Source organism: Hevea brasiliensis, chromosome 3, assembly GCF_030052815.1.
Source record: "Hevea brasiliensis isolate MT/VB/25A 57/8 chromosome 3, ASM3005281v1, whole genome shotgun sequence".
NCBI lineage: Eukaryota > Viridiplantae > Streptophyta > Magnoliopsida > Malpighiales > Euphorbiaceae > Hevea > Hevea brasiliensis.
In genome coordinates this window covers 112,288,309-112,356,622 of record NC_079495.1, presented here as the reverse complement: position 1 = coordinate 112,356,622, position 68,314 = coordinate 112,288,309, and the positions used below count along the sequence as shown (strand labels likewise).

The window sequence follows — 68,314 nt, the reverse complement described above, 5'->3', positions numbered from 1 at the left end:
TAACTTCCAATCCAAAATTTCAAACCTGTTTTTACTTGATTATTAACTCATTTGTACATTGATTGAGCTTAATCAATGGTCTAATTCACTTCTTGAAAGGCATGGCTAATCTTAAGTCTTTTACTTTGTAATTCTTGGAATTTTAAATTTTTTTAAAATTTGTCACTAAATTCTAAATGATTTTTGATACAGATTTCATTTTCATTTAAAATACTAAAAGTTTGAAAACATATTGGCAAAATAAATTTATTATGAAAATTATTTGTGAAGAAAACAGATTTAAGGCTGATTTAAAAATAATAATAATAATACAAGGCACAACCTGCCGCTATTCGATTAGTTAAAATATAATTGTAAGGAAGATTTATCTATATATTTCACAAGTACAAAATAGATTTAAAAAAAAAATGAAAATCCAGTAATGATAAGTGCCACGCGTTGGCAAACGGAAGCAGCAGCGGCAAAGCACCTACAACAAATGGCCTTCCTGGCAGCCAAACTCATCTCCACCGCCACTGCCTCTAGCTGTCTCTGTATCTTCCTCATCTTCTTCTCCTTGTCGTCGTTGACCAGATCATCCACGGAAGGAGAACCTACTCCAACTCCATGGCCGCACCAATTCCACGCCATTCTGTTTATGAATTACAGCGGGATCCTCCAAAAGATCGATCTCTGGTACGATTGGCCCAACGGAAGAAACTTCAACATCATCCAGCACCAGCTGGGGAAGCTACTCTACGACCTCGAGTGGAACAACGGCACTACCTTCTTTTACACTTTGGACTTCAATAAGGAGTGTTCCTCTGCCCAGTTGGAGGTTGGGATACTCCGCCCTAATTGGCTGGATGGAGCCACGTATCTTGGTCAGAAACACGTTGATGGATTTCTTTGCAATGTGTGGCAGAAGGTGGATTTCGTTTGGTACTATGAAGATGTTGTGACTAAGAGGCCCGTTCACTGGGTCTTCTACACCGGTTTGTTTGATTTTAATCAACTAATAGTTATATATATATATATATATATATGTGTGTGTGTGTGTGTGTATTTTTTGGAAATTGGACAATTTCTTATATGTTGGTAGATACGCAGGGAGGGAGGCCCATGTGATGACGTTTGAAGTGGGTGCTGCGCTTGAGGATGCAGAATGGCAAGTCCCTGCATACTGCTTTGACAAGAACACAAACGCTGATGAATTGGCCATCGCTGATGGAGTTCTGAGAGGTTCCATGGCACTCTCAATGTGACGGCTAGTGAATATGGCAGGATTTGTTTGTTTTGTTTTAGTAATTTTTAATTAGCTCTCTCTGAACTCTTAAGCTTATAACAAGCACAATAATTTTCTATGTTGATGACTGTATCACACTTCTGGCACGGTAATGTCATTTGTGTGTCATTAATAAGTTGAGCAATCCTTTTCAGAAATTATCTGGTTGATTACAGTTATTTATTTTGACTACCACTCATAAATGATAAATGTGTCATCCTCTAGCAACATTTCATTTTTAAATTCATTCTTGCATTTTATTTTTTAATATGGTGTAGAAATGAGACCTAATTTTTAAGTGTAAAAAATAAATAAAATAAAAATAAAGTGATTAACTCTATACCCTTAGATTTTGTGGCAGCATATTAAAATTAAAATTAATCCATCAAAATTAAAACCAAATTAAAAGTAGAAAAATCCTAAAAAGCTAATTTTAGTCTCTTAAATTTTAAATTAAAATTATTAATTCAGATTCAAAATCAAATCTTACCAAATCCATATTTGGTAGAATAATATATTATTTGGACTTGTAGTGGAAAATAGGTAAGGCTATCTAATGTGCACTTGTTGGCTTAGAGTCTGTTTGATTTAATTATTGAATACAATTAATAATTGTTAGTTGATAACTGTTATTGTTAGCTGATAACTGATAGCTGTTAGTCGATAATAATTTATTTATGTTAAGTGTTTGGTAAAATTATATTTTGTTGTTATTATTGATATGTGAAATGATTAATAAGTGTATATATTATATAATTTATTTTATTATTAAAATAAATAAAAAATTATAATTTTATTATATTATATTATTTATTTTATTATTAAATTAAATATATTTATTTCCTTATTAAATTAAGTATATAATTATTAAATTAATATATTATAATATAATTATTAATATATTATATTATTTATTTTATTATTAAAATAAAAAAATAATAAATGTTTTTTTAAAAAATAATTAAATAACTTTAAAAATATAAATAAGATAATAAAATAATAATTATTATTAATAAAAAAATTTATAATTAATTTTAAATTTTTAAATATTAATAAATATTTTATATTTTATGTCATTAATAAAAATATATTTTAATAAAATTAAAATATATTAATTAAAATATTAAAATTATAAATAAAAAATATAAAAAATTAATAATATTAATTTTAAATTAAATAAAAAAATAATATAATTAAAATAAAAAATTTAAATTAAATTAATTATCAGCCATTAAAAATTAATTCTAAAAATGGGATTGATATAAACTGCGACGAATATCATGTCAGTCGCTCAATAGACTATAATCAGCCGCCCATCAGCGTCGGCTTTATTAACAAACGCTCTGGTTCATCGATCCTAGTTCACCCCTTAATCCCCCAAAAATCACTGCCATTGTCGTTGTGGACTGCTCAAGTCTTGGGCGCGTTAGATTCTGAGACTGAGAGAAGTAATAGTAAGTACTCTTCAACTGCCTAGAAGGGACGCGGAAAGTATGCTCTTCTTCTTTTCTCTATTCCGCTCTTTGTTTCCACCTGCACAAACCCTAAACATTGATCTATCAGAATCTCCAATCCTTTCTCTTCTTCTTTCCATTTTGGTAGTTTAAAGGAATTGCTGCTTCTTCTCTTCCTTTAATATGTGCCTTTTTGCTAGATAAATGACATTATAAGCTTCACATTGCTCGCTCATATTGTCCCTCCATTTCTTTCTGCTTCGCTTGTGAGCTCTTTCCCCTGAATACAATTTATGCTTCTTTTGCTGTATAACGAATACAATTTATCTTATCGCCATTGGGGTATTCAACAATTGGTGCATTGTCATTCCCATTGGAAGCACACAAGTTTTCTTTACCAGGTACAATTTTTCATCAATTTGGTGTTTTTAGATTTTCTTCCCAAAATAAGAGCTTCGGACGTTTATTTTTAGTGGGTGATTCATCTCATCTGAAACTTTCTTCTTGTCATTACAGGGTAATGGGCTTGGCTGTTACTCTTTCTTCGTCATCATTTTGTATGCGGATCAATTTTGCTGATAATTCTTCTCACAGAACGATAAACGCCTTAATTTCTCACAGGTTCAGTCTCCAATCCCATAAAATTTGGAGGGCTGTTCTGGGCTTGAATTGTAGGGAATACTGCAGATGACCTGGTTGGTTGCTTCGTAGCTGGCAAAAATTCATTCTTTAGGATATAGTTTAAAGCGTATATATGGCTGCCTTCTGCTGCTGTCCATGCAACGATGAATTTGAAGAATATGCTTATGCGGCAATTCAAAATATAGGCACTGCATATGCATAAGATTCTTTTTCCACCAGTTACTCAGTGTGGTAAGCATTGAAATTTTCAGCTACTAAACACTGTTGGACTCTTGTATCTTTAATCTTCTGGGACATATCTGTAAATCCCATCGGCTAGGATAATTCTTATGGAAATTTTCGACTCCATTCTGCCTTGCCCAGGATTATTTAACCGCTTTATCTGGGAAAAACCTGTGTGTTAGCCAAGAGTGAGCTAGTATCCCTTTTATCACCATCTTTTATTTGGGCAATATATCTTTAATTTAGGCCTCAACACAACTTATACCATTCTGTGACTGCATAGAGCCTCAAATTCTACGGAAACGTGAAAAATGTATTATTAAGAAGATTGCTTAGTGCCTTTGTCTTTTGCCCAATTCCAATGCATCAGAGTGGTCTATCAATGTATAATGTCATATTTCCATGTGTGCACTGTGATTTGGAAAGGTAAGGTGAAGTTCTGACATATAACATGTTTGGATTGTTTCACAAAAAATTAAACGACAAAATGGATTAACTGAATCACATAATTTCTTAACACCTTGTGTTTTGATCTTTACAAGAATCTAATTTTAAAAGCTATTGTTTTTTTGACCTTTTCCTTTCCAAGCAGACTCATTGATTCTGGTTAGAATAACTTACATTATTTTGTGCTATTTTATCTCATTCTAATTTCAAACCTCCTTAAGTTACCCCTTCATGCATATGCAGTATGGTGCTATGTTTTATAGACTTGAAGGCCAGCCAATATCTCCAACCCAAGGAGGCACTTCCTTGACATCAACAGGTGTTGGCACAGAATTACCAGATGGTTTCATTAGTGATACTCATGTCTCATTACCCAGGCCAGTCCCTCATGATGCTGATCAAAGATACACTCGATCACATTGTGATGGTTTGGTATCTAGAAAGTCAATGACTCATTTCCAAGAAGAATCACAACCATTGCGGAGAAATATGAGCAATACTGGTATGGAATCATCTGGTTTTGGGAAGAAATGGAATGCGGTTGATTCTGAGGAAGACTATAAAGCGAGCCATTCGGAGTCCTCAGAGCAAGCTTTGGAAACAAATGTTACATATGAACTGTCTTACATGCAACAGTCTTCTGAAGATGAAGATGTCTGCCCTACATGTCTTGATGGTATGTTAATGCATCTATGTATATTGCACATCATTTCTGGGGACATAGCTCATATTGTATTGCATTCTGATGGTATCCTACAAGTAATAAGAATATTCTTTGTTCTCACGCTAATATACTTTGATAGCTTTTAAACAATCATTTTCTTGCAGAATACACTCCAGAAAATCCTAAAATCACAACAAGATGCTCTCACCATTTTCACCTCGGTTGTATTTATGAATGGTTGGAAAGAAGTGAAAATTGTCCAATATGTGGCAAGGTATGTTTGGTTTACTCTTTTAGAAAAGGGTCAATATTGAATCTAAAAAAGGTAGTACCTCTGGTATGGTAGTGTAAGGCTTATTCATGTTTTTATTTACCAAATTAGACGTAAAAGCTTTATCCCATGTCCTCTAAATTTTAATTGTGAGATGTTCAAGTTTTTAACCATTCCATTAAAGTGGGGACATAGCACATATGAAGCTAAAAAAAAAAAAGGACTATTTAGACTCTTTTCCCCTTGCCTCTGTGTGTGTCTGTGTTTTTAGAATTTACTGCAATTAAGAGTTACACCATTGATGTGTTTCTGTTGTCCGCATAGAGAATCATGTATTTCATCTCTTCCACTAATAAAGATAGTTGCACTATGACATTCATCACCCTTCATATGTGATGTGTGTGATTGCTCAGTTACAAATGCAAGGAGAATCCTTTGATGATATAATAACCCCTAATAATAATAATGGATCTGTTGTGGTGTATCTAATACAAACTGCTTCTTTATGAAATTTTAGGAGATGGAGTTTTGTGACAGCCCTTAAGTTGGTGTGCATCTGATTGCTAAGTATGGAGAGACCCGGCTGGATAGTCTGTAAATAAATGCTCTGTTATTAACATTCTTGAATAGAGAAAGTAACTGTTCGTTGTATCTACTTTGTAATTTTCTACGGTACTTGTGGGTCAAATACTTGTTTCCCTTTTCTTAAATAGAAAATCACTGATCAATGTAAGGTTTTATCAACTGGTTGTAAGCATTATTGTCCAGGATCTTGTTAATGATGCATGCTGAGTAAAATTAGTTGTTTTTAATGCTTCTATTTTTGGTGTTCTTACACTATGTACTTATGTGTGGCATGTTGAAGCTGGTGATTTTTAATAGTTTCAGATTGACTAATTTTGCTGCGCCTTATCATCATGTTGGTTTAAGTTCTATGTTTGTTGTGAGTTGATGAGCCAAGTATTTGCATCTTCGTAATGCTTTGGATTTGTGCTATTTGAGTTGGTCAATTCAGTTATCTTGTTGCAGGTATGATTGGATAATATCATCATCATCATCATCATCATCATCATCTCTCTCTCTCTCTCTCTCTCTCTCTCTCTCTCTCTCTCTCTCTCTCTCTCTCTCTCTCTCAAAATTAGGCAAATATCATTTCTCATTACCAATCCTACCGTAGCAAGGTGTTGAAACATATACTATTTGTCAAAAAAAAAAAAAAGAAAAGAAACAGATATTTTTGAACACTTGTGATATCTTCATTTGTTACTATGTTGATTTAACACCTACTAATTTTGACCTTTACTCTTAGTACTCTGTTTACGTTTTTACCTATGACTATTATAACGGAAACCAGTTGCATCACTGATTTAATTCCTTGCGAGCGTATGGTTGCTTTCTGTAATTAGTAAACGTGGGATAGTTAGGGGGGTTCAATATAAGAATGAGACATAATTGTTCCTGTAGGCTCTTCTTTATTTCACTTCAGTGCATCTGAAAAATTTTTAGGGAAGACTAAAAATTGGACATGATTGTTGATTTCAGTGTCTTCTAGCTTCGTAATAACTGTCCGAGGCATTTACCCCGCTACTTTTTTACCCGTTTCTGTGTTTTTAACAGAATTTGGTGTTACTGTGCTACATGTTCCATTTTCTGTGATTGCTTCGATTGAATTGTATTTGGAACAGGACTTTTCCATGGGAATTCAATGAGAATCGGGTCCACTAGTTAAAACTAGCAAGGTGGGAATTAAATTTTGAGCACTGCTAAATAGCTTAATTTGAGCTAGCTCAAATGATACTATTGTATATAATTTTACTATTATACCCTTAAAAGAAAGAGAAGGAACAGCTTAAAAATAATTTCAAAGCTTGGAGTTGGTGAGGTAGCTTATTTAATGGCTCATGCAAAGGAAAGTGTGCATGCAATAAGCTATTATTGCTTGCAGTCATGCACACCATTCGAGAACTGATGATTCAAGAAGTGTCTATTGCATTAATGCATGCACATATGAGTTACTACATGGAGCAGTGATGAGCTAGCATAATGAATTAGATTGCAGAGAAGAATTAGATATAAATGTAAAAATAAATATTACTGGACATGATATATAATTTTGACAAATAAAATTCATATTTTTGAAAAAAATAATATATATACACATTAGAGCTTGTATAATATATATATATATATATATATATATATATATATATATATATATATATATATATATTTCATGTAATAAAATGTTAAATGAGTGTAAATAGCCCGATTGGCATAAAAGTATGCATTTCAGCGTGGTTCAGAGTTGAGGCCCTCCTTATGTCAAATGTCATTTTTTTCCATTTATGATTGCACCTAACACAATACATTCTTTATATATGTATATATATTTTTTCGTTGATTTAAAAAGTGGATGAGGGCTAATAGTCCGATTGGCACATGCTCCCAAGTATAAGATAGAGGTTTTAGGGTTCGATCCCTCAATTTGTCCCTTTTTTTTCTTTTGTGATTCTTTATAATTATTTTTATTCCAAAATGTAATATTAAATTATGATGATTGTAAGTATTTTTAAATCCTAATTAACATTTTTCCTTAAAATTATAATATAACAAATTTTTAGATTTAAAATTATAAGATATATATAAATCATTTATTTATATATACCTAGTTTTACAGTATTAACACCACTTCACTACTATTAGAATAATCACCTATACAACGATCAATCGTTAAATCAACATCACTGCTACAATCACCACGTGTACAATTTTACTACGATTATCATCACTAAATTATTGTTTTTAATTTAAATATAGAGGGAGCTAGTTAAAGATATTTAGAGAATGATAGAAATAAAAAGAGCTATAGACAGAAATATTAAAATTATCATATTTATAAAGATAAATAGAGGTAGAGAGATATATAGAAATGCATAAATCAATATGTGTTGATTTTGAAATAACTCTTGTGTGCGTGTGTGTGTGTATATAAAAATTTATCGGATGAGAGCTAATAGTCCGATTGACACATAAGGTAGAGGGTTTAGGATTCGATCCCTTCATTTGTCCCTTTTTTTTTTTTCTCTTTTGTGATTCTTTATAATTCTTTTCATTAAAAAAATATAATATTAAACTATAATAATTGAAAGTATTTTTAAACCCTAATTAACATTTTTCCTTAAATTAATAATATAACAAATATTTAAATTTAAAATTATAATATAGATATATAAATCATTTACTTATGTGCACCTAGTTTTATAGTATTAACAACACTTCACTACTATTAGAATAGTCACATATACAACTATCAATAGTTAAATCAGTACCACCGCTATAATCACCATGTGTACAATATTACCACCATTATGATCATTAAATCATTGCTTTTAATTTAAATATAGAGGGAGATAGTCAAAGATATTTAGAGAATGATAGAAATAAAATGAGTTATAGATAGATATATTAAGATTATCATATATATAAAAATAAATAGAGGGAGAGAGATATATAGAAATGCATAAATCAATAAATCAACACATATTGATTTATGTATTTCTATATATTTCTCTCCACATATTTATCTCTCTCTTCCTCTATTTATCTTTATATATATGATATATAGAAATGTATAAATCAATATATGTGTTGATTTTGAAATCAACACATATATTGATTTATGCATTTTTATATATCTCGCTCTCCCTCTATTTATCTTTATATATATATACATATATATGTGATAATCTTAATATCTCTATGTGGAAACCCATATACATTTATTATTTATTATTATTTTATTTTAATTAGCTAACAATAATTTAATATATTTATAAAAAATATATATATTTTATTGGATGGTCTGCTTATTTATTTTTAAATATGTATATATATATATATAATTTTTGAAATTAAATATATATCTGCAATCTGAACAACCCAGTTCAATAATAACTCTTATCCCATTCTACACCTAATAGAACTCTTGAAATATATATATACCCTAATCATCTCTTCTGCTAAACTTTGCTCTCAAAACCTGTTTGTCACCTCATTTTTCTATCAAATACTCTCAACAGAGAATCCCTAAATTTTTCCTTCTCTATTCATCATATTCGATTCTATTTTCAAGGTAAAAATTCTCATTCTTTATTCAATAATGGGTGAATTTGATTTTATTTTCTTTCATTGATTTGTTACAACTACCCTAGAAATTTATTTATTTTTTTCTTTGATCATTAGTATTGAATTGGATTGATCATAATTACTGTGAGACAATATCTTTAAATTTAGATTATATATATATATATATATAAGTTATTATATTTTATTATTATTTGATATTTTTCTTTAATATTTTGGGTGTGTAGGAGATTTGAATATTCAATCAGTCAATTGAAATTGTCTCTCTTCCATTAAAATAACTATTGTCTTAGAGGTTCCAGGTGAGTGGTAATTATAGTACATGGCACCGTTTTAGTCCCTTTTAAAATTTCTTAACATTAAGTTTGTTATTAAATAAAATTTTAAATCAATATTTTAACAATTATTTTACATATGATTTTCTAGGGTTTTATTTTATTATTAAATTTTATTTCGATTTTGATTAAATAATTGATTTTGCGAACTATATCTGCATTGGAGCTATTAAGATTCCGGGAACAGGCCTTTAATGTATTTATATTTATTGATATTTGACTATAAAATTTACCGATGTGTTACTGAATTGATTTGAGATTGATTTGATTTTATTGACTCTTTGAAACTATTGAAATACACTATTGGAATTGCACTATCAGTTATTATTTGCTATCTGTAATTTTTATTGATTTTGATTGATTTCTACAAATTAATTTTCTATTTTGAATTAGTACCTGTGCCCAGTATCTGTTTCTGTTATCTGGCCCCGCCGTGTGGACTATCACGGTATTAGGTTGCATTGTCGAGTCATGCATCATTGCAGTTTATGGTTTGCATTAGTATCATATGCATTGATATCTGTGAAGGAGGAGGAAGGTATATAACATCTGGTAGCGCGCTTACCATCTGGCCTTTGGTGATGTAGGGTATCATCACCCTGGTGCACTGTACCATAAAATTTTTATTGAATATTCTTCTTTTATATATATGTTTTATGAAGTTATTTTATTAATGATTTTGACAGCATGAGCATGATTTTATTGAATAGAAAATTTATTATGAAATTAATCAAGCGTCTGCCTGTTCCTATTCCGTTGTATGCTATAATTATCATTCACTGAACATTTAGCTCAAACCACTTTTCTCTCATGCATTATCTGTTTGGATCGGTAGAATCTGCGGTGATCCAAATATTCAGTCCATTTTCTGAAGAGGGACAACTTTGATTTTTTCTCATGGTATGCCCGAATTCATATTTTCTCGGGCTAATAATTAGTTTAGTTTATTGAACAGTTTAAGTTTTATTGAAATCTGTAAAGACTCCGCAGTTTACCTATGGGATATTTATGATGTTTATTCAGCATTTTATTTATTTAGATTTTGTCTATTTTTGGGATTAGTAAGTGACAATATATTCATTCAAGATACTCTGATAACGCTTGCATGATTTAAGAATACTTAAATTATGCGCCGGTCACGATTCAGAATTTTGGGTCGTGATAAAGTTGGTATCAGAGCTCGGTTGAGGTCTAGTAAACTTGCGGAGCATAGGATCCTTAACGTCTTTTCAGTTTATCATTGCTTTAGATGTCTGCGTCCTTCGTACCTTCTCACCTGTCTTAATTTGGCTCACATTTTCAAATTTAATACTTGTTTATTAAAATGAATAGGTGCTTGAGTCTGTCAAACGTAAGAGAAGGGCTAGGGCTAAGGGTCTTAATAGTACAAACCTTGATCCAACAAGGGAGGTGCCACCTCAAAATATTAATCAGACATCTGAACAGATGCCTATAACTAAGACTGGGGCACAACCATTCCAATTAGCTACTACAGCTCAAGCTCCTAGGGCTGGTCAAGCAACACATTCTGCTTCCTCTCAGGTTCAACCAGTTTCACAGTATAGTGGTAGAAGTCAGGGTTTTGGTGGTCGCGGTCAGGGTGGTAGAGGTTCTGGTGGTAGAGGATTTGCTCAAACTCAGGGATAGGCATCTGGTGGTAGAGGTCAAGCTAGGGTTTTTGCTTTAACTCAGCAGGATGCTCAGGCGTCTAATGCAGTAGTGATAGGTACACTTCCTATTTGCTCATTTGATGCTAGAGTACTGTTTGATCCTGGTTCCAGTCATTCCTTTGTTTCTCCATACTTTTCCATGAGATTTAGTACACCACCTACTTTGTCAGAGTGTCCTTTATCTGTATCAACACCTATAGTGGATGCAATAGACACTGATATGGTGTATAGGGGATGTATAGTTCACACTGAAGATAGGGAATTAGCTGCAGATCTTGTTTCTTTGGATATGTTTGAGTTTGATGTGATTTTAGGCATGGATTGGTTAGCCACTTATCACGTTTCATTGGATTGTCATAATAAAGTTGTACTCTTTAAAATTCCTGGGGAGGCAGAATTTCAATTTTAGGGAGATCGCAGTATAGCCTCTAGTAATCTTATCTCTGTAGTGAGTGCTAGACGATTATTGCGAAAGACGTGTAAAGGGTATCTAGCTTATGTTAGAGATGTTCAGGTAGAAGGTGCAGGTTTGGAGAATGTTGCAGTGGTTAAGGAGTTTTCTGATGTGTTTCCAGAAGATTTATTAGGTTTACCCCCAGAGCGAGAGGTAGAGTTTGGTATAGACTTAGTTCCTGGAACTGAGCCCATATCTATGCCACCTTATCGTATGGCACTCGCAAAACTTAAGGAGTTGAAGGAGCAACTACAGGACCTACTAGATAAGGGGTTCATTCGCCCTAGTATTTCTCCATGGGGTGCTCCTGTGTTATTTGTACGGAAGAAGGATGGGTATTTGAGAATGTGCATTGATTATAGGCAATTGAATAAGGTAACTTTGCGTAATAAGTATCCTCTTCCACGCATAGATGACCTATTTGACCAACTTCAAGGTGCAAAGTATTTTTCCAAAATTGATCTTCGATCTGGGTATCATCAATTGAGGGTCAAAAAAGAAGACATACTCAAGACGGCCTTTAGGACTAGGTATGGACACTATGAATTTCTTGTAATGTCTTTTGGTCTTACCAATGCTCCGGCCGCTTTTATGGATCTCATAAACAGAGTTTTCAAGCCTTTCTTAGATCAATTTGTTATAGTATTCATTCTAGTGTACTCAAAGAGTAAGGAGGAGCATGAACAGCATTTGAGAATTGTCCTTCAGACCTTATGAGAACACAAGCTATATGCCAAGTTCTCAAAATATGAGTTTTGGTTAGATAGTGTGGCTTTCCTAGGCCATACAGTATCTAAGGATGGGGTGTGCGTTGATAAGAAGAAAGTTGAGGCAGTGCTTCATTGGCCTAGACCCACAACTGTGTCAGAGATTCGTAGTTTCTTGGGTTTAGCAGGGTATTATAGACGGTTTGTTCAAGACTTCTCTCGTATTGCAGCACCTTTAACTAAGTTGACACAGAAGAATGTGAAATTTCAGTGGTCTGAGGCTTGTGAAAAAAGTTTTCAAGAGCTTAAGACTCGTTTAACTACAGCACCAGTGTTAGCCCTTCCATCTGGATCAGGGGGTTATGTAGTATATTGTGATGCTTCTAGGATTGGTTTAGGATGTGTTTTGATGCAGCATGGACGGGTTATTGCATATGCTTCTCGTCAGTTGAAAAGACACGAGCAGAATTATCCAACTCATGATTTGGAAATGGCTGCAGTAATTTTTGCTTTGAAAATCTGGAGGCACTATCTATATGGTGAGACTTGTGAAATCTTCACTGACCACAAAAGACTCAAATACATCTTTGACCAACGTGATCTTAATCTTAGGCAAAGAAGATGGGTAGAATTGCTAAAGGATTATAATTGCACTATACAGTATCACCCTGGAAAGGCTAATGTGGTGGCTGATGCTCTAAGCAGGAAGTCTTCTGGTAGTTTAGCCCATATATCTACCAAAATGAGGCCTTTGATTGGTGAATTACATGAGTTGCTAGATCAGGGAGTAGAGTTTGAAATCATAGCTGGATCACTCTTAGCACATTTTCGAGTTAGGCCTATCTTGATTGATCGAATTAAGGCTGCTCAAAAGAGGGATTCTCAGCTGTGTGAGATTATAGATAATATTCATCAAGGCCAAGCTCAAGGATTCATGTTGAATGATGATGGAGTTTTTCGTTATGGCACTAGACTTTGTGTCCCCAATGTTGATGAGTTGAGAAGAGAAATCATGGAGGAGGCACACCATTCTGCTTACACAGTACACCCAGGTTCAACTAAGATGTACCGTGATTTAAGGGAGCATTATTGATGGGGTGGCATGAAGAGGGATATTGTAGACTTTGTTGCTAAATGTTTGACTTGTCAGCAGGTTGAGGCAGAACATCAGAGACCATCTGGGTTACTTCAGCCATTGCCTATTCCCGAGTGGAAGTGGGAGCATATTGCCATGGACTTTGTTGTGTGTTTACCTAGTACACGAGGTGGTTACAATGCAATCTGGGTGATAGTGGACAGATTGACAAAATCTGCTCATTTCCTTCCTGTGAAGGCTACATATGACTTTGCTAAACTTGCACAGTTGTATATAAACAAGATTGTTAGTCTTCATGGAGTTCCAGTTTCCATTGTCTCTGATCGTGGTACTCGGTTTACTTCTCGAATTTTGAAAGAAATTTCAAGAAGCTTTAGGAACACGAGTAGACTTTAGTACTGCTTTTCACCCTCAGACGGATGGACAGTCAGAAAGGACCATACAGACATTAGAGAACATGCTTCGTGCATGCGTTATGGATTTTGGTGGCTATTGGGATCATCATTTGCCTTTAGTGGAGTTTTCTTATAATAACAGTTATCAGGCAAAGTATAAAGATGGCGCCATATGAGGCATTATATGGTCGAAAGTGTAGGTCACCGGTTTGTTGGGATGAAGTTAGAGAAAGAAAGCTTACTAGACCAGAGTTGATACAATTAACTTTAGAGAAGGTTCGACTAATTCGTGATCAACTTTTGACTGCTCAAAGTCGACAGAGAAGTTATGCCGACCCTAAGCATAAAGATGTAGAATTTATGATTGGTGATCATGTATTTCTGAGAGTTTTCCCTATGAAAGGAATCATGAGGTTTGGGAAGAAAAGGAAGCTTAGCCCTCGTTTTGTTGGTCCATTTGAAATTTTGGAGAGAATTGGAGCAGTTGCTTACCGTTTACCCCTTCCACCTGGTTTTGCACATGTACATCCAGTTTTCCATATTTCTATGCTTAGGAAGTATGTACCAGATCCATCTCATGTTTTACAACCTCAAACCATACAATTTAGGGATGATATGTCATATGAAGAGTAACCAGTAAAGATTTAGATCGACAAATTAGGAAACTCCGGTCTAAGGAAGTGGCGTTGATCAAAGTCTTGTGGCACAATCACTCAAGTAGTGAGGCCACATGGGAGGCAAAATCTAAAATGCGAGCCAAATATCCTCACTTATTTGATTCTTCAGGTTAGAATTTTGTCTATTTAAATTCGGGGACCCAATTTTTTTTAAGAGGGGAAGTATGTGGAAACCCATATACATTTATTATTTATTATTATTTTATTTTAATTAGCTAACAATAATTTAATATATTTATGAAAAATATATATATATATTATTGGATGGTCTGCTTATTTATTTTTAAATATGTATATATATATATATATATTATTTTTGAAATTAAATATATATCTGCAATCTGAACAACCCAGTTCAATAATAACTCTTATCCCATTCTACACCTAATAGAACTCTTGAAATATATACATACCCTAATCATCTCTTCTGCTAAACTTTGCTCTCAAAATCTGTTTGTCACCTCATTTTTCTATCAAATACTCTCAACAGAGAATCCCTAAATTTTTCCTTCTCTATTCATCACATTCGATTCTGTTTTCAAGGTAAAAATTCTCATTCTTTATTCAATAATGGGTGAATTTGATTTTATTTTCTTTCATTGATTTGTTACAACTACCCTAGAAATTTATTTATTTTTTTCTTTGATCATTAGTATTGAATTGGATTAATCATAATTACTGTGAGACAATATCTTTAAATTTAGATTTTATATATATATATATATATATATATATATATATATATATATATATATATATATATATATAAGTTATTATATTTTATTATTATTTGATATTTTTCTTTAATGTTTTGGGTGTGTAGGAGATTTGAATATTCAATCAGTCAATTGAAATTGTCTCTCTTCCATTAAAATAACTATTGTCTTGGAGGTTCCAGGTGAGTGGTAATTATAGTACATGGCACCGTTTTAGTCCCTTTTAAAATTTCTTAGCATTAAGTTTGTTATTAAATGAAATTTTAAATCAATATTTTAATAATTATTTTACATATGATTTTCTAGGGTTTTATTTTATTATTAAATTTTATTTCGATTTTGATTAAATAATTGATTTTGTGAACTATATCTGCATTGGAGCTATTAAGATTCCGGGAACAGGCCTTTAATGTATTTATATTTATTGATATTTGACTATAAAATTTACCGATGTGTTACTGAATTGATTTGAAATTGATTTGATTTTATTGACTCTTTGAAACTATTGAAATACACTATTGGAATTGCACTATCAGTTATTATTTGCTATCTGGAATTTTTATTGATTTTGATTGATTTCTACAAATTGATTTTTTATTTTGAATTGGTACCTGTGCCCAATATCTGTTTCTGTTATCTGGCCCCACCGTGTGGACTATCACGGTATTAGGTTGCATTGTCGAGTCATGCATCATTGCAGTTTATGGTTTGCATTAGTATCATATGCATTGATATCTGTGAAGGAGGAGGAATATATCTAACATCTGGTAGCGCGCTTACCATCTGGCCTTTGGTGATGTGGGGTATCATCACCTTGGTACACTGTACCATAAAATTTTTATTGAATGAATTTCTTTTATATATATGTTTTATGAAGTTATTTTATTAATGATTTTGACAGCATGAGCATGATTTTATTGAATAGAAAATTTATTGTGAAATTAATCAAGCGTCTGCCTGTTCTTATTCTGTTGTGTGCTATAATTATCATTCACTGAGCATCTAGCTCAAACCACGTTTCTCATGCATTTATCATTTGGATCAGTAGAATTCTGCAGCTGATCCAAATATTCAGTCCATTTTCTGAAGAGGGACAACTTTGATTTGTTCTCATGGTATGCCCGAATTCATGTTTTCTCGGGCTAATAATTAGTTTAGTTTATTAAACAGTTTAAGTTTTTATTGAAATCTGTAGAGATTCCGCAGTTTACCTATGGGATATTTATGATGTTTATTCAGCATTTTGTTTATTTGGATTTTGTCTATTTTTTGGGATTAGTAAGTGACAATATATTCATTCAAGATACTCTGATAAGGCTTGTATGATTTAAGAATACTTAAATTATACACAGGTCACGATTCAGAATTTTGGGTCGTGACACTCTATCTATAATTCATTTTATTTCTATCATTCTCTAAATATCTTTGACTATCTCCCTCTATATTTAAATTAAAAACAATGATTTAATGATAATAATGGTGGTAATATTGTATATGTAGTGATTATAGCGGTAGTGCTGATTTAACTATTGATCGTTGTATAGGTGATTATTCTAATAGTAGTGAAGTGATGTTAATACTATAAAACTAGATGTATATAAGTAAATGATTTATATATATCTTATAATTTTAAATCTAAATATTTGTTATATTATAATTTTAAGGAAAAGTGTTAATTAGGGTTTAAAAATACTTCCAATTATTACAGTTTAATATTATATTTTTTAATGAAAAGAATTATAAAGAATCATAAATAAAAAAAAGGGCAAATGAAAGATTCGAACCCTGAACCCTCTACCTTATGCTTGGGAACATGTGCAATCAGGCTATTAGCCCTCATCCACTTTTCAAATCAACGAAAAAATATATATACTTATATAAAGAACGTATTGTGTTAGGTGTGCTTATAAATGGAAAAAAAAAATAATATCTAATATAGAAAGGGTTCAAACCTTGAACCACGCTAAGATGCATACTTCTATGCCAATCAGGCTACTTGCCCTCATCCAACATTTTATTGCATGAAATATATATATTATACAAGCTCTAATGTGTGTGTTTGTGTATATATATACATATAATATTTTTTTTCAAAAATATAAATTTTATTTGTTAAAAGTGTATATCATGTCAAGTAATATTTATTTTTACATTTATATCTATCTATATTCATATAATTTGTAAGTAAATGATTTAAATAACGATAATAGTGGTGATTGTAAACCGTGGTGATTTAAGTGTTTATGGAGTATATATGATTTAAAATATATATAGTGAAATTTAAATCATATTTTAATATTTTATATACTAAAAAAATATAAATATAACTAGTTTGACCGTCACCCTACCTACACTAATCAACCACCGCCATCATTATCACTCTAACACCACTATCAAATTTCAAACCAATTTTAATACGATACTTATTTTAATATTAATATTTATTGTTATAATATTTAATTTCATTTTTGAAATGCTATCTACTTCATTTCAATTAATATATATCAAATTTACATCATATTTCAAGTTAAAAAAAATAAATATAAATTATAGTATAACTTATTATTAAAAATCAATATATCTTATCTTATAACAAATATATTATATGTAATAACTTATAGTATACAATATCTCTAAATTTATATGTTTTTCATAGCATTAATTTTTAGAGTTTCAAAAGCTGCTAGCATCTTAATTTGATATTAGAAAATGTTATTTGGTGAGTAGATATTAAATGAAGAGATTTTATAGCCAAGTGGTTTATAAATAAGCTAAATGGCTCACAAATCACTATAAATGACTCATATATTAAAAGGGTAAAATGATAATGAATTTCAATTTAATTATTAATATACCATTTTGAGCGAGTTCAATTTGAACTGTGTAGCATTTTTGTTAAATTTTAGGTGGAGAAACGCTAGGTATCATTGTAGCTGGCAGGGGGCATGGATTAACAGAAGAGGAGATGGTTAGCCTGCACAGTTTCACAAGCTCATGAATGGGGACAGGTAGATCCAAGCAGGCAACCATTAAGAGGGATTGGCCCTCTGCCTCCATCAATTTCGTGGTGGATTCAAGTCCTTTTACCAATTTCCATAGGCTGTGGATCAAGAAGTCATTAGTGATGTGACACCTAAGAAACTCCCTCGATATTTCCAGGGCAAAGCTGTACTATCAGGCTCTTTAATGCATCCCCACCAAGTCGGTCATCACCCAAAATCTAGTGCAATTCAGGTTTCACATAGCTTTAGTTACAAGAAGAGAAGCAACATTGTTTAAGAATTGAAAGTGAAAAAGAGAGATATCACAAATGTGAAAAAAATGGCACCTAGTGCCTAGGATTCCAATTTCCTATATGCCTACGCTCGCGTTGGGGTTACAGGTTACGACTTGTTCCCCTGTTTCAAACTTCTGCTCTGCCCTGTACTTATACCTATGTGCTAAGTATAGAAAAGCACAGAAATTTATTACGCTCAGTACTGTGAGAAGCCAGTAAAAATAATCAAATCTACCAGTATTTATATTCTGGGATAACCAGGATGGCTGCCTTTTTTCTGGGCTCCCTGTTACTGATTTAATGATGCTGTTCAAGATACTTGCTGCGAAGCATCCTAAACCTCCAGCTAAAGCAGCATAAGAAGATCCTATACTTTTCATAGCGTCAGGAGCTTCTTCATAAAGGAATTCCAGTAACCCCACGATGCAAAATACTTCAGCTATTCCTATGAGGCAGTACTGGATCAACAACCAGAATGCGCTCAGGTCGGGCATGGGTGTCAAGAAACCGAATTCATAGCCATGTTTTATTGCGTAGTTTCTCCGATACCTCTCAAAAAACCCTGCCCATGCCACAGACACAATTGAAACAGCTAGGCCAATGCCTACCCTTTGAAGCTGAGAAGCACCATGAGGATGACCAGTAATGCGTCGGGATATCGGAACAAAGATCGAGTAATATAGAGAAAGTATGAGGAAAATGCTGAGGCCTGGAAACACTGGCATGCAAGTTACCGGGAGTTTTAGACGACCCATCTGTGTGTTCATAGTATATGCCTGTTGTATGGAGAGAGTCAGATACTCTGTTAAAACTACATTGATCATTACGGTGCAAGCTGTAACTGGAATCAGTTTCAGTAGTATCTTCACTTCTTCTACTTGAGTCACAGTGCAAAGCCTCCACGGATTAGGATCCACACCATCTTCCTTCAATTGCAGAGCTGCCTTGTCCAAACATCTGCCGGCACGAAAGGCAGAATTAGGATTAAAAACAGTTAGTGTGAGGAGAAATTACCCAAATTCTCTCTACCCAGAACTAATTGTTGGATTAGCTCTTACCCTGTTGATAATTAAAATTTTTCCACAAACACATGAAATGATATTAAAATGTATAGGAAGAGCGATTATACCTGAAATCATCAGTATGAGCTATCTTTCCACTACCCTTTATAGCAGAATGTTTCCCTGGAACCTCGTAGAGGCCTATTAGCTCACTGCTAGAAAAACTGGCTTTTCTCTTCCGGAATGCAGCAACCAGAACTTGGGCAACCCTTGTTAGGGGGCTGCCTCCTGGCAATCTGTGTCTGTACATGGGGGTGCCAATAAAGAATAGCATATTTGATATACCCATAGCTATGGCCAATGAACCGAACGCAAATCCCCATCCACGTTCCATTTGAATGTAGACTACCAAGGTGAAGGCCACTATTGCCCCAATAGTTACAGATAGATAAAAGAAGTTAAAAAACCTGTCTAGATGAGATTTGTAATTTTTACTTCTTTCATCAAACTGATCAGCCCCAAAAGAAGATACGCAGGGCCTTATACCGGCAGCTCCAAATCCAGTCACATAAAGAACTATGTAGAGGTAGAGCATCTGCCATGGTTTTGCGGGCTCGCAAATACCCAGAAGCAAGGATAACCGATCACACTTATCCTGGTTTGGCAGGAAAATATTCATTGAGGCACATAAGGTGATACCTGTCAAACCCTCCAGGAGACAAAGATTCAAAAAAAAAAAAAAAAAAAAAGGGAAGTTTATTCATTATCAGTACACCCCAAACAATTATAAACAAAGGAGCAATTCAAGAACAAATCGGTTAACAGTGGATTTCATCTGTACAACTCACTGCAAGATAGATTGTTGTGAATATGGCAATTGTCCAATAGCGACCAAGATATGCATCAGCAAGAAACCCACCAAGGACAGATGATGCTTGTGATATCCCAAGGAAATTGTTAACTGCATTCGAGGAACTGGCGAAGGGCCTATGCATGACATAGAACATGAAGGCCACCATGTTAACTGAGAGACCGAAATAAGCCATCCTCTCAGCCATTTCATTCCCTGGACAAACAAAGATTCAAGGTCATTGAGAGTAAGAGATCACAGAAAATGTTTCGACCAGGTACACAGAAGAAATTGCTTTTAAATATATTACCAAAAATGAACAAGGTAGCTGTCCAACCGCCTGTTTTCGAGAGATCGGCAATAGGTTTCCCATGGATATTTACCGGCGTAGTTCCTCCTATATAACTACGTCCGAAAGCCATTCGCCTATTATCAGACTCGATGAAGTAGATTCCAAGTTTCTTGGACCTACTTGGCTCAGAATTTCCATCAAATGTGACCGGTGTATCTGGAGCAGGAGCTGCCTTGATTTCACTGGTATCCATTCCTTCACTCCACGGAAAAGATAATTTTGTTTTATTTTCTCAGAATTTACAGAGCAAATTAATCCTCGCATGCAAATAAATCATACCTGTAGAGCACTTCAACTATGATACTTAATGAATCATAATCCAGAAACTCCACAACAGCAAGAAATGAAAACCGAGATCAAGTCCGAGAAAGAAGGAAAACAAGAAGAACAAATTGGGAAACACAGTACTATATATGCAAGTGTATTTTCTTTGTAGAAAATATATTATGGGTTTCACAAAGCTTTTAGGCTTGAGAAAATTGTAATATACATGTTGAAAAGGCTTATCAAAGCCAGCTAAGCTTCAATTGTCTGATAGAGAGCACCAGACGCATGAAGTAGAAATAGAAATGCATGATCTATCATTTGCAAGGCAAAAGCAGTACCCCTTCTCTCAAAATGAATCAAAAATTAAAAAATTCCATAACTTGCTAAACCCAGAAAAACAGAGCCAATCGGTAGAACAGTTCACTTACCTCTTATATTCGTGGAACTGCTTTAGGATTAACTAATTGTATTCACGTAGTTATACAAGTAGTAGAAGTACAAGTAGAAGATCCATTTTTAAACTTGCAGGTAAAAGAAGAAATAAGAATTCATATCTCGGGACGGTTAGATGGCATAATGTGAGGCTCAGACACAGGCAAAAACATTAAAGGAGGTTCAACTAACAGGTGAGGACCCATTAGAAGAAATCCAAGTGGCAATAAATTCTAGTCTATTACAAGCTAAGGGGACAAAAGGCCCAACCCAACTGTTTGTATTTGCCATCGATCCCCGTTTTTCAATCTATCTAATTCAGTCCATTGTGCATATTCCCCTCTCTTTCTTTCTTCGTTAGAATTTAGAAGCCTATAATAGCCGTCCAATAAATGGGAAGATTTCCATTATTAAAACGCAGGTACAAGTTGATGGAAAATTCTTGTATAGGCTAGCGAACTCAAAATATAATATGTGTAGTAAAATTCATAAATAAAAATAAGTGTTTTAAATTTATAATGAATCAAGGTATTAAAATGTTAAAGTTTATTATTGCTTCATCACCATTAATGATCAGACTCAATTAGCCAGTGAGTTAGCGGCTCCATTTCATGTATTTACATTCCATATCTATTTATTATATAAATTTAATTGATAAAAAGGGTTAGCATTTTATTATCTTAATTTGTTTGTAAGTAAAATTTCGATATTTGCCCTAATTTGATCTGCATAAAATTTTCAAAATCTGGCCCCAGTGAATCAAGTGGTTAGGCGGGGTGGACAAGGTTTTGTAGGCATTAAAATAAAATGGAATTTAGGTAGCACTCGCAGTCCATCAATGATGGCGGAATGTGACAGCAGCGAGTTAATTTACGGTGGCACCGTTGTTGGTGAAGGATTGAGAGATTGCCATTGATAACATTTACAGAAAAGTTAATTTTGAGTGCATATTAGATGGACATCTTCTCTATCTGGGGATTTTATTGTTCTTTATCTGCTAAGATTATGTCGTTAATTCTTCATTATAGTGGAAGAAATTTCTTTGTTTAGATCGTTGATTGTGCCAAGGAAAGAGGACGAATGAAGAAATAAAAAAAAAAAAAATTTATTATTTAAATATCTTACTAAAATAGAAATTCTAATATAATTACTTAATCGATACAGAGAGTAATTTTGTTATTATATGATATTAAAAGTATATAAATAATTTTAATATAAATAAATATCTAATTCTTTTCATTTTCCTTTATTTCTCCTATTTTTCTCATTTATTTAGTATTCAAATAAAAAAAATTGAAAAATCACATTTTATCTCATTATTTTCTTTTCTCTTGGTTCTCAAAACAAACAAAGGGCTAAAGACATCTCTTCTCTTGTGATCTTTTCTTACTTGAAAAATTGTTCATTCTTGTGGCCCTGATGACAATAAACTGACAGAGAAACAAGCAATGATATTGACATCAACCTATTTTGAAGAAAATTTTCACAAAGAAATCCGCAATGTGGCTGTTTTCTCAGAAAGAGAAATTCTCTACTCCCATCTTATGCACTCACTCACCCCAGCTCCCATGAATTTTCTTGGAAACCTTTTCGGCCACCACCGCCTCCCTATGAATCCTACAAGCACCCAACAAAGCGGCCCAGAATGCCTCATCGGGCTTTATCTCCATCCTCATCACCAAATCCTCCGCCTCCTCCACCCTTCCCGCCCTCCCCAACATATCCACCATGCAAGTATAATGTTCCAACCCAGGCTTTAACCCAAACCTCTCCCCCATCATCCCAAAATACTCTTTCCCCTTCTCCACCATCCCTCCATGACTACATGCACTCAAAACCGCAGTTAAACACACAGCGTCCACCCTATTTCGCTCTTCCACCATTCTCTCAAACAAGACCAACACCTCACCAACATTTCCGTGCATACCATATCCCGCCATCATCGTTGCCCATGAAACCTCATTCCTCACAGGCATTCCATCAAACACCTTCCTTGCTCCTTGTAAATCCCCGCATTTCGCATACATATTAATCAAAGCATTCGAATTTGCTAATTCAGAAACAAACCCATTGACTAATACTATCCCATGGACCTGCAGCCCGAGTCTAAGGGCCGATAACCCAGCACAAGACTTTAGCACGCTAGGCAAAGTGTGGCGATCAATGGGCTTATTGGCACCGAGCATGCGACGAAAAAAGGTAAGAGAGTGAGAAAAAAGGTTGAGAGAGGCGTAAGCTCTAATGAGTGAATTGAAAAGGAAAGTGGATTGACGGTTGGTGAAGGTGAAGAGAAGAGTGGCTTGACGCATTTGGGTGCAGGAGGCATAGGCAGAAACGAGCTTTGAGCGAATAAATTCGTGGTGGTAAATGCCACTGGTGATTAACTGGGCGTGGATTTGAATGAGACTTTTTAGGTTCTTGGTGGAAATGCAGGCGTCAAGGAGGGAAGCGTAGAAGGGAATGGTGGACCTGGACTGTGGGGTGGGCATATGGCAAGAGATTTAAGAGAGCAGATAGGGATGGTGCAGGAAGAGCGATGATCACAAAAGCAGCACTGTGCGACTGTTCTGCAATTGCCACGCACGATCTTGTTCTTCTCTCCTGACGAAAAATTTTCTTGCATAAAGAAAACCTATACATTTTTCGTTGAAGCAGCTAGATTCGTAGTTTGAGAAGGATAATAAAATAATAGTAGTGCCTGAATGACATGTCGTCGCCGTGAAGGGTAAACGGACGGAGCGATGCAATAATCCAACGAGAAATAATCCAATAATCTCGGCAGTGACTCAACTTTTTAAGGATTAATTTATAAAATAACGTAATTTAAAATATTATTTACAAATATAATGCAATTATGAAACTATTTATCAAAAATCATTTGAAAAAATAATTTTAAATAATGTCTTATCATATAAAAATGCTTAAAAAAATTATTTAAAATGATGTTTTTAAAAACAGTATCATATCACATTAAATATTACAAAAATTAAAAAAAAAAAAAGAAATATATGGCTTAAATCGGGATTTTGGATTTGCCCAATGATATTAATTGAGAAATGATATTATAAATGAAATTTTACAAATAATTAACTTTTTAAAGAAATAATTTATAAGAAAATAAAATATGATTTTTTTTTTTTTAAATCATGATATCAAAATCAAAAGTTAGCCAGGGAGTAAAGAAGGCATAAGAAAAAGAAGAGAACAAGAAGGCAGGCTGCGACCTGTGAGTATGGGAAAATAAGGGCGGTTAACTATATGAAACAAAGGCTCTGGGTTTACACACTTCGTGCGGGGCCAACATAAGCCCAACGCCTTTTGTGTCAGCTCTTTGTTACACTCTTTTGCCCAAATACTCTTCTCACTTTCTATTTCATTTCCTCCTTTTCTTTCTGAATTCCAATGAAAAATATCAGCAGCTCTGAGAGGGACAGAGAGACTAATTTTGTGAAATTGGTTGAGTAATCTTTTCCTGCTCGGTAGGTGTTCGACGAAATGACTAGTTATTATTTATTTATTTACTCAATTTGTTTATAATTATTGAGCAATGGACGTTGAGTAGGAGAGTTACAGGCCTGAAGCGGGATTTGAAAAAGATTCGAGAGAACCACTTGTTGATCTTTCATTGAGGAACTCTACCGAACTTTGGCTTATTCATTGGCCTCATAATGAAGTGAGTTCTTATTTTTGGCCTTCTGTTGTTTTAATGAAACATTTTGGTTAGTAGGAGATGATGTTAGAAGTGATTTCTTGGATCAAACTTAAAATCAACCAAAATAAAAGTGGTTATTTAACATCATTATGAGCCCCTGCTATCATTGTTTGTGTGAGTCAAATATCCAGAATTTGAGTTTCATTGCTCAATATTTGTTTTGAAATGTGTTTCAGCTTCCTGATTATATCACTCAGTCTTCATTGTGATGGATGTTTGGACAGTTTTGAGGGTTCATCAGGTATCCATAAAAATCTTCTCCAATTGTTATGCACAGCAAATTTTTAGAAAAACTTGTTATCATGTTAATACAATTTTCAGCATTTAAAATTGCTTGTTTCTAATACATGTGGGCCAATATCATTGTATGCATTATTTGACAATTGACAGTAATGTGACTTTGTGTTACCTGCCATGTCAGGCACAGTATATGACGCGGTCAGCTGTGCTGCACAAGAACCAGATGCAACAGTTTTCCTATCCTAGACATGAGAAACGAAAGTTGGTAACTACACCTATCTGTCTTTATTTTCATTCCTCATATTGTAAGGTCAATTGTTTATGATTATTATTCTTTGGAATTACTCAACTCTCCACGTATGTATTACTTCTGTTACTTCTGTGAGGTAAATACATTGTGAGCAGTTTTTGCAAACTATTTGTTCCAAAAGATGCTTTTGAAAATCATATGGCCGGGTGTTACTTGTATTTTGTAAGAGTTGCATGTCAATTGGAAATGGCGAAAATGCCTATAGATAGAGCTGAATGATGTTAACGGGTCTATCACCCAAACTCTACATGGTTAATGCTTGAAAGACAATTGTCAGGAATTTCCTTTTCCCCTTGGATCTTGGAATGCCTTTTTCCCCCCATGGAGACATGGTCTCCCCCATCAGTGGAGACGAGAGTATACTCTCTGCCCTACCTGTGAGAATCCTCAATACCTCTGTGGGAACCCTAAATGTAACGTTCGTGGTTATACCCTAATTTTTACTTGTATATTGGTATAAAAAAAATTGAAAATAATTAAAATAAGAAGGAAAAATAAAAGCAAGCAAGGAATGAGGATCTCCATCTGATGGCGAAAGACCCTCCTATCTCCGTCCTGCCTTGCTACCATCCCTAAATTCAAATCTTGATCAAGAATCTGGAGACTGAAGATATGTCAGATTTATTTGTGTACCAGATGATTTGTATAATCAAAAAGCTTTTGGAATGAAGCTGAGAATTATTAGCATCAAATGAAATTCAACAAAACCAAAAATTTTTGGTGGTGGGGTGTAGGTTGGAGATGTTAGTCTTTTAAATGCTATATAAATTGTCTCTATAGAGATCATGTTTGAGGATTTGTGATGTGGAAAATTATCCAGCTGAGCCGAAAGGAAGGGAAAAGAGGAAATGGGTGGTATATTCTAAAAGTGGTAAGAAGAATTTAGAAGCCTCTCCAGCTGGTGGACAGGTGAGCACCATTCTATTAGTTGCAAATACAGGAAGGGTATGAGTGAAGAATTGTATTTCTTTCGAGCTTAGTAAGGTTGGGGGCAGTTAGTATAGCTGCTGGGGTGTGAGAGAGATATTTCTGGATTTCTTCATATATAAAGTTATTAAAGGTGGAGCGTACTAAGGCGGAGCTTAGGCGCAGGCGTGCACCTAAGCGAGGTGAGATGTAAAAATAAAAAAATTTAAAAAATCCATAAAAGTCAAATAAATATGAATATTCTATCAAACTTCAAATAACATGAAATTAAAAAATAATAATAACTAGTAAGCATTCAAATAATAATAATTTTGCAATCCAAATAAAACAAAAATAAACTACTAAAAGTTTAAACTAATATGTTGAAACTTGAACAGTCTTTTAATATCTCAAAACTAAAGTCAAGCAACCATAAACTCCTTTGTCCTCTAGATACTCATTTTCAAAATTAATATGTTCGTCATCTTTCTTATCTCTAATAACTAAAGGAGTATTAATTTTCAAATTAGTGGACGACGCTTTTCCTTTTGCCTTTGACATGTATCTTGAAATAGGTGTAGATGTAACATTTTTTTTTTAAAGATAATTCGGGAGTGGTACTATTAAAAATGAAAATATGGGAGATTTGCGATATTGGGTGTGCTGATTTGATGATATTTTAATGACTAGTTATCATCAAAGATACTAATTCCGAAAACTTCATAGTGCATCAATATAGTATTCTATAAATACACAAATATCAAGTTTAACTGATAGTTCTTTTAGTCAATGGTAGTGATCGCCAATGGTGGAAATAAAGAAGGCATGTCTTTCTAAAACCTTGTGCCTGGAATAAAGGTGCATGCCTAGGCGCCAGGGTTGAAGCCTGGTGAGCATTAAGCCTGAGGTGTGCCCTTTAATAACTATGCTTTCTGCATTTGCAGCTAACGGAATGGTGCCTTGCTGTCCACTAGCTGGAGAGGCTTCTAAATCCTTCTTAGCTCTTTTAGAATATACCACCCATTTATCAATTTGGTGCAATTTATCAGTTTTATCATTGGTTTATCAACTTATCTCAATCATAATTGTTAGATATGTATTATAATTTGTTGCATTGTATGAGTCATTATGTTGTGTGATTGACTGAACAGTCCTAAACCTGTTATATCGTGCATTTATATGCTGTTGACATAGTTATCTGCATTTATAGCGGAGAATATTTCACGGCGAGTTTCGCTTTTCCATTACCCCGAGTCTAAAGAACTTGAGAAGCAAGAAGCTGAAAAGAAATCAAAATGGCTGCATCAGATGTCTGCTGGATCTTCATTGATACTCTTCTTATCATTCGGGGACTCCTACTCAAAGTACCAAACTCATATTCATTAAGGGGACATGCAGTCTCAACACACAGTAGCAGACATAAGAGTTCTTTGTCTGAGGTTGGGGAGCAATCAAGTGCAAAAAAAAGGCATAAGCATGAAAGCATTACATTAACAAATTGTTCTGCTCTAGATTCAGGGGCAGGATCACAGTGGAAATGCAATTTCAGGTTCATTGGAGCATTCACACTAAAGGAGAATGGAGGTAATAAAAAATGAGAGTAATTCATCACTTCTTGAATTGGGTCATCCTTGGAATTCTATTTTGTTGATTTCCTTGTTAGATAACAATCATTTAGTGGGGAATTAGAGATGAGAGATTGTACGCTTGTCTTCCTTTTATATTCCTAAAAATAGCGTGGAAATTCAGAGTTATCAATTCTGAAATTTTCATTTCCCAATTAGCCGATGTAAGTTGCAGCACTGTGCCAAAGCCTGATTGTTTTCTTTTTATCCACTTCTCACACTGAAAAGACCATTTCTTGTTATGAACTTATGGCTGTTGAATTCCCTATCATAAGTTGTATAATTGTCCTAATACTTGGAAGGTTACAATGAACTAGTTATTTTTGCGTGAATGGTGTTTACCTAGTTGCAATCAATGCATTGAAATTCTGAACTCTCAAAAGCTCAAAATCTCGTTCAATAGGATTTAGTTCAGAAGCTATAATGTTTTCTTTTTCTTACGAATGTGAGACTGTTCTAGTAAGACAGATGATATAAACTTGAGGTTTGAGATTTCATTGTGTATTCCAGTTCCATGTTTGTCTATGAATTAAAATCAAATCAAATCAAATCAAAATTTTGGTACAATGTTGATTCAATTCTTGGATGTTTTAGTTTTAGTTCTGTTTAATTTTCAATGCTTCGGTTTCAATTTTTTGGTGTAATTTTGATTCGAGTTTTCATTTTTAAATAATTTTATATGATTATTTTTATAAAAAGTTATGCATGAATTATCATTTAAATTTTAAAATTAATTATTAATACATAAAATATCATATAATATATATTTTACCTATTTTTAATTATATAATAGTTAACTATAGGTTACATATATAATTTAAGATTAAATTTATAAGTATATAATATGATATACTTTTAACTATTTATTACTTATATAATCTTTAATATAAATTTATATATATATTTAGTAATATACATATAATTAAAAACTATAAGGTAATTTAATATATTTATAATTAAAATTATTAAAAAAATAAAGATAATATTATATTGTATATAATTAATGTTTATATATATATATATATATATATATATATATATATCTTAATTACATATAAAAAAATAATTTTTTATTTAATTTTAAATTTAATACGATTTTGTTTCGGTACAATCCTCATCGATTGGGTATTTTTTCTTAGATGCACACCCTTTGGTACTACTAATAAAACAATTCCTTCCGAATACATTTCTCAATCAATATGTGAATCACTTATTGATTTATCATTCTATATATGTTTTGTTGTTGTGGGGATGGTGGCACCTCGTCGAGTTATTGGCATAGTCCGACCAAGAAGGCAGGAGGGAGATGTTAAAGAAGCCTGTCATCATCAACCTCCCCCGATATCAATTTGGCTACTAACTCTTCCTCAGCCCTACGGCTCCTGTTTTATTTGGTTTATTAGTTTACTTTACATTGCAGATCTCTGTGAACTTTGGATGGAATCCCTCTACTTGGCTTTGGTTGGAAACACTAAGATGGGGTGGTTGCAGCTTTGTTAGGCTTTTGTCTAAGAAAGGCATCTGGAACTGGTTGTGCCTCAGTGGGCGGTGATTTTCCTAAGTTGCTATCGGGTTCTCTTGTCCGGTAGAAGACCCAATTCTAGCCTATGGTTCTTTAGTTTTTTAGGGTTGTTTTGGCCTTTTATTTTCGGGCTGGTTTTGGGTCCTTTGTTAGGATACCCTGTTTTTTGGTTGTCGGGCCTTTTACTGCGTATAATCTGCTTTGCCTTTATGGCCCTTTAACGGAATATCTTATTTATCCACATAAAAATATATATAAAGATAAATTTTAAGAGTTATTTCTAAATTTTAATAGTTATAATAAATATGTGTTTGAATTTAAAAATGTATAGTATAAAATTTTCTAAATTTTAAAATTTAACGTAAGAAAATTTTCTAATCATCAATAGCAGATTTATAAGTAATATGTTGACGTAAATAATTTAAAATAGTGATAACGTGAATAATTATTGTTATTTTTTAAAGTAAATAAAGTCTCTGTAATTAAGTGCTATATATTTAATGCTTCATTATCCCATATAAGAAAATCATACCCAGGTGCTACTATCACATCACCACTTTAAATTGTATAAACTGATCATTATAAGTCAAAATAATTTTATTATATAAAATTTTAAAATTAAAAAAAACATATTACATTTTTAAATTTAAAAACAATTTTAATGTGCATATGAAATCACTTTAATAGTACATAATTTTTCCAAATCCAAGGGACATATATCATTTGCTCTACGAAAAATTACAAGATACTTTTAATGTACTAATTTGTTGTGCTTTATTTACTCATAAAATTTTAATTATCTCATAAATCGTGAGACATAGGCTTCATTTTATTGTAAGAGAGTAAATATGTATTCTCCTAAAATACTTAGGACCTATTTGATTTAACTATTAAATAAAGTTTGTAACTGTTAATTAATAGTTGATAACTGATAATAATTGATTTATATTAAGTGCTTAGTAAAATTATGTTTAGCTGTTGATATATGAAATGATTAATAAGGATATATATTATATAATTTATTTTATTATTAAAATGAATATAAAATTATAAATTTGTTATATTATATTGTTTTATTATTAAATTAATATATTATATTATTAAAATAAATATATAATTATTAATCTATTAAAATAAGAAAATAATTAAATAAAAAAATTAAATAACTTTAAAAAATATAAATAAAATAATTATTATGGTTGGTAAAGAAAAAATTTATTATTAATTTTAAAATTTTAGATGTAAATAAATATTTTATATTTTATATTATTAATAAAAAATATTTTAATAAAGTTAAAATACACTAACTAAGATATTAAAATTATAAATAAAAAATAAAAATATTAATAATATTAATTTTTAAATTAAATAAAAAAATATAATTAAAATAAAAATAAAAATTAAATTAGCTATCATTAATGAGACATAACTTTAAAAATAAAATTAATACAAAATACAATTATAAATATCATATTAATCACTTATTAATTATTCACTTTATTTTTTTAAAATTATTAAATATTTTAATTATCATTTTAATTATTAGCTCCACTTATTAAGTGAATTAAATATTCCCTTAATAAAATCTTAGTGTTTTTTTTTTTTACACGACGAATATCCGTAGACTGTCCTGCACTGCACACGCCCACTGTTTTCCCAACCCGTACCGACCCGACTCAACCCAACCCAGCTTTCTGTGTTCTGTTGTAAACAGCCTGTGAAAAACGTCACACTCATTCCACTTGGTCACTTTCAAATCGTAGTCCACATGATCCACACTGATATCTCCTTCTTCATTTTCCATCTCTGATCTCTCTTCAATCTTATATTCAGGTACTCTAATAATTTTTTTTTTCTACCGTTACTGCATTATCTCGATTTCTCAGTTTCTCCCATTCCTGGAATCTGAATTTTCACTTCAGAACTCTCCAATTAGGTCTAAGATTCAGAACTTTTTTTGACATCTGAAATTAATATTTACCTTAGCTGTCTTTTTAGTATTCTATTTTTATCTGATATTTCTGCTTCTTGTTTGGATTTTCAGTTGTTCACTGTTGAATCTGTTCTCTTCGCCGTAGTCGCCATGGATTTGGATAACAAGCTCCTGAATATGGGTCTCCTCATCATGGCCACTCTAGTTGTGGCCAAGGTTATCTCCGCCTTTATTATGCCTAAATCTAGAAAACGTCTGCCTCCAGTTATGAGCGGTTGGCCAGTGGTTGGGGGGCTATTCCGGTTCTTGAAAGGCCCGATTATAATGCTTCGTGATGAGTACCCAAAGCTTGGCAGTGTGTTCACTGTGAACCTAGCTCACTGGAAGATTACATTTTTGATCGGTCCTGAGGTGTCAGCTCACTTCTTCAAGGCTCCAGAGGCAGACCTCAGCCAGCAGGAGGTCTATCAGTTCAATGTGCCTACGTTTGGTCCAGGTGTTGTCTTTGATGTTGATTACACAGTGCGACAAGAGCAGTTTCGCTTCTTTACAGAGTCTCTGAGGGTCAACAAACTCAAAGGATATGTGGATCAGATGGTCATGGAAGCAGAGGTAAAAGCTTTTTTTTTTTTTTTTTTATGTTTTTGGTGTATTGCTCTTTTTGGTTTTCTTTTTATTTTTGGTTCGGTCATTATAAGCTCAATAAGTTTAACAAGATAAAATATTTCTGTTTGCACATATTTAATTTACTCTGCACATGTATAAATACAAATATTTGATGAACCGTTGTTAATTTCGTGGAGCTTATATTCAATGCATCCTTTTATTTTTCTATAAAATTATGTTGTATTAATTGGAAATTGATGTGGGTCATATTTCAATTCTGAGTCATTCAATGCAAAGTAAGGGGATGTAGAAAGAGATGCAGTCAACGGCTTTTTTTTATTCAACGGTAGCTTTCATTGATACATTCATAATGGAGTTAGGTCGCATTAAGTGCATCAGTGAAGGAAGGAAGCATATTCACTGGCGGGAAAAGAAATGTGTATCTTTCGGTTAAAAAAATTAGGAATAAATGATTCTATCTCAGCTCTATGTGACTAATACAAATCTGTACATTGCTGTTCAAGATAAGTTTCCTGGTTATATAAAGCGCTTTTCCAGGTGTGATGCTTCCTTTTTTTTCATTAAAGTCTAAACCAGCCAGTATTTTATTTATGAACAAAGTGTCAAAGATTTCTTTTTTTGATTAAAGTGCATTTATTTTACATAACATATTCAAAAACTATATTTATTGTCATGTCCTCTGTAGACTGGCTTTGTTCAGTATGGTGTGGATGTTGGCATGTTGCTGCTTTTGATACGAGATTTCTTTATATAATTTCCAGATGACCATACCCACATGATGTATGAATTCCATGATCCTAATTTTTGCCATTGTGGAATCGGACAGGATTACTTCTCAAAGTGGGGAGACAGTGGTGAAGTTGACATAAAGTATGAGCTTGAACATCTGATTATCTTGACTGCTAGTAGATGTCTACTAGGTCGAGAAGTTCGTGATAAGCTTTTTGATGATGTGTCAGCGTTGTTCCATGACCTGGACAATGGAATGCTCCCTATCAGTGTTTTATTCCCATATCTGCCCATTCCAGCTCACCACCGCCGTGACAGGGCTCGTAAGAGGCTTGCAGAAATCTTTGCAAACATCATAGCTTCTCGTAAACTTGCTGGCAAATCAGAGAATGACATGTTGCAATGCTTCATAGACTCCAAATACAAAGATGGTCGCCCAACTAGTCAATCTGAGATTACAGGCTTGCTTATTGCTGCTCTTTTTGCTGGGCAGCACACCAGTTCCATTACCTCCACTTGGACTGGGGCATACCTCCTCCGTTACAAGGAGTACTTATCTGCTGTATTGGAGGAGCAAAAAGCCCTGATGAGAAAGCACGGGAATAAGGTTGATCATGATATTTTGTCTGAGATGGATGTCCTGTACCGGTGCATTAAGGAAGCGCTAAGGCTCCATCCTCCACTAATAATGCTGCTGCGCAGCTCTCACAGTGATTTTAGCGTGACAACTCGAGAGGGAAAAGAATATGACATCCCAAAGGGCCACATTGTTGCAACATCTCCAGCATTTGCAAACCGGCTCTCTCATATTTACAAGGATCCTGACAGATATGATCCTGACAGATTTGCTGTTGGGAGGGAAGAAGACAAGGCGGCAGGGGCATTTTCATATATTTCTTTTGGAGGTGGTAGGCATGGCTGCCTTGGTGAACCATTTGCATATTTGCAGATAAAAGCTATATGGAGCCATTTGCTGAGGAATTTTGAATTGGAGCTGGTATCTCCTTTCCCCGAGATTGACTGGAATGCAATGGTAGTTGGTGTGAAAGGAAAGGTGATGGTGCGATACAAGCGCCGGGAGCTTTCAGTTAACTAGTGGGAACAACATTGTGGATGTTTTGCAGATATTATGCACGCTAGGGCTTGATCGTGCTTTGATTTTATATTTTTTATACATTTCTAGGAGGTGCTTTGCTCTATTAAATGGATTGTGAAATTGTGGCCTTATTTAAGTTTCCATAGACTTACGGTAATTGTAGCTTGTGACGCTTAGGTTTTGTTTGAATTGTGAGGATTGAGGATCAAAACTTGGAGTTCTGTTCTAAACTTGTTAACGATGCAATTTGGTCTAGCTTTTGTAAGCTTGAAGAATACAGGTTGAAGAATACAGAAAACTAGTGCAAGTGCCTTAATATATTGTCTAGTCTTTAGTACTTGCATATTCTTGACGGGTGATGCCTCGAATCTTGACCATTTCATTGCTCTTGCTAATGGTTGATTTTGTTGGAGAGATTAGTATTAAGAAGCTGTTTTATCTTCAGTAATAACAAGACATTATATTAATTAACGGGGTCAGAGAATTGGTTGTAGTAACACTTAAAAATAATATAAACAACGGAACAGTGGAACCTTCAAAGAAAAAGCAGGATAGAATTATCTTCAGCAAGCATTGAATGATTATTTATGATGATAATTGTTGGTTCATTCAAGTTTCCAACAAACAAAATCAAGTGTTTGGCTAATGCTGATGTCCTCGAATATCGGATACATCACAAGTTCATTATATTTGGAACCCCACTGTCTGAGCCCCAAGTAAGTTGGAAAAGTAGAATGATCCACAAAACCAAAAGATCTAGGTGGACCAACAAAATGACTATGTACGAGGACTGGATTCGTTTGAGAAATTGGTCCACCTGCCTAACTCCGCCAAAGGTTATATATTTATATTTATATTTATATTTCCATGACAAAGGTTATATATTGGAGAAAACCAGATGCAGCACCTTCTAACTCCACCCAAAGCCATGCCTGAAACAGCTTCCTCAAAAGCAGTTATTACCTCACCTGAACGTTCAAGAACCAGGCATCCCCATTAAAATTCTCAATTTTGAGTATAAAGGAATCACGTGAACCTTGTAACAAAACCAACATGATCAAATCATGCTCAAGTCTCAACTTCAATCCCAATCAGTGCAGTTGCACCACACAACTGAACAAATATTGCCAGCTTCTGATATAATCTCATAAAAGGAAAAAACTACTGAGTAGACACACTGCAAATGTAATGATCAAAGAAAAGCATGAATGCAGATAAAGATTAATAGTAGAGGAGAAAGTTCCTAACAAAGGAATGAGCACAAACGTGTAGTTCCATCTGAAATATTAGGATAACGTTGCTCAATCTTTCAAATAGGAAATAAGTTTTCACCTGGCCAGATCGTAGTTTGAATTTGAAAAGGTCCTTCTCATTTGCCTGCATATCAGGAAACTGCAGAACATTGTTAAGCTAGTCATGTGCCTTTACTCAAGAAATGTAGAAGCAATTCATACCACAAAGGAACCACCCTATGTCTTGTGTAACGGTTCGGAAGTTCCCCACTCTTATTCTTGGCAGTTGGCAAGACCGTCACAAGCTGTCTCTTGCCCTATGGAGTTAACTAGTGTGATTCTATACAGGTACGTGCCAGAAACCTCGAAGATGTTTATTATTTGGGCTTATGTGAGCTTGCCAGATAGGGAGAGGCTGACCTGGGGGCCCTGGCCAAGGGACACCTAAGTGCTGCATGGGGCTAGAACTCCCGTCCAGTGACACTTGTTTCAGGCTTCAAAGTATGCGGCCATAGTATCTTATTGTGTAACCATCCCAATCATTCATTGTTCATAAATTATTTTAACTGTGCCAACTATAGATAAACAACCAATTGAAGAAATCCATTCTCATAATAACATATTGTAAGATACTGTTTAACTGAAGCATGAAAATATCTTTAAGAAATTCAAAAAAACCTTAATCATCATCATCACCGTTATCTTTGCCAGATCTTTTAGTCAATAGTAAAAAGTGAGGACGGCTGGCCCCTAGGAATATATGTCAAGGCTCTAACAACATAGTAGAAGGGATCTCTTTGCTTGCTGATTCTATATTATTCCATTGTAGTCCCTGGTCCATATTTTCAGCAAAATAAAATGAATCTTTCAAGAAGTGATATCCTAGTTTAAAAGAATGCTATTTCCCACAAAACGGAAGAAATCATTTAGTCTGAAAGCAATACACCTGAATTACTTAGATTTAAATTAGCCGAGTTACAGAAAATTTACGCCAACAAGCATTGCATTTAAAAAAAAAAAAATGCTTACCACAACTCTTTCCCATCTTAGGCTTGAGTGCCATCTCCGACTCTCAAGTCCCGCAATTTTTTAGTTAGAAATTAAAAAGCAAAAATAAAAAAAGAATAATATAATGTGTGTGAATGCATGTATATGAATAAAAATTTAGATTCCACCAACAAAAAAAAAAATAAAAATAAAAATTTAGAAACATGAATACTATCCAGTAGTTGAGCTTATACTGAAGACCTGATTATGTTTCAGTGTAGTCTGGATACCGCATCTTTGTCTAGCCATAATTCTTCCCCCGGATTGCTGGCGCTGATATGGCCAAGACTATAAATCCTTCCTGCAAGTTTCATATCCTCGTTGTGTTGTTGATTTCTGATTCTCAAGTGTTCAGACAAATAAATTTCAGCTCTTGAAGAAAAACTAACATGCTCAAAATCGTTTCTACATTATGAATAATTTTCGCTTCCTCACAAAAGGCGCAATTTGAACTTAAATTGATTTGTGGTAGAAAACATGCTTAAAGAACAAGAATTCCTAACAAGGGCTTCGCATACACTATAACCTATAAAAAGAATACAGAGAAAGATTACTTACCGTCAGATGCCACAGCAACTACATCAGTCGAAGCATTCAACGGATAAGATTACTACATCCCTTTACCCATTGTCTCTTCTGGAAATCATGGAGCAATTGCTTAAACTTATACGACCCAAGATTTGTTTAAAAATTGAAAGGATGAAGATGCGAAATTTCGACAAATATGAATAGGACGACGTACGGTGGTTGTGGTTGAAGTTATTCCACCAGATAACGGTAGAATTCCAAGTGCTGAAATTGGAAGCCCTTTATTTGGCTATTTAATTGTCTTTGGAGAGTGATGCGGGAAGTTCATGAAAAAGCAAAGTCACCTTTTAGACCAACACATTTTTTTTTTAATGCTTTCTCCAAAAGACATATATATATATATATATATATATATATATATATATATATATATATATATATAAAGTGTGGATAATTACCAGTTCCAATGCAGAATTCTGTTTCATTAGGGCAGATTGGTATGCTTTTATCAATGCAAAACAGTAACATCCATCATCCAAATTAATCCTCACATCCAAAGTATTTTGCATCTTGAGGCCGAATAATCCACATGCCACAACGATTTTATGTATTGCCTATGCATGTATGCACATAGACCAAAGCAAATGCAAGTTGAATCTCCCGCGGAAAACAGAAAACTTATGATACAGATTTAACAGTCTTCCATGACACTAGGTATCTTTTTTTACAGCAGGACTGATGACCCACTTTTATTATGTCATGATGCCATTACAACCAACGATACACAAGGCTTACAGGCTAACCAATTTCAGGGAGTTTGCCTTCTCTTGCAGGGTGTCCAGCAAACTGTCAAAGCTCTTCTTGAAAGAGTCCACTCCTTCAACCTCCAGCTGATTGCCTACATAACTCCAATCAATTCCCAACTTCTCAAGCGCACTGTAAATTCCTTCAGCTTCAGATACATTTGTGTCGATTGTTCTTGCAACACTTCCATGATCAATAAATGCTTGGAGAGCTTGGTCAGGCATTGTCGAAACCTGCAGATAATTTTTTGTTTAACAACTTGATAATTCAACTCCCAAAATGCACATCAAGCTCAAGAGACAAAACAAGATGGCTCACTGTGTCGGGTCCAATGAGCGGTGCAACATATAAGGTATCAGGGTAGGCAGGGTTTTTAACACTGGTTGAAGCCCACAGTAGCCTCTGCTTCTTGGCACCCTTCTTCACCAGAGCCTCCCATCTTGGGCCAGAGAATTTCTTCTGGTAGAGCTTGTATGCCAGGGCTGCTTGAGCGACTGCAGCCTAAAACAATAAACATGAACAAATATTTACATTTTATGCTATAGGTTCATCCAATATTTAAGAATAAGAACATTTCAATTTAGTTACCTTCCCTCGAAGATCAAGGGCTTCTGGAGTTCCAATTTTTTCTAGCATTTTGTCAATGAGTGTGTCTACCCTGCTGACAAAGAATGAAGCAACACTAGTAACTCTGGAGAGGTCACTCAGTCCAGAAGCCTCAAGGCCATCTAGGTAAGCATCAATGACTGCTTCATATCTGGCAAGAGAAAATATAAGCTGTGCACAAACATATATGAGCACAAACTGTCAGAATTTCCCTATAGGAATTTCAATCAATGTTTTAAAAGAAACAAACTCATCAAATCCAAAAAAAAATTTAAGATTTCTCTTCAGTGATGATGACTAAGTCAATAAAGGATGCAAAGAATGAACTTACAGTCACGTTCACACTAATGCCATTTGAAATAACTTCCTTGATTGAGGGAATGCAAGGACCTGTAGCAGGAATCTTAATGTACACATTTGGGCGATCAACCACCTTATGAAGCCATTTTGCAGCCTCAACTGTTCCTGTAGTATCGTCAGCTAGTCTGGGAGAAACTTCAACAGAAACATACCCATCACCTCCATCTGTTTGATCATAGATGGGCTCAAAAAGCTTGCACGCATCTTGAATGTCCTTCACCACAAGCTCCCAATAGGCACTTTCAATGTCTTTTCCTGATTGTACAAGTTCCCTGAAGATTCCAACAATCTAGATCAGAAATTAAAAGAAAAAAAAAAGCTGAAGTTATCAGCAAAAAGAACAATTTTAAATGTCCGAGTCATAAATCAACATCCAACTACGAAAACCAAAGTTCTGTAACAATAAAAAAAAGAAAAAGTCAGGAGAGATCTCTCATCTGTGGACTATCCCCTCCCTCATTATGCACAGCAAAGTAAACTAGGCATACATCAGGACAAAACATAACAACATAATTATATCTCAACTATCACAAAATAAGCACTGTAAATTTGGAAAACTGAAGTGTTTCACTATACCTGAATTGATCATTGTAAGCATTTGAGGATGATATTGCTTTCTGGAAAATCTGGAACCATATATTTCATTATAGCTCATTAGATCAAAACTGAAGAGGACAGAAATAAGGAAAAATCATCAAAGAAAAATCTGCAATTTTCCAATTCATTTCTTTTCCTTTTATCCTATTTTATTCAGTGAACTGTCTTTACCTTAATTCAATGAAAATCATATTTTAAACAGGAGTGTGTATAAACATGGAATATATTTAATAAAGAATTATCAGCAATTACCGCTGGATTGCTGGTTACACCCCTAACACCACTCTCGATCAGAGGAATCAGATCTCTCACAGGCCTACAAAGGTTATCATACCATGGGCTCTGCCCCTCTCGCTCATAGAGATCATGAAGAGTTGTTTTCTTTATCGGACTGCCATTTCCAGTAGACTGAGCACACCTGACACTGAAAAAAGATGTTATCAGAATACAAATTCAACAATGTCCAGAGTTGGAAAACAGAAAACAAGCAACCACGAATAAAGGTGAAACTCATTTTCATATGTGGTATCAGGTCCACAAGCATCATTAATGCTGTAAACTGAGTGGGCAGAAGCATTCTTTCGACTTTGTTCAACATTTTGTTCACATAAGTTAAATATTTTTATCACATTGGAGCAACAGATTCTTTTCGAATGTGTCTACTGTCCAGGCATTTTTTCAGCTCCACAGAACGTACAACACACCTGCTAGATAATTGACTGAACCCAGATCGATTCCAACCAAAAAGGGAACAAAAATTGTAGAACTAGAGACTAAATGGTATTTATCAAGAATCTAAACCGACATGGAAGTAAGCCATTTATATAGATGAAAATTTTTTATTCTATGTTAATTTTCAAGAAATCACTAATCCACAATAAGAAACAAAATATGTGTGTCTCTGAAAGGTCAAATATAAGATCAGATACATTAATAGTGCAAATGAATATAGTGATCATAAATGTTAATATAATGTACAGCAAAACAAGAAGAGGTCCAGAAAATGGAATTCTTTGTATATAAAAAAGAAAGAGATGAAAAGATTATACAAATCTAGGTAATACTCACACGAAGGAGCGGGTCAAAGGGTGGCTACTTCGGATGGACAACTTAGACGATGAAACTCTGGCGAGAAAAGCAGTCTTGGTGTGGAAATCGACGAAGCATACAGGCACAGAATATCTGGACTTGAAGGAAGAAGAAGGTGACAAAGACGCAGCAGGGGCGGGATTAGCGAGCTTGGAAATCGTAGCCATGGAGGCGATTGGGATCAAGGAGAGAGAGAGAGAGAGAGAGTTGGGTTGGTGAGAAAGGAGAGGGTTTTACTCCTTATAAACGATACGATAACCAACGATAAAATGGGAGTTGTTAAAGCGAAGGTGTGCCAGTGCGTGTTAAAAGTGACTTGTTGTAGGTGAAGCGTATAGGGTCAAAGCCATCGGCAGGAAGAACAACTCAGTTTAGTGACGTCATTAATCTAATTTTTATTTTTTAAATAAATACTAAATTAATTGAATATTTAATAATCATTTCAATATATATTTCAAACGTGAAAATTAAATTATTTAAATAAAACTCACCTTTAAAAAATCAATTTAAGAAAATATGATGAATTCATATTGCTAAAGATAATTTTAGTAAGAACTTAACAAATTTATAGGCATTATTTTCTTATAAATTAATTTTTAGCCTTGAATTTTATTTAAATGAATCATTTCTCATATGATTTATGTTAAATAATATTGTTGATTCTCATAACATGAAACTTTTGTTTATAAATTAATTTTTAAAGATGAGATATGCTTAAATGAGTTATTCCTCACATATTTCGTCTCAAAGTCATTGTTTTGCGAATACTTATTGCAATTCGATTGGATAATGCGTAATTATATATGCAATTGAGGAGGTAAATGGGGATTATAAAGAGCACGAAAATTTATAAATTAAAAAAAAAAAAAAAGAGAAATGGCAGCTTGACATTTTGACGAACAGCTTTGGTGACCTACAGGTGCACCCATGTATTTGATTTGAAAGCCATTGAAAGTTTGGAGCAATTTCTAGTCTACTACTACCAGAAGCACGGTTGGAGTGTTGATTGTAGATATTGGTAGTAAATTGTAATGGTAAGATATCGATTGATTTTGATTTCACGTGAGATGGCGGTAGGTTACACCTTTTTTTAATTAATTCTATTATTATTATTATTATTATTATTATTATTATTATTATTATTATAAGGTCCAGACCATGTGGGAAAAGCCACTTAAAATTAGGGTATCCTTGTCACGTTTATTAATCCGACCATTCTTATAGCTCAAGAGATACCCAATTCATTCATGGAAATAATAATTACAAGTTGGAAGATTTTTCCTTTCCTTGATTTTTGTTTTAAAAATAAAACTGTTTTATTTAATTTCACGATAACAAAAAAAAGTACACATTTTTTTCAAACGAGTTCATGGAAAATTAAAATTATTTGAAAATAATGAGAAGGTAGCGCATCAACTACTTTATAATATTCAGATGTACAGAATAAAAAGGTAAAGCATCTCTACAAGATCAAAATTTCAATGAGAGGTTTACAAATTTTGGTATAGAATATAACACCTTTCTCATCTCAAATTCTCGATACAACTCAGGCCTATTTGCAGAAACAGTGGATGTATGAGAATATAGTTTCCACTGGCGAAGCAACAGTCTCACCTACCAAGGTTTCAAGTCCCCTGCGGGTCCTGCTGTCCAATTCAAAATCTTTTCACCAGGCTTCAGGAAAATCCTCTTGTCATGGGGCAATTTGCGAGCTAGCCCATTTAGTATTTGGTGAAAAGCATCTCCTGACTGTGCTGGTTGTGGGAATAGCATTGCTCGTTTCATTGAAGGATTTGCAAGAAGCCTTTGCTTCCTTAAAATCACCTCTGTTGGCATAGATGTTAGGATTTTATCCAACTTTGGGACATCTTCTTCTGCCACAAACACTCCTATTTGCTCCCATGGGATAGCATCTGCAAAGGGTAAAACAATGTCATCTGCTATGATCACAGGAATGCACCCAAACACCACTGCTTCAACTAATCTTGGACTCCATGGTGCCCAACCGAGGGGGCACAAGCAGAATATAGCTCGTTGCATATCTTCATAATATGTGGTTGGATGTTCCGTCGAGATGTCAAAGAGAGGATTGTTCTTGAAATTCTCCCAAACAGCTGCCCTAGCACCTCTGTCAGTTGAACAAAGTGGGTTACGAATGACAGATGACAACTGCTACAGAAGATATCCGAAGGAGGTTAACAAAAAAAAAAAAAAAAAAGACATTTGGTGTTATGGATGCCGAGAGTCATTCTGGGGAAGGAATTGACGCAGGTTAGGCCACCTTTCAAAAGTTCAGTGTGAACATACCTTGCATAATAACCACCTTCTGGATCATTATTTACATCATAAAACAAACCGCGGAAGTAGACAAAGATGGATCGTGGAGTGTCTGGGGGAAGCTGGTGGGCCTGCATCTTTTGAGGGGGAGCATATGGAGGAATTATAATTGAACCTTCTTTCAAGCACACATGATTCCCCTGTCCAAAAGTTTGAACCAAAGTAGCACGCTGGAGTAATTGAAGAATCCCCCGTTCGATGGCCTTCTCTTCCTACATTGTTCGAGTAGAGACACAGACGTTAATAATATAATCACTGCCAGTAAAAACTGTTGCCTATTTGTGCAATTTAGATGATTAAAAAGAAATCATATCAAATAAAAAGCCTTGACTCCAAGCCATTCCAATGTGAAAATTAGATAAAAAGTTATGGAACCTCTTTAATTGACATTTCCATCATGTGTAGAAGCAAACATGCTTTAACTAAGCAGTAGTGAAATATTTTCTTTTTAATATTTTATCTTGTTGAAAAATCAATACAACCATTAGGACTTACAATGCCACTATTTGGTTGTGGATTAGCAGCTTTTACTTTTGAGAGGAACACAAGTGAACAGAAAAAATTGCAGGTCTGAAAACAACTTCAGGAAGCAGTGAGGACAATATTGCCTAAAGAAAGATGGTGATAATATCTTTGACAACATTACTTCCGATGCTTAGTCTTCCTTGTTCTTTCTCCAGAACAAACAACCAATCTTGCAGCTTTTGTGGGATCTAAATCCATAGGTTTTCTATTAATAACAACTTCGTTATGTTGAAGGCTTGAGTCCTCAGATCAATTTCACACGCCCTTGTCAGAACCTAATTACTCCATCTCCAATTCTAATTGTGCCACCTATGGGTACAGCCAATATAGAATGCAAAATTGGTACCTAACAGAACCGGAAGACTCGTATAAACTAGCGTAACATATGAGGAACTTATAAAATTCAGACCAGAGAGAATTTCCAGCAAGTATAATTACAGCAGCATGAAATCAAAACATAGATTCCAACCACTAATAGGATCTTGCCTGATAGTGAAAGCAGGCTCCAAAGTCATGGGGCACAACAAAGAAGTGATCAGCCCCTTCCGTGCGATTCCAGTAAGGCCAGTTGGTGGCGATAAGCTGTATTGCACTTCTCATCATCCTTGGAGATTTGAAGGGCAATGGCAAGCCAGTAGGTGTAAGGTCACAAGTGGGGTATATAGGAGTATAAAACCAATCCGCATCGTCAGGATTAAGGGTCCGAACTGGGCTGGATAAGAGAAACCTATGCTTGAAGATCTCTGCAGCAAACATATGGGTGATACATCTGGGGTCTTTCTGTAGCAATTTCTTGTTGTATTTGCTTGGAAGCTCGTAAACATAGACTTTCAACCTTCCCACTGGATCATCTTCCAAAACATCACCAGCACTTCCTGCATTGTTAAAACCCAAAGCAGAATTGGTTTTCATGCTTTAGAAGGACATAAAGCAAACTGCTCAAGAGAATTTAGAGTAATTGAATTTCAGTGGACTTCAATCCATGAAGAAAACAAGTCCATGCAAGAAACAAAGAGAATGCCACAGTCGGAGACAACTTTTACGATAAGGGTATTAAAGTGTCTCAAGAACAACTTTTGCTGTAGGTTCAGACCCATTCAGATGAACTGCAAAAGTTTTAAACCTCAGCTACACATAAAATTTCAGGTATCCTGTATCCACACAAGCCACTGAACCAGATTGCAAAATTAAAATTCAAATGGGACATGCGCAAATAACGCCAGAGGAAGTCTACTTACGTAGCAAAAGAAGCTTAAAATTTACACAGAGAAGGGAAATAAAAGAATGACACCTGAAATCCGCTCTGTGCGTGGTCTTTGATGAGCATAAATTCTGTCATTAAAGCCAAAAACAAGCAGCAGAAGCAAAAACCAAATGGATAGGTTCATGTTTTGTAGCCCCAGAGAGAAATCTGAAATAAAAACCGAAAAGGGTGTAAAGGGTCAGTCCAAAAGAGAGAGAAAAGGGAGTATTTATGGGGAGTGTGTATTTGGTTGGGATGTCGTATAAGCAGTAGTTGAATTGAGGAGTTTACTTAGAAAGTAGGCTATTAGAGAAGAGAATGGAGAGGTGTTCCAGGCTTGGAGGTGAAGATAGAAAACAGAGAGGAATTTGCTTGAAGAAATAGAGAAAGACGCATAGTTATTTGAAATGAAGATGAAAATGCAGGACCAGCAAACAACACGTTCAAATCTGCGTGGGTTACTGAAAGGTGTGTTTGTTTTGCCAGTTTGATCACGAGTCCATCTCATTGCCTTTGCTTAACAAACCGCCCTTATATATATATATATATATATATAATGAGCATTTATATGCTGCGGACTACTCCACTTACAACTTTTTTGTTTTTTATGTTGGAGAGATAAGAAATAAACATACTATTGAATTAGCGACGAGAATTGATTTATGATGATTTTGATAAGATATTTATTTTTGTATAAACTCAAAGCACATACATTTTCACATTTATAAAAATAAATTAATTTTTGAAATATATTTATATTAATAAAAATAATTTCTTTATTAAAATTAACTAAATTATAATATATTTGAGTTCAGAGATTCGATTATGACTGAATAAAAATATATTTAAAAGATTAATTAAATTGTAAAATATTATCCCTTCTTGTGGAGCTGGTTTCATGAGATGCGATCGAAGTCCACAGAAATGTTATTTGGGCTAGGTAAAGAGTTTGTATTGGGCTTTCAATTTGTTAAAAGGCTGAGCCTATGATTTTTCTAATATTTTATTCAAAAAGAATTGTAAAGTTTCCACATTATAACATTAATTAATTAATCAACTAATTATACGGCTGGATTTCTATGACTTTCTTTTAAATGCAAGTCTCTACATACAAATCCTTTTTTCATAGGTCACCAATTATGGTTTGACAACTTCACACCTTTTGGATAGATAGGCAGCCTTACCCAAAAAACCCAAGCATTAATATTTAGTTAAGACTTAGGCCATCTGCCACCGACTATCGGCGGAGGATAGGGGCTGAGCAAAATTTAATTTATATTAAAAAATATTAATCAAATCATTTAGAATTATTAAGAAAAAAAATGTGGGTTGGGATAGGATTTTTATACAGAAATGGTACACCTCCATCCTCGTATTTGGAATTTTTATAGGATAGGATAGGATAGGATTCTTAAGAAATTACTTAAATTATAATAAATATTATTTAATTAAATTATATTTTATTTTTTAGTTAAAAATTGTGATAAAATGAATTTTTAAAAAATTATAAAAATAAATATTTTATTTAATAGAAATAAAAATATAAAATTAAAAAATAAGTAATATTTCCTAATATATTCAAAATAATAGATAATTTTAAATAAAATACTAAATTCTAAAAGACAAAAATGGAAATAGTCGAAATTAATAATTGAGCAGGAAATGAATGAATGACATAAAAAATGAGTCAGTACAAGTCCCTGTCGACAACATTTACTGGTTTATTTTATTTTTTTCATTTTTTTTCTGTGTGGACACTGGCACAGAGGAAAATTAATGGCATCCTTCACACACTCCACCTCCAGCTACGCCATATATTTGATAATTTCTTCTTATCCTACTGGAAGATTCCTCTTCTCGTCAGATTCCGTGAGACAAGCACCTTACTTCAACTCAACACAAACACAAGCCCTCAATTTGCATTTCCTCTCTCTGCAAATCAAATTTCATATTGCAGAGAGGAGACAAGTCAAATGGAATTCAACAACGGACAGCAAGCAAATAGCCAGGAAAGCAATGAAATTGAGCAAAACAAAGTCCGCATTATGAGAGCCCATGTTGAAAGAGAAGATCCCTCCGTCAAGGTTCCCACTTTTCTTTTTCTTTGAAGCCTTGACATTAATTTACTCAAGTCTTTTTGGGAATCTCACTTTTCTACTTTTTTTAAAAAAAAAAAAAGAAAAAAGTTTTGTGGGATTTTTCTACTTTGTCTCGCCATCAATCCTGAATCTGAAAAGGTCTCAGCTTTAAGTAAGCTGTTTGCTTTGCAATCCAATTTCCCACTTCATTCACATTCTGTGTATGTGTTGCTTGCCATTTTCAGGACGTGGATGATTTGATGATCCGGAGATTTCTGCGTGCTCGTGAGCTAGATATTGAGAAGGCTTCTACCTTGTTACTCAAATACCTAAGCTGGAGGCGATCATTTCTCCCTAATGGCTTTATATCTCCATCAGAGATCCCACATGAACTTGCCCAAAATAAGTTGTTTATGCAAGGTGTTGATAAGACGAATCACCCTATAGTGGTTGTTTTTGGAGCCAAACATAAACCGTACAAAGGAAATTTGGAGGAGTTCAAGCGTATGTTTTAAGCTTGGAAACTGCTTTTTTTTTTTTTTTTGTTAGTTTCATCATGAATTTAATCTGACAAGAATTATTTAGAACTACCTCATTCAAATTCTGTTTCATTGTCTTTGCATTGAAATAGGAAGTTTTGAATCATCCTGCTGTAACTAATTGCTCATATATTGAACTTGGGATGCTTTTTTATCTTTGCAGGTTTTGTAGCCTTTACTCTTGAGAGAATATGTGAAAGGTAATTCTCTTTTTCTTTTATGACTTGGGATCTCCATGACATTACACAATCTCTGCTGAAGTGATATCAGTGTGTTATTCATCCAATGTGATTTAAATCTTATGAAAATGATATTGATCATCCTCTGAAAACAGCAAATTGACCATGTGAATTGAGCAAGTTGATTGTATGTATTTTTGAGAAAAACATCATATACCACACACTCATTATGTGAATAGACCTTATAATTTCCTTTAAAACCCCTTTATAATTTCATAGAACATGGTTAATTCAATTATCAGATGTTGGTTTAAGTTAGCCAATTAATCAAGCTTATTTAACACCTCTCTGGGGTTACAGAATGCCAACTGGGCAGGAAAAGTTTGTGGCCATTGCAGATCTTGAAGGATGGGGATATACTAACAGTGACATTCGTGGATATCTAGCAGCATTATCAATACTGCAGGTATGATATTCCATCTTGCACCGCTCCATTTAATGCATTTATTTGCAAATTGATTATACTCCTCTGTTTCTGAAGTTTCGCTCCTACTTCTGCATGTTAATTTTTGCAATTAGGTAGTTATACAATAATGCAATAGTAGGTATAAATACTTACAGTGTTAATGTAAATGCTTTGGTGACAGGACTGTTATCCTGAGAGGTTAGCCAAATTGTTTATAGTCCATGTGCCTTACATATTCATGACTGCATGGAAGCTTGTTTACCCATTTATTGACAGCAAAACCAAAAAGAAGGTATGAAATGTCTTTCTTTGCAAGGGAAACATGATCCTAACAGGTATTTGCTAATGATGTTCCCTTATTTGTCTCTTCCCTTTTAATGGGTTTGTCAAAATTTAAAGATGTTCTTTTTTTACTTGGAAAAAAAATATATTTTTTCCTTCAAGATGGCTTAGGTTTTGCATTGATTAGGAAAACATTTTCCAATATACCAGTTTTTCTAAGCACTCTAAACACCAAAGAGTACAGAAAATATTTTCAAGAAGAATATATTCCCTCAAACAAGCATAGCCTTATTTAAATATTTTTGGGATTAGTGTCACTAAATGAATGATTTCAAAGCAGAAGTTGAAATATCTCAAGGTCCTGTACAACACTGTCCAAATCTAAATGTTTGGATGTTTCAGGATCTCTAGACATTAACTGAGCAAGCATAATCTGCACAGGTGGTTGGTTTGTTCACTATATTATGTATGTTGAGTAAATGGTTACCAAATTTTTGCAGATAAATTTTGTTGAGAACAAAAAGTTGAAATCCACTCTGCTTAATGACATTGATGAGAGCCAGCTCCCTGATGTATATGGAGGCAAACTACCATTAGTTCCTATTCAAAACAGCTAACTTGATGACTGGCACCATATTGGATGCTTCAGCTTTATGCTGAAGGCTTCAGGAACCAAACATGATAATAATGATAATTCATCTCTGCATATTATTCTTCTCCCCTTGGTTCATAATCCTTCAATTTGAGCAGAGAGATCATATATGTAATTTTTAACTCTTTTTGAATTTTGATAGTCTATACGGTTCAAATTAAAAAAATATATATCTACTTCATTGTCTTATGATATCCGTAAATCGAGAAGCATCCACCGAGTCAGCTTACAATCAAGTGTGCCGGCCTTTTGACATTAATGCCAAGGCAGGAATTTTGCTTCCAAAAGCGACTGCATGTAATTGTTTAGTGGACGTCTTAATATGTCTATAAAACCAAATATTAGTCTAGCCATTTAGTTTAATAATGATAATGATAATGATAATTATGAGTGAGAAAGAGAGGGAGGGGGAGGGGAGGGGATTGGATTGAAAGGGCTTTTGTGGAAATGAACAGAAGAGACAGAAAGAAAGGGAGGGTGAGAAAATAAGGAGAGATATAAAACAAGGGCAAACGCAAGTGAATAATGCTTCAACGGTATAGCCAATAATGCCCCAGTATAATGCAGGTACCTTGAAGAAAGAGCCCTTTCATTTGGGGCAAACATCTCTGTCGTATGACTATTCAGTCAGAATCAAATTTGATAATAATAACAATAATAAACAAAAAAGATATACAAAACACCTCTGACCTTTCTCCAAAATTATACCATCTTCCCATAAGAACCTGCAGCAACTGCGCAATTGCAATAAACAAGCCAGTTTAGATGCATACCATCCTAATCTTTTACTCATTGAATTTCATCTTACAATTCCAATCATTCCAATTCAAAAAGAACTAATGAAAACAGAAAGCAACATGAAAAATTTCAACTCTTAATACAATTAAACTGATGATGCTCAACAACATCCAGGCGTATTATTCTGAAAATTATAACCTGGTCAAGTAATGGTAGAAAATACAATGTTCAAATTGAAAGAGCATTAAGCTAAATGCCAACATAAAAATGATGAAATTTGCAAAACTGTCATGTGCTTCCCAGGTTTAAGGAACAATGTCTATTACGACACAATCCTAATGCTCCAAAAAAGAATTCCTGCATAAATTCTCACCCAATAAGTAACTTGTTCTCATCCAAGAAGCTGTAAGTGGGAACTTCTAAATTGTAAGGTGCTGGTCCCTTGCGGATCCTGCCAGAGATGTCATAGTGTGAACCATGGCATGGGCAAAACCAGCCACCAAAATCGCCAGCATTAGGCAGTGGAATGCAGCCCAAGTGGGTGCAAACCCCAATTACCACAAGCCATTCTGGATTCTTAACCCTGGATGAATCCTCCTGAGGATCACGGAGAGAGGCAACATCAACACTGTTAGCCAGCTTAATATCCTCTTCAGTTCGTCGCCTGATGAAAACTGGCTTCCCTCGCCACTTGACCGTAATAGTGGTCCCAGGCTCAATGCTGGAGAGGTCTACCTCAAGGGATGCAAGGGCAAGGACATCTTTGCTGGCGGACATGCTCAGAACAAACTTGAGGATAAGAAGACGAACTAAAGAGGCATATACAAACCTCCCACCAGTCAAGACAAAGTAGGCAAATGCACGTTTGCTGGGGTCACCAGGTGGAAAACGCTCATGATTGTGCTCATCATAAACAATTTTTGAAGTAGGATTCTTCACTGCTGCTACTGTAGCTGGTAGATCTGTGATCATACCCAGATCATGTCCTGGTGCAAAGGCATCAGAAGAAAACCCTGGAAAAAATAAATGTTTGCAAATTCAATATGCTGCAAATACATGTAATTTCAAGAGAAAGATACATAAGGACATTAAGCTTGTCTATCACTAGTGACACTATAAGGAGGAACAAATTTATCTACAGAACTGCTTGAGATGAAATTACAAGATGTCCAGTTAAAAATATGAGAAAGAAACAAGCATGGAATATTCGCTGAGCCAAGGTCTGCATTTTCCTAATTTGTAGTTCAAGACAGAAGCTTGATGAGTAGTCCTAACATGTTAGAGGAAAAATATAACACAGAAAAGGATACTGTAATGATAATTTTGCTCTTCATTGCTCTCAACAAGTGATGAACAAAAAACTGAAAAGCAGCACATCCATAGCCCCATGAATCATCTGAAAGGATCTTGTTCAGAATATGATACATACACATCTTCCAAAATATTCATATGGGATGATGAACACGTTCCTTAATCCTTACGCTTCAATATCATCTTCATCCTAAACATTATCCTCAAAACTAATAAGCTAAAAGAAGAATCACAACATAAGTGAGAAATAATAAACATATTGGTGCCATACTGTGCACACACCCTCAGATGGACAATTCCGGCTTACAAACATATTGTTTGCTGTTAATATCTGAAGCAACTAAGTTCACCATAGAAGCAATGCAACTAATGGTAGAAGCATCAGAATGTACATTTTCCAAGCTAGCAAAAATTTACCATGCTACTAAAGTACACATGAAATCTAAAATAGCAAATCCACTCTAAAACTGCAGATAAAAGAGCGACTTTAACACCTGGTCACCCATATCCTCCAAGCAAGTCTCCTAGCCCAATTACTATATCTCCTTTAATTCATGAATCATGACTCAGATGAGAGTTACAATGATACAACTTTATTAAATTGCACACTATCCATTTATTCTTTTTGAAGTAAGCCCTTTACCTTCCAGAACACAGGTATTGAAAGAAAAGGTACAATTAAAATTCAAAAGAGGGAGGTTCAAAAGAGTAAACATTTCCATTTATTAAAACATTTGACTTCTCGAAGCAGAGGATAGTTGTTCAGATGAACAGAAATTTCTTCTTCACATCTTCAACATAATTTTAAATAAATCTCAATAAAATAAGAAGGAACAATATAAACCACATAGCAGTAAACAAAGTACCTTCCAGACGGGTTCAGTTAATTGATTAAAGCACATAGCAACGCAAAATCCATTCAGAACAACACATATAGCAAAGAAAAGTGATTAAATCTAACTATAGAAACACACCAATATAAAACAGTGATAATTCTACAAGGTTTTGTAAATTGTCACCAAACTATATCAGCCACCAAAATTTTATAGCAGACATAGAAAGAATTCTCAACCAAAAATTAAGTTTGAAAAACGAGCATTCAACCGTTCAAAGCTATACGAAACCAGATACGAAGGTTTATAGTCAAACCTCATTAATTTTCGCATTTCTTCCGCGATCAAGGAACCATAAAACAGAAAAATATGCAAATAAAAGTACTTTCAGTTCAGAGGGCAAAATACTCAAAACGAAAAAGCGGGAAAAAAAAAAAACCAAATTGAAATACTCGAGAAGGCGAAATGAGACCAAAATCTTCGGAGATGAAAGAAACAAACGAGAGAAAGAGCTGACCTCTTATTAGATCACGAGTGAAAGAGAAACGATAGGGAGCGAGGACGGATCTGGAAGAAGCGAAATCATCGGCATCAGGAACATCGGTACAAAGAGGATGGCTTCGATGCACGAAAGTGAAGGTTGCTTGCGATGACCTCCGAGGTAGAGATGAGAACCTCCTCCCGGCTAACCTTAGCATCTTCCTTTCTTCCTCCTTAAGCAGCTGTTATGGCAATGGCTAGGTATCCTGGGCTAACAGAGATGGGTTCAGACCTGAGAGAGTTGTTGGCCGTCGATTGTGATATCAGCGAATCAACAAAGGTGCCGTCGAAAATGAATAACTCACACCTTTCAGCACTTCTTGCGCGACGTCGTTCAATTAAATGTGTTGTCCTAATTTTAATAATTTATATTAAATTTATAAATTTGTATATTATCGTTATTAGTTAATGATATATTTTTCTTATTATTTAACGCAAATGAAGTAAGAATAACATGGACAAAAATAAAAATAAATAAATAAATATCGTGTGTTTATCATTTATATGCATTTCATAGAAAAAGTAGGCTGTTTAAAATCCATCAAAGAAATTTTCCATACAACTCTTAATGCTTTGTTTGGATTGAGGGAAATAGAGAGAAAAAAAAATTTTAATTTCTCTTTATTGCCTTATTTTGACATCAAATTAAAAAGAAAAAAAAAAGAAGAGAAAGAAGAAAAAATATAGAGAAATGAAATTTTACCTCTCTTTTATAATTATCGTATACTATTTCTCTCTAAATTGATAAAAAATAAAAAAAAAATTATGATAATATACTAAAATATCCATCTATAACATAATAAATATAAGAAAAAAAATAATATAATAATTATTATCTTTCTTTTCTTTTAAGAAAGAAATTATATTCCTTTTCAATTCTAATAACCTATTCAAATGATAGAAAATAAAGTCTTTAACAAGAGGACCTCTGGGAACACCATGTCAACATGATATGCAATTGTTCAGCCATACTCCAAGCTAAACAGCAAGGCGGCAGCACTCGAAAGATAAAATAATAAAAATAATAAAATTAAGGAAGAAATCATATTTCTTTTCGATTTTGATAACCTATTCAACTAATAAAAACTAAATTAAATTTCTTTTTTCTTCCTCTTCATTTCTCTTATTTAATTTCTCTCCAATTCCCTTCACAACAAAAAATCCAAACATAGGGTAAGTCTTTAGCAAGAGGACTTCTGCGAACACCTTGTCAACATTATATGCAATTGTTCAGCCATACTCCAAGCCAAACAGCAAGGCTGCAGCACTCGAAAGCTAAAATAATAAAAATAATAAAGAAAATAAAGAAGCTGGCGAAACCAGCATAAGAAGAAAATTAACCCTGGCAGGTTTACCATATATAGACACTTAAGTTATTGGTCCCAAAACTAACCAGCACAATGTAGAAAATGTTTAACAATCGGTAAAGAAATTTAAATTACAATTAGAATTTTTCTTTAATTCATAGGCTCAGCTCAAGATAACAATATGTGAGAGTTGCAGTATATGGTATTTTTCCGTTTGTTGCCCAAAATTTAATCCTCTGTGGATCCAGAAGAGTGATGAGGGAAATTCGACCATACATCATCCCATGTGCTCTGCCCATCGGTAGCTGACTTCACAACCGAGGCTGCTTCTTCCACGTTAACACGGATTTGATCCTTGCTATCCCTCTCTCTGATTGTCACAGATGATGATGAATCAACAGTTATTGCAAATGGTACACCTAGTTCATCTGTCCTTGCATATCGTTTGCCAATTGAAGTACCTGTAAACGTCATTTGAACAGAAAGTAAAAACAGAATTTCATTAGTTTGACAAACTACAGATTTTAACAACTGTTCACTGTTGCAAATCTGAATATTGGGACGTAAAATTAGTCCCACGCTAACAGACTTCCTAACACAATAGTTGAGTCCAGCAGAAAATTTATGGTCATCACCAGCAAGATACTAATACCAGGTATCCTACAATGAATATACCTCCCAAAAAATGCATGAATGCTAAAAAGAAATAGCAATAATTCAAACACATTCTAGTTGCTCGGACTAATGGATGAGAATTCTATAGCTGGTAAATATCATAAAAATACAAATGCTATAGGACCAGCAAAACAAGAGGGTCATCTATGAAAGGATTGTGAATGGATAAATCGAACAATTGCCCAGTAATCTAATTAACATGCCAACAGCTAAGAAGATAATTTATGTTAGTCACCCACCTGTAATATCAATCTTGTGTGAAATTCCAGCAGCAGTCAATGACTTGGAAATGACTTTTGCAACCTCCTCATACTGCTGATTCTGAACGAGTGGGAAAACAGTGCATTTAATAGGAGCCACAACTGGAGGAAAGCGGAAAACATTCAACTGTTCATCCCCAGCTTTACTAGGCCTCATGTAGAAAGAATGCTCAAAGAGGCAATATATTATACGTCCAATGCCAAAAGATGGTTCAATCACTGATGGTGTAAAAACTCTCTGGTGTTCCTTCTTCTTCTCCTTTGAAATTGTGACCATATTCTTTTTAATGGACACATTTTTCTCAAGAGTACAGACATAAAACTCTACTTCTCCCTTAGTTTCCAAAGAGGCTTTCATTTCCATAGCCTCTTTTTCATTCATTGCCTAAAACAAAAGGAAAAACAACATCAAACTTATGATCAGTTTCCCAGAATTAATGAACCGTGAATATGTTCCAGTTTTACCTCCAAAGATTCAACCACCATCTTTTGGTTACCCTTGAATGCAAGGCCCAGCTCTTTCTTCACTGGTGCTATAACCAGCTCCTGAAATCATATGCTATAAGTTAAAAAGTGATAATCGACAATAATGTTTGACATATAAGAACAGATAGTTATTGCGAAAAAAGTTGCAAAAATGTATTTGAAAAAGTATTGATTATCATGAATGAGATTAACAAAGAGAACTACCTCCACTTCTCTAGGTTCTGAAAATTTTTCATGGGCCACAAGAGGGACTCCGCTTTTCTCCTGTTAAATACAATAAACAATGCTCAACAAGCACACAAAATTCCCATGTTCAAAACAGAAAAGGAACTATCTTCATAAAATTTCCCAAGCCGGAATTTTTTTTTCTCTATTGATACATGAAATAAAAGGATGTCATAATACAGTTAAAAGTGTCCTATTCTTTTCTTTCTTTTCATTAGCTAGCAGCTTAGAATATTTATATTCACATCTCAAACCAATTAAACCACACACAAAATGGATTGAAATTCATCTATGCCTAGTACTCAGCAATTAAGCTGTAGAAATCGTTTATTCATATAAATGACAGTCTCTCACTGTGTGAGCTCGCAGATCATAAGCAGATCTATCAGCAATACCAACACACTCAATCCAACCATAGGAACACTCAATCTCAGCATCCCAACAGTCTGCAGCATAGTGGGCCATTTCATTTGTAAGATGCTGCCTGAATCGTAAACGCTCCTTATCTATACCAAGACGAGTTAGGAAGAGATAAACTCTCCCAATGAAATAGCCAAGAGTTTCATTGTTGACAGTTCCCTGAATGACAATAAATCACAGCATCACTACAACAAGGATATACAGAAAGCAAAAAATTGCAAAGCTAAATTATTTATAACTGAAACCAACCTTTGAAACTGCTTCACCAAGCCGAATTCTCTTTGCAGACTGGCCAGACATTTGTTCTTCCCTTGGGAACATCAGAAATTCAAGATCTGCAACTTCACAGTACTTTGGGTGAGATTTGTCTTCAGGATCAACAAAGTGCTCAATCTCTGCTAATGTGAATTCACGGACTCTCAGAAGGCCCTGGCGAGGAGAAATCTACATTTGTGGAAAACAAAATCAGAACTCAACTTTCTCTCTCTCCCCACTAATGGGTAGAATAACCCTTGAACAGTGAAAAATGCAAGGCAGTGTTCTAAAGTATTTCTACTTGGACAAAACTAGACATTGCTGTTAACAATTTAACAAGAAAAAAATTGCTCTTATTCAGCAGTTTAAAAGGAAGAAGTTAAAACCTCATTTCTGAAAGCCTGACCAATTTGAGCAGCAGCAAAAGGGAGCTTGTTCCCATTGTAGTAATACAAGTCCTTAAAGTTTACGAATATGCCTTGTGCTGTTTCAGGACGCATATAACTGCAGCGCATAAAATGCTAGATGGCTTCAGCACCAAAAGACAAAAATGTTACTATTCTGCCTATAAATTGAAACACTGCCGACTTCAAAAATGTAGATGCAGCACATTCCAATAACAAAAAGATTACATATGAACGTTGTTACACTAACCCAGGGCTCAGACCAGAAGGGCCTATTGAAGTTTGAAACATTAAGTTGAATGGATACGGATCAGAGAGGGGATTTTTTGTGTCTGGAGCCACAATGCCATATTCCTTGATCTTTGCACCCAGCTCTTCAGCAGAGAGATCATCCAAGACTGCAAGAACATGTTTAAGTTCTGCAGCCTTCTCCGCAGTTATTGTAAGATCTTTTTGAAGCTTCTCATTACAGAAATCTTTCAACAAGTGATCAGCCCGGTAACAGGTCCCGGTTATCTCATCCTTGACCATAAGGTCTGTGAACTTGTCCACATGACCAGATGCTTTGAGGACAACCTCAGGCGTCACGCATGGGCAGTCAACCTCCAACATATTCTCCTCGAGAACGAAATGCTAGAAAACATAGATAATTAAACCAAATACCTCAAGAATTCTCTGAATTGGCAAAGAAATGCAAAAATACAACAGCCTCAATGTCAAAGCATTCTCAAATCATAAAAACACTATGTTATTGAGCAAATCAAGCACCAACCTGTTCTAATCAATAATTATAAACCTTAAAATAAGTTCCAAAAAAAAAAACTTCACCATTCTTTTCCCGAATTCCTAATCAAAATAAAGCAATAATAGCCTAAGAGTGATAAGCTAGCGGCTTACCTGGCGCCAGAAAGCCAGGACATTGGACTTAACAGCACAACCGGGAGGCCCATAATCGTAAAGGCCAGCGACACCTCTATAAATCTTGAAAGATGGAATGTAAAACAAACGCCTTTCAAGAGTGTTAACCACAGCTTGACGAAACGCTTCCCTGTTGACGGAGCCATCAGGACCATTACCACTAACGGCAGCTTGTAGCTGCCTCTCGATCGATGACTTCTCAAGCTTTAAAGCGTTGAGAGTTTCGATTGCGGCCTCGATTTCGGCCTTAGCCACTTTGGCCGCTTTGAGTGCACGGACGGCGTTGCCTTGCGCTTCAACGGCAGATTGCTTCTCGGCCAGGGCTTTGCGGAGGGAATCCTCGGTCGCGTCCATTGGTGGTGAGTGGCGTTTCAAGGGATGGGTTAGGATTTGATAGTTGGACAGTGTATGGAGTGCGGAAGCTAAGTCGAGCAAATGATAGCCAATGGAACTTGATCAGGAAATAAGCGTGCGAGCTCTGCGACACTAGTTAGGTGCGTTTAGCACTAGGGTTTAAAAGGGATGGTGGTTTTAGACGGGAATGTTTGGTAAGCTCGCTAATTGGGACCCATGCTGGTTTCGTTTATCCTGCACGGGAGTAGATCTAATCCAAGATTTTTTTTGCCGCCCCATAATTGGGATGGAATTTTAAGATGCCTATTTCGTTGAAAATTATAACTAATTTAATAAAATTTAGATTTAAAATATTTGAATGTGAGAATTTCATATATCATTTTACTGAGCATTTTATGTAATTTATAAAAGTCATCTATAATAAAATCAAAGATCAAATTATTTTTAAAATAAATGATATAATTATTTTAAAATTTATTTATTATATTTTAAAACTGTGATATTTCTATAATTATGATTTCTCTTATAAAATTATTTTAAATTTTAGTTTCAATTTATATGAAATAAATATATCAAAATATGCACTAACGTTACGAGTTTTTTTTTTTTTTGCAAATACGTGAAACACTTATTTATTTCTAACTTTATTAAAAAAAAAAAAGAAAAGTAAGATTAATACAGAAATAATTAATGCTCAATAATTTGTAGGCAGCTAATAGTGAGAATTCTTATTAGATGGTCATTTAAACCAATTGATTTTGTTAAAATTAATATAGATGAAAGTTGTATTAGAAAGGAAGTGGTTCTAGGCTCATTTTTAACAATGTGAGAGTTTGATTGGGTAATTTTACTGCTAGTTTAGAGATCTATTGGATACTGCGCACCTTAAATTGAGTCAAATGACTAGTATTCGATGAAAATATCCAACATAACAATTGTCAGTTTTTTGTCAGAAGGTCAAAATAAAGAAGAAGATTCATGATCAAGAGCCAAATAAAAGAAGAAGATTTATGACCAAGAGTCAAACCTATCAACATGCGTTCCAAATTAATCATACCGAATAAAATAAGACCTGAACTATCCGGACCAAACATGATGAGCCTCGAATAGACCAATCCAAACAAAGGAATACTCAAGCTAATGGGCCAGAGCTTATTTGTGTAATTGCCAGAGCTATCGATCTCACTGTGTATTTGTCAAGCTTATTTGACATATTGGACCAGTTTCCAGAGACTCATGGCAAAGATCCTATTAGGTCTCTAATTTGCTTAGGACATTGATTTGGTAATTTGATTAAGGAGATAAATAATCATATCACTTATGTGTAATTCATTAAATGGATTATGAGGTTTCAACGAATGGTATTCTATTGCATTAAATTCAAAATCTAAAGACAGAATTGAACATATTTCTATTTATCATTTGATAAGAGAAAGTAACAGACTAACAATACTACAAATTAATTAATCCATATTGCTAGCTTTACATTTACCGGCAGGTCTGCTATACCATTGCCCTTTCCCATCTCTCTCTGTCTCTCTCTCTCAAGGTTCACCTTGTCTTTATTGCACGTGGCAGTTTCCTTCTGCTCCTTTGAGCAGAGGTAGATCGCTTCCCCTACTCGGTCAGTGGATTTCCCTCCCTATTGTCAAGTAAGGCTGAAGATACTTTTTAATTCTAGGCAACAGTTGAAGGATGATTAGGTTGCCATAGTGTCATTTTTTTTTTCTTTTTATTTCTTTGTTGTTCTCTAGTTAGTGGCTTAAAGGGAAGATATTGCACATATCTGTTGTGATTTGGTTTTGCATGTCCACTTGAACACCAAAGATTGTGCAAGGGAAAACTCTATTGTTGTGAACACAATAGAAACATCCATGGGGTTTGAAGAGCTAGTTGATTATATGCCACCACTCTAGCTATATGAGATTTAAATGTTGGCGGGGCTTAGGGGAGAGCAATTTTCGGTTTAAACTGAAAAATCGAATCGAATCGTGTCAACTCGGTTCAATCGGTTCGGTTTTAAAATTCAATCGATTCGGTTCAGTTTATAATTTTAATAATTTTTGTTAATCGGTTTGGTTCGGTTATTTTCATAAAAAAATAAAAAAAATCAAACTGAACCGAAATTATATATATATATCAAGGAAATAAAAAAAAAATCGAATCGAATCCTAAGATTTAGGTTCGATCGGTTTAAAACCAAACCGAACCTAGTTGGAAATCAAATGCTTAATTTATAAATTTTAGTTTGATCGATTTAAAATCGAATCGAACTGATATTTATCAGTTTGATTCGATTCGATTTTCTCTTATTAATCAATTTGATTCAATTTTTAAAATTTTTAATTTTTAATTTTTAATTTTATCGATTCGATTCGATTCAAAATAAAACAGACCGTTTGCACACCCTAGCAGGGCTCTGCTTCTCCTTGCTCTTCCCTCGTGCGAGTTGCCGAATATGCTCAAATGATTCTTCCCATGGTCTTGTATTGCTACATTGTTCTGTACTTCTTAGTTAGGCTTTCATGCATTGTTTGGGTTGGACAGTACTAGTCTTTTGTTGGTTCGCTGATTATGGCCGAAAGTTTCTCCTCTGTCGGACAATGTGTGGAGTGGTAGCACTGGTTGTCTTTTTAGTAAGTTTCTTTGTGGCTTAAAGCTCGATTGCACATTTAAAGTTCAATTTCACCTATTTTTAAACTTTTGTTTAAAAAATTTAATTTAATCTCAATTTAGTTTAAAAATTAAGAAATTAAACATCTTAATTTTTTATTTTAAATCAAGAAATAAAAAAATTTAGTGTTAAAATTAAGAAATTAAATTTCTTAATTTTTTATTTAAATTAAGAAATCAATAAATTTAACTCATAAATTTTTATTTTTAGATTAAATTAAATTTAAATTAAAAATTTTAAATTAATCTAAATAAAAATTTAAAAATAACTAAATTAAATTTTATCAGTAAATATAGATACTAAATTCAACATTTTGCCATTTATTTAACTGTGTTCTTGTATGCCCTAATCTGCCTGGAAGAGTTGATCCGGGTTTGGGTATTCATTGTTATGGGCCTGTGTTTTGACTTCGGGGTTCAGTTAGATTTCTTTTACGAGGCTATGGGGCCTTTTTTATGATTGTATTTGTCTGCCGATTTTAAGGTCTATCAATGAAATTGTTGTCTTTGAAAAAAAAAAAAAAATTGGCCTTCAGATTTTTTATTTTTTATTTTTTATTTTTTTACCCACTTTCTAAAAGTTCCCTGTCGAGATGTTTCAGGCGTTGATGCCTCTAGAACGTGCCTACCGCAAGCTTTGTACTCTTCTTTCCTTTTGCTTGAAAAAAAAAAAAAAAAAAAAGAGTAAGAGGTATTAAAGCCCAAATCTTTCAGCTACGACGCACTCCATAATTTTGAGGACTGTCTATTAAATCATCTTATTAGTCATTTATTCGCGCATTTCACGGTAACAATATATATATATTTTTTATTTTTATATTTCATTTAATTTAAACTAATTAAATTTCAATCAATTAAATTAATTATTTTTATATATTTGCAAAAATTTTAATTATTATATTAATTTATATACTAATATATGTTAATTTAATAATATTTAAATTAAATCAAAATAATCAATTGAGTTAAAATAAATGCATGAGAAATTATGTAAACAAAAATTTTTAAAAGATAGAATTGTAATTTTTGACTTAAAAGATAATTGATGAAAAATTCTATTAACATACTTGATAATACGAAAGTAGAAAATATGATTAAAGATTTTATATCTCCAAAATAATATATATATATATATATATATATAATAACATGTCTGATAAACTATTTTTAATAGTTATATTGAAATAAAGTTGAAAATATCACCTGAGTTTAATATTTTAAAAGGGTTCTTAATATATTAATTTTTTTATTATAATAAAATATCTAATAAAAATTCAATTTATAATTAAAGAAATCAAAATAAAATTTCAAACTTAATTAAGATTAAATTATTAAGTTTTAATACTAATAAATAATTTTATAATTAAAAAAATTAAAATGAAAATTATTGAATAAAACTATTATTTTTAATTATATCAAGTGTGAATTAATATCTCCTAAAAAAATGTCAATTAATAATAAATACAAATGTCAAAATTTGATTTATAACTTTGAGTTTTTAGCTTTCACACGCAAACACACAATAAATTTAGAAATGATAATGGGGCGGGATAAAGGAGCTTGGGGTTAGGGTAGGCATTCCATGTCAAGAATTTTTTTTTATTTGTTTTATTTTAATTTATTAGTATCCAATATAAATTTATTTATTAAAAAATAAAATATAATTAAAAATATAAATTTTATATATTATTTTAATAATATATTTATATATTTTAATAAAAATAATAAAATATTACTATGCAACGTAAATTATAGAATTTTGAGATGAGAGGGAGTATTTTTATTTTTGCCCCGCATAAATTGAAGTAAAAAAAATTAATCGAGTTCGAAACAAGATAGATCGACTTCAAAAACTTTTGTCACTCTTAAATAGATTAAGTGGCCATCTTTTTAATATTATTAATTATTTAATTTATATATTTATATGTTTATATATTTTATTTGTTTCTTGAATATTAACATAATATTTAAAATAATTTCTATTTAATGTTATATTACTATAATGGATATATACTTTTTTTAAATTATACATAGTACTTTTAATTGTATTTATATTTTATACTGTAATGATATGGCATTAATTATATTTTTTTGAAAGAATACATAAGGAAGAATAATTAATAATTATTTAAAAAACAGAAATTTAATTATATTTGGATAATTATTTTAAAAATATAAATTGTATTAGCTATATTTAATAAAATAATATAATTTTAAAAATATAAAATATAGAAAAAATAAATTATATTACTAAAATAAAATAAATAAATAACGTCTGGTTATATAATAAAACCCGCGTATTAAGAAAAGAAATGAAATATTACTGCACATAGATTTTAAAAATTCAAGTGGATCTGGGCGATATGCTTTTCCTTGCATATAAAATTTCCCATTTGTAAGAAGAGGGCAATTTGCAAAACTTCAACCCAAAATTCTACTTCATATCTGATGTCAGCAAGCCTTCCTCTAAAATTGGTTGGAAAAATTATATTTAATTATTTTAAAAACACCCTCCTCTTGCCCTTTGACCTTTAAATGCTAGTAAACTCACCTTAGTTACCCCATGGGCTCTGACCAACCAAAAACTACATCCAAACAATAGCGACCAAGACCCGCTTCTAATCTCTGCTTCTTCTTTGACTCTAATGGCGCACTCTTGCCAACTTCCCTGTGATGGCGATGGCATTTGCATGATCTGCCTCAATAAGCCATCACCCGAAGAGACTCTCACTTGCAACACATGTGGTACTCCCTGGCACGTAACTTGCCTCTCCTCTCCACCACAAACCTTAACAGATACTGTCCAATGGGACTGCCCGGACTGCTCTATGCTCAATCCGGCTGTAGCCGGAGGATCACTGAGTTACTCTGCCGCCCTGATCACTGCGATTCGGGCCATCGAGTCTGACGATTCACTCTCTGAGTTCGAGAAGGCCAAGAGACGGCAGCAGCTCTTGAGCGGAGGCGCTCCGTCCTCTGAAGGCGAGGATGCCAATTCCGATAAGAAGAGGATCAACGGTGATAATGATATACTTGATATTTTCGATGGCGGATTAAACTGTTCCTTTTGCATGCAGTTACCTGATAGGCCTGTTACGGTAGGTGTATCTATCCATCTACTTCTCAATCTGCATTTTATTTTATATGAATCGAAATAAAGGTAGGAGTATAAATAGCATCTCACTGTGACGTTAATTGTGTTTATTTGTTTTGAAAATAATTATAAAATGAATAGCTGATTTGTGCATTTTTGCTGCCCTGTTTCTCTGTTTCTTTTTGTATATGATCAGAGTTTAGCTCAAGGGGTTGAATTTCCACTGCAATTTTCCACAAATTTTCAGCTGTGTTTTTTCTTTCTTTGGTATCTTAGCCTTCTATGTCTTGTTTACGGAAAAGGACGAAATACAGGGAGAAAGCTGTAGTTTCTATGGGCTTGTTTTCAACCAAGGCCAAGTTGATGGAAGTCGAGAGACTCTGCAAGGTGACCTGTTGGTTCTTGGATGCTGCCTGTAATCAAGTATGATGTATTTACCCTTTTTGGGGGTGCTTTAAAGGGGAAACAGGGTCGCTTTCAGTGGTGAAGTTGAAAAGATTGCGATTGATTTGGCACACGAACCATTACATTTCCCTTTTTTTTTTTCTTGAAGAATTTATCTTTCTTTGAATTTTATATCTGTGGTTTTCATGTGTTAACATATTCTTTCTGTTTCAATGCCTTTCGTAGCTTGACTAGGAATTTGGCAAACAGTTCATATTTACCCATTGCATTCCTTACATCTTCCTCAATCTATTTTAGTCTGTGTGGGCATATATGGATTATGTTTTGTTCTTGCAAATCAGCATTTACTTTGATCTGAATGTTTAAAAGTAGGGACTAGGGAGAAGTGTCAAAACTAGTAGTTTGATATGATTTATCAGTTTCCACTTATGTGGTAGGTGATAGTTAGGCATTTTTATTTTAGCTGTCCACAACTTACCTTTTGCATCAAGCCTATTAAGTGCTGAAGAATTCTCAACATCTCCCTTGTGCTCTATTTCTTCCCTTGTTTGCTAATGAAAAAGCCTTGGGGAGCCTGTGTTGGAGGAAAAAATATTATGGCTGCATGTGATTGCAGCAGTGCATCTGAACCAGAACCACCATTGTACTGTGGTACTTTGCAGCCTTGCATTCTGATTGACACTTAAAGCACAGTTCTGTATCACAGCTGCAATGAACCTCAATTAGATGCAATCTGCATAACTCAATATGAGTCTACACGTCTACCCTTTTATTTAGGAAATCAAATAAACAGGAATTTTGCTGTAAATATTTTTGATTGACACATGCTCATCACCTTCTTTTGCCCCATATTTCAGACACCATGTGGTCATAACTTTTGCCTCAAGTGCTTCCAGAAATGGACTGGACAAGGAAAGCGCACGTGTGCAAATTGCCGCAATCAAATCCCCTCCAAGATGGCAAGCCAACCTCGAATCAATGCTGCACTTGTTGTTGCCATCCGCATGGCAAAGATGTCCAAATCCAGTACTGCTGGAGGACCACCTAGTGTATATCATTTTGTCCACAATCGAAACAGACCGGACAAAGCATATACCACTGAAAGAGCAAAGAAAGCTGGAAAGGCTAATGCTTGTAGCGGAAAGATCTTTGTCACTGTTCCCCCTGATCACTTTGGGCCAATTCTTGCTGAGAATGATCCAGTGAGAAATCAGGGTGTTTTGGTTGGAGAGTTGTGGGAAGATAGGCTAGAATGTCGACAATGGGGTGCCCACCTTCCCCATGTTGCAGGTATTGCTGGTCAATCAACTTATGGTGCCCAATCAGTGGCTCTTTCTGGAGGTTACGTAGATGATGAGGACCACGGTGACTGGTTCCTTTACACTGGGAGGTATATTTAGTCTGCATCGTTTGCATTTGTGTTATTTCCCAAGCATTGGTTTTACTGTGTCATTGGTTTGCTATTTTCATTAGCTAAGTGCAGGAATGGTTCTAGAACTTTGATGTCTAGGGCAGGCCAATCATTTTAACAATCCTACTTTTTTTTTTTTTTTTTGTGGGGGGGGGGGGGGGTGTGCAGTTTAAGGAAAAAAAAAATGTTATCAATGTTCTGTATAGTAACTCAAAGAAATTTTACACTACTAGGGGGAGGCTTTGAGGCATCATGGGGCCCTTCTGATCCCTCTTTCAATCCGTCCATGCCATAGATCTTAATCATGGTCGTGGAGAGGGTCATGATGATGACTGTAGTTGTAGAAAGGACGCCGTTGCAGTTAGAACACAATGGTAACTGCTTATTGCTATGCAAAATTTTTTTATAAACATTGCAAGATGTATAAACTAATAGATGTTAATAGAGTTAACTAAAATTAAGAAATGCAACTAACTAATGAGCATAAATACATCAAAATCCATAATTTATATTCAACTCTAACAATCAACTTAAGTAACTAGTGCAAAGCAAAGTAATGGATAAAGATCTAAACTTATGACCTCAAAAAAGAGTGTTTAGGAGGGCTTGAGTGTCTTGGCTGAGTTTAAGAGTTTCACTTTGTGTTAGATTTCTAATTTATGGTTAAATTTCAAGTATATACTTAATTTATTGAAAACAATTCTGCGAATATCTTTAAAATTTTTAAAAAAGATTGTAGAACTAGCAAATTAATGCATGGTATCTATGATTCAACATAAATATAGCATTAAAAACAAATTTACAAATGCAAATAAACAACAACAAAACAAGTTAAAAATTAAAACAACTCTTTCAAGGACAGGAAGAATCTCCTGCGTATTTTACTTCTGCCTTGTTATTAAGTAAAATCAAGCATTAATGTCAAGTGGTGAGATTTTTGAAGGACTTGAGTTGAAGAAAAACTCAAAATGGGGGCCAGAAGTGGCTACAAGGGATGGAAACACGTGTTACAATCTTTGGCAGAGAAGAATCTGCTTTTTTTATGGGTAACGACCAAAATAATGGCCGTTACTCAGACAAAAAGGAAAATTGTTCATATATGGGGTGTAACAGTAACTTGCCCCTAACAGTACATAATTGTTATTTAAATCTACGGTCCCTTGTGGGACACGTCATTGCTGTTAAAGCAGAAATTTATTAAATGAATTTCCTGCCACTAGTGTAGTGTTTAGTTTGTTGTTAATAACAACAACACAGTTTGGTTTTTGTGTTCTGCCTACTCTTAATGTGTGTTGCAGTTGTTGTTGTTGTTGTTATTATTATTGTTACTATTATGATTATTATACTTCTTAAAATTCACTTGTGTTTGATTTGGCGATTTGTGGTGAATAGTGGAGGAAGGGACCTGAGTGGCAATAAACGCACAAACAAGGCACAGTCCTTTGATCAGAAATTTGAAAAGTTGAATGAGGCTTTACGATTAAGTTGTCGTGAAGGTTATCCTGTGAGAGTAGTGAGGTGAGTTTTGATAATGAATAGATTGTTGCTCATTATCATGAAGTGTACCTGGAGCTAAATTTAAAAGCTTTGTATTTTTTAATGCCAGTGGATATTTCTTTAATGTAGAAAACTATTTAAAAGTGACTTTAATGCTAAATCCTTATTTCCTTTTGTTTGTGGATAATAAGGAAGTACAAATACAGCAGCTGTGTAGTTCCAGGTATCATATGCAGCACATACTTGGAAACTTGAAATAGGTCCCAACCTTGGAAATTCCTGCTGCATTTTTGCTTTCCATGTTAAATCCATATACTTGATCGCACTTAATACGCCTGTTACATCTAGGAAAATATGTTGTGGATAAACATGAGAAAAATGTCCTCTTTCTAGATAGGCAGTTAATTTGAAAACAAAAAATGTTTCCTGTGTACACACTTGTGCCATATTTCAGCCGACTGTTGGCACTAGTTAATATCGTGAAGACAGTTAAACTTATCGGCAGCAATTATGTTTTTGTTGCATCTAGAAATATGTATGTTCTAGTGGTAATAGTTATTTCCTGGATGAATATCTTCTATTTGAATTTGGTGTCAACATGTAATAGTTCTTCATTTGGTGGGCAGGTCTCACAAAGAAAAGCGTTCTTCTTATGCCCCAGAAAATGGCGTACGTTATGATGGTATTTATAGGATTGAGAAGTGCTGGCGTAAGAATGGAATGCAGGTAAAATTCTTGAGGTCATGTTTAATGCATTTAGGTAATCAACCAGATCTCCTGTTCGCCAAATGTGTTCTGAACTTTTTATTTTTTTCTTTTTTTTTCCCAATTAGGGCTACAAAGTTTGCAGATACCTTTTTGTCAGATGTGACAATGAACCTGCACCGTGGGCAAGGTATGTCTACTTCTCTCTCTTGATCTATCTATCTTTCTCAAGATCATAATCTTTTACAATCAAACTGCAGTGATGATCATGGGGATCGTCCAAGGCCTCTGCCAGTCATCAGGGAGTTAGAGAATGCCATTGATATAACTGAAAGGAGGAGATCTCCATCCTGGGACTATGATGTAAGCTTACTCAGTTTTACTTTATACTCTCACACACATGTAGAGCTATTTGTTTACCAGTTCATTGCTTATTTTTACAATCTATGCATCCCCTTTGATATAGTCTACAAAGTTGCTCTCATACAGATAGTTATCTGCCCAAAATTCTAGAGCCACGGGATCATCGTTCTTTCTGAGCTTTCCCTACTTGGTATAATGGTGAGACATTCATTTTGATATTCCATAATATGTTATTTCTGCTTCTCAGGAGGAAAAAGGTTGTTGGATGTGGAAGAAACCTCAACCAAGCAGTAGAAAAAAGGTTGGTGGTGGAAATCCAGAAGATGGTAAGAAAATGAAGAAAGTTAGGCGGCAAGGACAAAATGTGCTTGTGAGACAAAAGCTTCTGAAAGGTGCTCTTTTTATCAAATCTATGCTAGCAACTTTCATTTTTCTTAACTTTTACTCGTGTAGCCACTCTGGTGTGCTCCCTGACCATGATTAGGCCAATAGCAATGGATTAACAAAGAAATGCTTCATTCTGTGTCATTCACCATGCAGAGTTAAGTTGTCAAATTTGTCGGAAGGTGATGACTGACCCTGTTACCACCCCTTGCGCCCACAATTTTTGCAAAGCATGCCTGGAGGGTTCTTTTGCTGGCCAAAGTTTCATGAGGCAGAGGACATGTCAAGGCAGACGGACATTAAGAGTGCAGAAAAACATTATGAAATGTCCATCTTGTACAAATGACATAGCTGACTTTCTTCAAAATCCACAGGTACTGCAAGTCAATCAGTTACATTTATTGTGGTTTACAACAGATCATTCATGTATGGTAGAGCATTATGTTTCGTATAGTG

The 68,314-nt window shown here is 34.1% G+C and overlaps 10 protein-coding genes, 1 long non-coding RNA gene and 2 pseudogenes across 16 annotated transcripts in view; 6 read left to right on the top strand and 7 right to left on the bottom strand.

Annotated features, from left to right (window-relative positions):
• Window positions 1–307: 307 nt before the first annotated feature.
• On the top strand, window positions 308–1,492 carry LOC110663607 (uncharacterized protein At4g14100). The gene is made up of 2 exons (XM_021822981.2): window positions 308–974; window positions 1,090–1,492. Exons 1-2 carry the CDS (start codon window positions 422–424, stop codon window positions 1,242–1,244), a joined length of 708 nt encoding a protein of 235 aa, XP_021678673.1. The 5' UTR covers window positions 308–421; the 3' UTR covers window positions 1,245–1,492.
• Window positions 1,493–2,547: 1,055 nt separating this feature from the next.
• On the top strand, window positions 2,548–5,784 carry LOC110663608 (E3 ubiquitin-protein ligase At3g02290-like; annotated as a pseudogene).
• A 12,582-nt stretch (window positions 5,785–18,366) lies between these two features.
• Window positions 18,367–21,513, bottom strand: LOC110663609 (protein NRT1/ PTR FAMILY 6.1). 3 transcript variants are annotated; one of them, XM_021822982.2, is made up of 5 exons: window positions 21,333–21,513; window positions 20,596–20,916; window positions 20,284–20,501; window positions 19,564–20,144; window positions 18,367–19,391 (listed from the first exon to the last, which is right to left on the bottom strand). In XM_021822982.2, the coding sequence occupies exons 2-5, from the start codon at window positions 20,828–20,830 to the stop codon at window positions 18,509–18,511; spliced, it is 1,917 nt and encodes a 638-aa protein (XP_021678674.2). In that variant the 5' UTR covers window positions 20,831–20,916; window positions 21,333–21,513; the 3' UTR covers window positions 18,367–18,508. The 3 variants fall into 3 exon arrangements, with proteins under 3 accessions (XP_021678674.2, XP_021678676.2, XP_021678675.2); XM_021822984.2 differs by having other exon boundaries at window positions 20,596–20,832; window positions 21,333–21,512; XM_021822983.2 differs by lacking the exon at window positions 21,333–21,513 and adding an exon at window positions 20,917–21,326 and having other exon boundaries at window positions 20,596–20,832.
• A 1,191-nt stretch (window positions 21,514–22,704) lies between these two features.
• Window positions 22,705–24,147, bottom strand: LOC110663611 (putative pentatricopeptide repeat-containing protein At3g11460, mitochondrial). The gene has a single exon (XM_021822985.2). The coding sequence runs from the start codon at window positions 23,823–23,825 to the stop codon at window positions 22,887–22,889; it is 939 nt and encodes a 312-aa protein (XP_021678677.2). The 5' UTR covers window positions 23,826–24,147; the 3' UTR covers window positions 22,705–22,886.
• Window positions 24,148–24,883: 736 nt separating this feature from the next.
• LOC110663612 (mediator-associated protein 2-like) lies at window positions 24,884–28,511 on the top strand (annotated as a pseudogene).
• Window positions 28,512–31,325: 2,814 nt separating this feature from the next.
• LOC110663613 (sterol 14-demethylase) lies at window positions 31,326–34,388 on the top strand. Of its 2 annotated transcripts, none has more exons than XM_021822987.2 (3): window positions 31,326–31,484; window positions 31,696–32,196; window positions 33,038–34,388. In XM_021822987.2, exons 2-3 carry the CDS (start codon window positions 31,735–31,737, stop codon window positions 34,034–34,036), a joined length of 1,461 nt encoding a protein of 486 aa, XP_021678679.1. In that variant the 5' UTR covers window positions 31,326–31,484; window positions 31,696–31,734; the 3' UTR covers window positions 34,037–34,388. The 2 variants fall into 2 exon arrangements, with proteins under 2 accessions (XP_021678679.1, XP_021678678.1); XM_021822986.2 differs by having other exon boundaries at window positions 31,422–31,587.
• Window positions 34,389–34,570: 182 nt separating this feature from the next.
• LOC110663615 (uncharacterized) lies at window positions 34,571–37,276 on the bottom strand. 2 transcript variants are annotated; one of them, XR_002496565.2, is made up of 3 exons: window positions 37,058–37,276; window positions 36,874–36,951; window positions 34,571–36,651 (listed from the first exon to the last, which is right to left on the bottom strand). It is a non-coding gene; the product is annotated as an uncharacterized LOC110663615 (long non-coding RNA). The 2 variants fall into 2 exon arrangements; XR_002496564.2 differs by having other exon boundaries at window positions 36,874–37,276.
• Window positions 37,277–37,433: 157 nt separating this feature from the next.
• Window positions 37,434–40,578, bottom strand: LOC110663614 (uncharacterized). The gene is made up of 7 exons (XM_021822989.2): window positions 40,279–40,578; window positions 39,463–39,634; window positions 39,190–39,239; window positions 38,585–38,885; window positions 38,236–38,424; window positions 37,966–38,148; window positions 37,434–37,880 (listed from the first exon to the last, which is right to left on the bottom strand). Exons 1-7 carry the CDS (start codon window positions 40,464–40,466, stop codon window positions 37,635–37,637), a joined length of 1,329 nt encoding a protein of 442 aa, XP_021678681.2. The 5' UTR covers window positions 40,467–40,578; the 3' UTR covers window positions 37,434–37,634.
• Window positions 40,579–41,693: 1,115 nt separating this feature from the next.
• Window positions 41,694–44,890, bottom strand: LOC110663616 (probable beta-1,4-xylosyltransferase IRX10). The gene is made up of 4 exons (XM_021822990.2): window positions 44,453–44,890; window positions 43,648–44,036; window positions 42,607–42,848; window positions 41,694–42,427 (listed from the first exon to the last, which is right to left on the bottom strand). The coding sequence occupies exons 1-4, from the start codon at window positions 44,547–44,549 to the stop codon at window positions 41,914–41,916; spliced, it is 1,242 nt and encodes a 413-aa protein (XP_021678682.2). The 5' UTR covers window positions 44,550–44,890; the 3' UTR covers window positions 41,694–41,913.
• A 1,263-nt stretch (window positions 44,891–46,153) lies between these two features.
• LOC110663617 (uncharacterized) lies at window positions 46,154–48,789 on the top strand. The gene is made up of 6 exons (XM_021822991.2): window positions 46,154–46,488; window positions 46,728–46,986; window positions 47,185–47,221; window positions 47,561–47,666; window positions 47,848–47,958; window positions 48,449–48,789. Exons 1-6 carry the CDS (start codon window positions 46,378–46,380, stop codon window positions 48,563–48,565), a joined length of 741 nt encoding a protein of 246 aa, XP_021678683.2. The 5' UTR covers window positions 46,154–46,377; the 3' UTR covers window positions 48,566–48,789.
• A 669-nt stretch (window positions 48,790–49,458) lies between these two features.
• LOC110663618 (cytochrome b-c1 complex subunit Rieske-4, mitochondrial) lies at window positions 49,459–52,388 on the bottom strand. Its single transcript, XM_021822992.2, has 2 exons — window positions 52,000–52,388; window positions 49,459–50,351 (listed from the first exon to the last, which is right to left on the bottom strand). Exons 1-2 carry the CDS (start codon window positions 52,178–52,180, stop codon window positions 49,708–49,710), a joined length of 825 nt encoding a protein of 274 aa, XP_021678684.1. The 5' UTR covers window positions 52,181–52,388; the 3' UTR covers window positions 49,459–49,707.
• Window positions 52,389–53,347: 959 nt separating this feature from the next.
• On the bottom strand, window positions 53,348–57,473 carry LOC110663619 (glycine--tRNA ligase, mitochondrial 1). Its single transcript, XM_021822993.2, has 9 exons — window positions 56,952–57,473; window positions 56,305–56,687; window positions 56,037–56,154; window positions 55,645–55,839; window positions 55,330–55,554; window positions 54,955–55,014; window positions 54,730–54,810; window positions 54,244–54,649; window positions 53,348–53,790 (listed from the first exon to the last, which is right to left on the bottom strand). The coding sequence occupies exons 1-9, from the start codon at window positions 57,324–57,326 to the stop codon at window positions 53,558–53,560; spliced, it is 2,076 nt and encodes a 691-aa protein (XP_021678685.2). The 5' UTR covers window positions 57,327–57,473; the 3' UTR covers window positions 53,348–53,557.
• A 5,082-nt stretch (window positions 57,474–62,555) lies between these two features.
• The window catches only part of LOC110663622 (E3 ubiquitin-protein ligase ORTHRUS 2), a 6,543-nt gene continuing 784 nt past the window's right edge, over window positions 62,556–68,314 (top strand). Inside the window, exons 1-9 of one of the 2 annotated variants that reach the window (XM_058144657.1) lie at window positions 62,961–63,097; window positions 63,290–63,480; window positions 64,356–64,888; window positions 66,302–66,427; window positions 67,033–67,132; window positions 67,240–67,301; window positions 67,372–67,474; window positions 67,722–67,866; window positions 68,015–68,232. In XM_058144657.1, coding sequence (XP_058000640.1) covers window positions 63,376–63,480; window positions 64,356–64,888; window positions 66,302–66,427; window positions 67,033–67,132; window positions 67,240–67,301; window positions 67,372–67,474; window positions 67,722–67,866; window positions 68,015–68,232 — 1,392 coding nt within the window. In that variant the 5' untranslated portion in view covers window positions 62,961–63,097; window positions 63,290–63,375. Of the gene's footprint in view, window positions 63,098–63,289; window positions 63,481–64,355; window positions 64,889–66,301; window positions 66,428–67,032; window positions 67,133–67,239; window positions 67,302–67,371; window positions 67,475–67,721; window positions 67,867–68,014; window positions 68,233–68,314 lie in introns of both variants that reach the window. The other variant, XM_021822996.2, reaches the window with a different exon arrangement.

What these genes read in the sequence shown, in the direction of transcription:
- LOC110663607 (XM_021822981.2), top strand. Translation starts at nt 422, where the DNA reads ATGATAAGTGCCACGCGTTGGCAAACGGAAGCAGCAGCGGCAAAGCAC. An exon ending in TCACTGGGTCTTCTACACCG is followed by an intron (nt 975 to 1,089) that starts GTTTGTTTGATT and finishes GTAGATACGCAG; the next exon opens with GGAGGGAGGCCCATGTGATG.
- LOC110663609 (XM_021822982.2), bottom strand. Translation starts at nt 20,830, where the DNA reads ATGGATACCAGTGAAATCAAGGCAGCTCCTGCTCCAGATACACCGGTC. An exon ending in TCACAACAATCTATCTTGCA is followed by an intron (nt 20,145 to 20,283) that starts GTGAGTTGTACA and finishes TGTCTCCTGGAG; the next exon opens with GGTTTGACAGGTATCACCTT. An exon ending in GCTCATACTGATGATTTCAG is followed by an intron (nt 19,392 to 19,563) that starts GTATAATCGCTC and finishes TCGTGCCGGCAG; the next exon opens with ATGTTTGGACAAGGCAGCTC.
- LOC110663611 (XM_021822985.2), bottom strand. Translation starts at nt 23,825, where the DNA reads ATGCCCACCCCACAGTCCAGGTCCACCATTCCCTTCTACGCTTCCCTC.
- LOC110663613 (XM_021822987.2), top strand. Translation starts at nt 31,735, where the DNA reads ATGGATTTGGATAACAAGCTCCTGAATATGGGTCTCCTCATCATGGCC. An exon ending in AGATGGTCATGGAAGCAGAG is followed by an intron (nt 32,197 to 33,037) that starts GTAAAAGCTTTT and finishes GGAATCGGACAG; the next exon opens with GATTACTTCTCAAAGTGGGG.
- LOC110663614 (XM_021822989.2), bottom strand. Translation starts at nt 40,466, where the DNA reads ATGGCTACGATTTCCAAGCTCGCTAATCCCGCCCCTGCTGCGTCTTTG. An exon ending in GCTTACAATGATCAATTCAG is followed by an intron (nt 38,886 to 39,189) that starts GTATAGTGAAAC and finishes TGGAATCTTCAG; the next exon opens with GGAACTTGTACAATCAGGAA. An exon ending in GCATTAGTGTGAACGTGACT is followed by an intron (nt 38,425 to 38,584) that starts GTAAGTTCATTC and finishes GTTTGTGCACAG; the next exon opens with CTTATATTTTCTCTTGCCAG.
- LOC110663616 (XM_021822990.2), bottom strand. Translation starts at nt 44,549, where the DNA reads ATGAACCTATCCATTTGGTTTTTGCTTCTGCTGCTTGTTTTTGGCTTT. An exon ending in ACGCACAGAGCGGATTTCAG is followed by an intron (nt 44,037 to 44,452) that starts GTGTCATTCTTT and finishes TTAACAATGCAG; the next exon opens with GAAGTGCTGGTGATGTTTTG. An exon ending in GAGCCTGCTTTCACTATCAG is followed by an intron (nt 42,849 to 43,647) that starts GCAAGATCCTAT and finishes CGAACAATGTAG; the next exon opens with GAAGAGAAGGCCATCGAACG.
- LOC110663617 (XM_021822991.2), top strand. Translation starts at nt 46,378, where the DNA reads ATGGAATTCAACAACGGACAGCAAGCAAATAGCCAGGAAAGCAATGAA. An exon ending in AAATTTGGAGGAGTTCAAGC is followed by an intron (nt 46,987 to 47,184) that starts GTATGTTTTAAG and finishes TTATCTTTGCAG; the next exon opens with GTTTTGTAGCCTTTACTCTT. An exon ending in CTTGAGAGAATATGTGAAAG is followed by an intron (nt 47,222 to 47,560) that starts GTAATTCTCTTT and finishes CTGGGGTTACAG; the next exon opens with AATGCCAACTGGGCAGGAAA.
- LOC110663618 (XM_021822992.2), bottom strand. Translation starts at nt 52,180, where the DNA reads ATGCTAAGGTTAGCCGGGAGGAGGTTCTCATCTCTACCTCGGAGGTCA. An exon ending in CACTCGTGATCTAATAAGAG is followed by an intron (nt 50,352 to 51,999) that starts GTCAGCTCTTTC and finishes TATTTTTTCCAG; the next exon opens with GGTTTTCTTCTGATGCCTTT.
- LOC110663619 (XM_021822993.2), bottom strand. Translation starts at nt 57,326, where the DNA reads ATGGACGCGACCGAGGATTCCCTCCGCAAAGCCCTGGCCGAGAAGCAA. An exon ending in CCTTCTGGTCTGAGCCCTGG is followed by an intron (nt 56,155 to 56,304) that starts GTTAGTGTAACA and finishes TATGCGCTGCAG; the next exon opens with TTATATGCGTCCTGAAACAG. An exon ending in TGGTGGTTGAATCTTTGGAG is followed by an intron (nt 54,650 to 54,729) that starts GTAAAACTGGAA and finishes CTTTTGTTTTAG; the next exon opens with GCAATGAATGAAAAAGAGGC.